Source organism: Musca vetustissima, unplaced genomic scaffold (assembly GCF_032173495.1).
Source record: "Musca vetustissima isolate MV318-11 ecotype Yass unplaced genomic scaffold, APGP_CSIRO_Mvet_v1 utg29372, whole genome shotgun sequence".
NCBI classification, from domain to species: Eukaryota; Metazoa; Arthropoda; class Insecta; order Diptera; family Muscidae; genus Musca; species Musca vetustissima.
The window spans coordinates 22,098-94,186 of NW_026875278.1; the positions used below are offsets into that span (position 1 = coordinate 22,098).

The following is a 72,089-nucleotide window of genomic DNA, read 5'->3' on the forward strand; positions in this document are numbered from 1 at the left end:
CGATTTTAAGTAAATGGTGCCCTAAAGACTCATAGCTAGGCCAATTGACACAACCTACTGAAGTTAATATAAATTAATATCTCACAAGTTTCCTGGAAATCGGTACAGATTCAGATATATCATAATGATTGTACACCAAATAATCAATAGGTGTCTGATTGAGTTACATTTTAAAACACCGAATAGCGTGTGTCAAGTTCAAGAATTACATGTGTAGGAATTGATGTTATTCGGTTTACATATCTGTAGATAAATATCAAATATTTAAGTTCCTTCCATTTCATGTAAATGTTCCTTCGAAAAGGCGGTGTCTGTTAGGATACATATGTTGAATGTACCTAATGTGGTGAAGGGTATCGTATACTCGGCCCAGTCCGACTTTACTACTTTCCTTACTGGTTTTTCTCTGATAAAATGAGCCGAATTTGTTTGTGCATTACACTTCGAATACAGGGAAATTCCTCCATATAGTTACTTTGTTTAGAAATGTGTGCCGTGGACCATGAAAATACCCCAGAAGAAAATAGGCCTGCCTCATTTGCACCGCATATGAAGTATTTCGTTTTTTAATGGCCAAAAATTGTTCCGAAATATGTGAAAGTAAAAGCTTGTATATTCCAAAAAGCAAAAGTAATTACTTTCCCCATTACTTAAAGTTCACCAAAAGAACATTTTCATCATTTTGAAAGGCTCGTAAACATTGAACGTTTACATTGAAAAGTAATGCGAACACACACACATATGCATTTGACCAAATGAAAACTTATGGTTAAATGAATAATAAACGGATGTTGTAATGAAGCATGACACCACAACAAAAATAAGAAGAAACCAGTAAGGAAAGTAGTAAAGTCGGACGGGGCCGACTCTAGGATACCCTTCACCACTATGGGTACATTAAACAGGACTATTAACATGAAATTGGATGAAATAAAATATGTGATATTTATCTACCTAGATTTGTCCATAAAGTGTGTAAATCGACTTCAAACAAATATAAATAGGTCATCCGGTTGACTATGTCTGTACTTCTAGAAAACGCAACGTAAACGTAATTCTATGCTCAATTTTGTACGTTGTGCAAAATTTGATGTCAATCTGACTAACATGAGGAGTATGATGCCCAATTTGCTTGATATCGGGCGAAAAAATATATGTAAGCTATATCCACATATTAAGCGATTTCAAACAAACTTGTCACAGGTTAGGTTATACTAACTTTAGAACGTTTTGTTCCTATTGGTTCCTTGGTGCGTCAATTACATAAAATCAATCTATAATAAAATGGAGCTATATCTAAATCTGGACCGATTTTCACGAAACAAGGCAGACATCACTCTAGGCTCAATTCAGTACGTTATGCCAAATTTCGTGCAAATCGAAAGATATATAGCGACTTTGGTGAACCATTTACATGAAATCGGACGAAACTATATGTGGGAGCTATATAGAAATATGGACCGATTTTATCGAAACTTGGCAGACATCACTCTAGGCTCAATTCAGTACGTTGTGCAAAATTTCGGGCAAATCGAAAGATATATATGGATGTTGGTGCACAATTTACATGAAATCGGACGAAACTATATATGGGAGCTATATCTAAATCTGGACTGATTTTCACGAAACTTGGCAGACATAACTCTAGGCTCAATTCAGTACGTTATGCCAAATTTCGTGCAAATCGAAAGATATATATGGATTTTGGTCACAATTTACATGAAATCGGACGAAACTATATATGGTAGCTATATCTAAATCTTGACCGATTTTCACGGAGCTTGGCAGACATCATTCTAGACCTAAATGATTAGGCTGTACCAAATTTCGTGCTAATCGAAAGATATATAGGGACTTTGGGGCCCCATTTACATTAAATCGGACGAAACTATATATGTGAGCTATATCTAAATCGGGACCGATTTTCATGAAACTTGGCAGACATCATTCTAGGCCCAATTAAGTACGTTATGCCAAATTTCGTGCAAATCGAAGGATATATAGGGACTTTGGGGCACCATTTACATGAAATCGGACGAAACTGTATATGGGAGCTATATCTAAATCTGGACCGATTTTCTTGAAACTGGGCAGACACCATTCTAGACTCAATTCAGTACGTTATGCCAAATTTCGTGCAAATCGAAAGATATATAGAGACTTTGGGGCACCATTTACATGAAATCGGACGAAACTATATATGGGAGCTATATCTAAATCTGGACCGATTTTCACGAAACTTGGCAGACATCATTCTAGACCTAAATGATTAGGCTGTACTAAATTTCGTGCAAATCGAAAGTTATATAGGGACTGTTTACATTAAATCGGTTAAGTATATATATGGGAGCTATATCTAAATCTGAACCGATTTTTCCCAATTTCAATAGGGTTCGTCCTTGGGCCAAATAAGTGACCTATGCCAAATTTCATCCAATTCGGATCATAAATGCGACCTGTACTTTGTTTACAATTTAACATGGACAGACGGACGGACGGACGGACGGACGGACAGACGGACATGCGTAAATCGACTCAGAAAGTGATTCTATGCATATTCTCAAAAGGAACCATGGGTCTATCTCGATTATTTTTGCCTGTTACAAACATATGCACAAAGACATAATACCCTGTACCACAGTGTGGTGAAGGGTATAAAAACACGAAATAAAACAACTAGCAAGACCAATGATCTGAGTGACTCCCAGAAGAAGAAAAAATCAAGAAACCAAAGCAATAATAACAAAGTATTCGAAAATATATGATGGGACCACGTGTCATCATCCATCGTATGCTCCAATTCCCCAAAACACAACTTGGTGGTTGTCAAAAATTATTTTTTGTTTTTGTATTTTTTTTAAGTTTATTTTTTTGTGGTTCTGTTGTTTTTCCTTCTGTTTTGGAAATTATCACTCGAAAAAATATGACTTCAAGTGGCCAGTCACTTGGACAAAGTTTATGGCGAGACAAAGTAAAAAAATTAAACGGGCCAAAAAGTTAATGACTGTGGTGTGGTAGGCAAGGAGGGGATATGTTTTACTTGTGATTTTTTTAAAGTAATTTCATAGTGTGTAATTTTTGTTTATACAACCTTCGCCCTTCCTTTAAATAGTTTTGGCCTGAACTTTTTTCTTATGCGGGGAAATTTATTTTTACATATGTACACTAAATGTGTTTCATTAATATAAACAAAATGTATGACCCGCCAACATTGTTAGTGGTTTGTTTTTGTTGTTTGATAGTTGTTTTATTTTTTGGTAGTAGTGTTTATTTGAAATGTGCGGTTCTTGTGGTTAATTATCCGGCAAATAAACATGAGCATGTATGGAGAGGTAGAAAATGTATAAAAAAATATTTATATTTACGATTATTTGGCCGTATTCAAATATACCTGCATCAATGTTTTCCTCATCTTATGAGGGGGAAAACTAAAATTTGCCAAACTCAAACTTTTTATACAGGACCTTAAAATGTATTTTTTATAAACTACATGATCCTTTTTAAACCCTTCATCACAATGCGGTACGGATTTAATGTAAATGGTGCACGGTTTGCACGAATTTTGACATATTGTACTAAATTAAGTCTAGACTGATATTTGATTAGTTTCGTGAAAATCAATTCAGATTTAGATATAACTCCCATATATATTTTCGTCCGATTTAGTGTAAATGGTGCACCAAAGTCCCTATATATCTTTCGATTAGCACGAAATTTGGCATAGGGTAATGAATACCGTCAGGAATGATGTGTGCTAAGTTTTGTGAAAATCGGTTCAGGTTTAGATTTATATTTTCGTCCAATTTATTGTAAATGGTGTACCAAAGACCCTACATATCTAATTTGGCACAGCGTAATGAATTAAGCCTAGAATGATGTGTGTTAAGTTTCCTGAAAATCGGTTCAGATTTAGATATAGCTCCCATATATATCTTTGTCCGATTTTATCTTAATCGGACAAAGATATATATGGGAGCTATATATCCTTCGATTTAAACGAATTTTGGCATCAATTAAGTCCATATTGATGTGCGTCAATTTTCGTGGAAATCAGTTCAGGTATAGATATAGCTCCCATATACCTTTTCGTCCGATTTAATGTAAAATCGGTAAACTGTGCACTAAAGATCCAACGTATGGGCGATTGGCACACAATTTTGCACCATGTACTGGAGTTATTATAAAATAAGGTGTATACAGTTTTGTTGGAATCGATGCAGATTTAGATATAGCTCCCATATATAGTTTCGTCCGATTTTAAGTAAATGGTGCAGCAAACTCTTCATGTTTTTAAAAATGGCTCGAAATTTTGCACAGCGTACAAAATTGAGCATAGAATTAAGTAATTGGGTTTTGTAGAAATCAGACATAGTGCATATATGTGATTCGGACCAATTTCATGTTAATTGACCTCCAAAAACTCAACTGGTGTCCGATTGAGATTTGCTTTATTATTTTGTCCCATTACAAATAAACGACTCTATACCTGTCCAAATGAAAAAAATTGTATAGGTTGCAGAATGAAATGTTTATGGATTGGTATAAGTTGGTTCACCTTTGGATAAATATGGTATTTTTTTAATTCATCCAATTTCATATTAATGGTTCTTCAAAAATGCAACGCATGCTAGGATGCATATGTTGAATATATCCAAAGTGGTGAAGCGTATCATATAGTCGGCCCAATCCGACTTTAATACTTTCCTTACTGGTTTTTTAATGAACTATGTATCCAGCGAAGTAACAACCTGCAGGTATAAAACCTCCATATTTTCCTCCTCTTATGAATAGGATTCACGAAAATTACCCAAAAACAAACTTTTTATACAGGATCTTTTATTTTTAATTCTACTGAAATTTGGTATTAAAAATACAAATTAGTTTTTTTTACAAAAGTCTTGAAATCTTAATTTAATTCTAATTTATTATAATCATTTTCTAATTATGTACATCTGCTTATCTTCAAATCCTCCTCGAGTGTCCTATCACATAAAAATTCCAAACTAACATTGTATCTGTTTTATTGTAAATAAATTTCCAATCTCCGACAAAACTACTTGAATTTCTATTAACCATATTTTGCGTAATAAATTGGCACACACACTCTATTTTTTCTCATTTTCTTAATAATCTAATTCAATGTACAAATAATGTTTGTTCAATGAAAAAAGTGTTTTTTTATTTTGAAATTCAAATTTACATATGACCTTCAATTTTGTTGGTGTTGTTATTTATGTAAGGCGTACGCCGCCAATGAAGGCACACAGAAAAAAAATTAGAATGGAAAAGATTAAAAACAGAACATGAACATTTGTTGCAATATTTCAAATATTTACTAAATGTTCATTGAAAAAAAAACGATACTTGAAATTAGAATTACATGAAAATTCATAATTTTGATAAATAGCATTTGGAATAAATTAGAAAATTCATTAATGAAACACGAAAATCGAATACAATGTATTGATGGGAATTAATGAAATATTTTGAATTTGTATATGGTCAATAAAAGATATATTTTCATATTATGGCATGGTATTCAAACCCCACACAACTATGTTGTGGGGGTATTATAGATTTATATGGCCCAAGATTTCTTAAGAAATATTGGTCCAGAACCACCCTTTAGTATACCAATCATCTGATCTCACGAGCGGAGTCTAGATCTAGACTTATCCATCTGTCTGTCCATTATAATTTCTAAAACGGTACAAGCCACAGTTATCGATGTCGAGCGGATCGGTTTGAAATTTTACATGAAGTTCCGGTTATGGTGAAGGACTATTTTCGGAGACGATCAGATGGTATTTAACGATTAAAAATAAAACCGAAAACTTTATTTTCGTCTGGTTTTTAGTCGTCTATAGGGCACCATTATAAGCAGAATATTAGAAGGACTGATAATAATGAACCAAGATTTTTGTTGGTGTAAAAAAAACAACAATTGAGTCTTATGGAGGTAAAGATAAAATTAATTTAGACTGTGTCGTGGGTCTGTAGATCGTACTGAATTCAAGTAGATGCTGGGTTATTGGAAAAAAATTTCTCACAGATGAGGGGCATATATCACCAAATGTCGTCTTTACCGGCAATAGAAGTAAAATCGGCCTGTACGATTAGGTGTCATTTGCAGGACCACTCTGCATATTTTCCATATTTCAGGAACTATGTGACGGCTTCTCACCAAGTTTCGAAAACATTGTAATAGATATTCCTCGGCTACATCTTACATAGTAAATGGTGGTACGTCGTCGGTTAGGAAGGCTCTTACTAAACATTTTCCAAGAATCGGGATAGACATACCTCTGAAGCTGTGAATATTGTCAATCAGCTTGCCTATGGTTCAAGAAGAAGAAAAAGATTATAGTAAGTTGGTCTGGTAGGGTTTGCCAAGTCATTTATCAGATCTGGTGCCATTATAACAATTTCTGCCTATCTGCAGTATGTGCCTCATATCCCCCCGGGCATCTCATTATTCATCATGCAAAATATTGAGCTATAAATTTGCTCTGCCAGCAATGTACCCCTATGACCATTATCTAGGATAAAATACCGCCTGTGACGCATTCTACAGCCATTTATAGGTGATTCCTCTGTAGTGGATAGAGTGGTGTAATAACACTGCAAGTTCCCCACCACCACTTCTGGTACGATTGTTCCAAACAATGTTATAACGCTGCACTATGTCGCGAGTTCATATAAACAGCGGCCAAAAATAGAAGGAGTTATCGAAAGTTAATGAAATTTGGTACATGTGCTTATTATTGGCCTAAAGAGCAAATGACAAAAAATTGGATAGGTCGGACCAATATTTGGTATACCTCCCATATAATGGGTCTTGAGAATGTCACCCTTTTTGGGCTATAAAATCTTTAATATTCAAACAAATTCAATGAAAATTGGCAATTTACATTTAATTAGGCCTATAAAGCAACTGACCAAAAACTGGGTAGATCGGACCAAGATTTGATATACCTCCCATACAAAGGGTCTTGAAAATTTTACTATTTTGGGCTAAAAATCTTTAATATTCAACCAAATTCAATGAAAATTGACAATTTACATTTACTTATGCCTATAAAGCAACGGACCAAAAACTGGGTAGATTGGACCAAGATTTGATATACCTCCCATACAAAGGATCTTGAAAAATCCGATTTTTGGACCTATATATAGTTTATATTCATCCAAATTCCAGGAAAATTTTCATGTCTTCGTCCAAATTACATCTAATTTAGGCGAAGACAGTAATAGGTGTTGTAATTTAGTTGTTACAGGTACCTACCATACCGAAAGTCCCTACGAATTTAACTTTCTGTACTATAAAATCGTTATATGCAGCTAAATTAAGTATAGTAGTTTTATTTTTGTTATTTTTATTATAATATAACAAATATTTGATATCCTTTAATAACTAATAAATTACTTTTTTATCATTCACAACATTTTGAAAACACACATCAGATATATATATATATATATATATATAAATTGTCTTCCCAAATGTACGATTTAGTATCATCCACATTATAATCTCGGGCCTTTACTTTATGGCTGTTTAAGGATATTACAAGGTCGGATTGTAATATAAAATACTAAATAAAATCCTTATTTAACTCGGCTTTAACAAAAGTTCGGGCTGCTACTAATTATTTGTTCGCATGACTTGTTAGCATCTTGTGAAAGTCGCTCAAAAGGTATTGTACTGCACTTTGCATATTCCATGCCATGAACAAATATTTTTCTGTATGAACTTTTCACAAAGGTAATTCATGTGCGACCTCTAAATTTAGATTATAAGATTATGTCTCAAATGATGTGATAAATAAGTATAATCTTCAAACTGACTGAAAATTTATTTAAAAGCTATATTTTAAAACCAATTATCCCATATCTCCGCTTCGAATAACGTTTTTACCACTCAATTGCATATTTTATGTAAAATATTGTATTATTACTATGTTCTGAATCCATCTTCTCCTTCCTATTTGACCCTCAACAACTCATTTAATTGTATACATAACATATTGGACTATTCGCTTCTAACCATTTCGTGAATATGCCATATTTTTTCATAAGGTGGTCACCAAAAAAGTTAAATAACTCATAGGACCGCAGGACTCCGCAGTTAATTTTTTTTATTCCTTAAATAACACAATTTCACCACTCAAATATAAAAACAATTAGAGCTAACCTTTTTTAAACTTTTTTTTTCTGCTCCACTAATTTCAAAATTTGTTTTACAAATTTGATGAACTAAGTACTACAAGTGTGGGCGACTGTATACACCATATGATATTTATATACATACAAACTAAAGCGAATCCTAGTCTTTACATCCACAGCAACCAAAATAAACACTTTTATAATAACCGTTAATTTGAATATTCAAATATCTGAGCATCAGAAAAACACACCCATTTTTCGAAAATATGGTAAAAAATCAGTTTATAAATAATTATCAGATTTGAACCTTTGTAGAGACAAAACTACTCGACATATCGATGTAAAATTTCATATTTATTCTAATTGGAGTATTTTCTATCAATCCTCATCAAAAAATTTGTTCTCCGTGGTACTTGGTTTTGACCATTTTTGGCCGCGGTCGTGACACTGTGCGCTGTAAGCTACAGTTCTTCATTTACTCATAAATGTCACAAATTTGCTGAGACCTTCGAAAGCCTTAGACAACATTTTTTGTAACAAATTAAAATGTTTCGCACTTTCGGGTTCTCGGAAGCTAAAAAACATACGAGAAAAAATTTTCGATACATATCCATGTTTTGCTATAGCCACCATGTTTGCTTTATTTTCGGTATTCTTAAGGTCTGAGGCGCGTTTTCCCACCAGAATGGTATTGCGGGTTATTAGAGGATTAAAAAAATATTTACAGAAAAATTCCAATAGGGGCCATGTATTGACATAACGTCCTTTTGGAGGTTCCCGGTAGGGTCCATGTTCTTACATAGCCCCCTTACAAAGGTCCCCGGTAGGGGCTATGTCTTGAAATAACCCCCATGTAAAGGTCCCAGATAGGCATTTCGAAGACTTAAACTAAATAACGGCAACCGATGTAGCTGTTATTTGGGATTTCAAATTCCTATTGAATTAAAAAGTTTGTTCATATGAAAATTGTCCCATAAAATTTGAAATATGAGTCGTTTATTTTGACAGTAGCTTAAGACCATTTGTCTTATATTTGGGTTTGATTTGTTTTTAAAATTATTCATTTTGTGTGTGGATAAGTACCCTTAAACATCCTAGAATATATAATGTACTATTTTCAAGGTCCTACCCCAATTTTCCAACCTGAAGGTCTTGAATTTAATATTTCGGTTTCACACAACACCAATTTACCGTGGAATAACTCTCATATAAAAGTTCTGATCGATTTTAGGTATGTCCAACTCATCATGGAGGGCATACAAATTCCGCCCCGCCTAACTAAATGACGTTTATATACGTTTTTTATTTTAATTTGATAGAGTGCAGAGTAATGGTCTGTTTCATAGCTGGTTCTTAGTTCTGATCCATATTATTACCATAAAGTTTATTATTATTTGCTTAAATATCATCCTTTTCCAATATCGTAAAGAACTCGTCATCACGGCCTAATTTTTGCTTCTTAAATAAAGTTTGCGAACCTCCAAGTCCCCTTGATAAATATCATTCCCCTTTCTGTTATCTAATTTGGATGCACTTCTAATTTGTCATAATTTGGCTTCTGTATAATTTACATAACCCAAGTACAACAACATAAAATACAAAAACTCCATAGGAACATTGTCATGGTATACGAATACATCTGGCATTTTTTAACATCTCCCTGTGAAAATTCAGAACTCCCTGCAGTTGGTATTCTTTACCAAATCAAAAAAGTGCTAATGTCCACCCGTGGTGTGTGTGTGTGTCCATACATTTCCAGGTAGTCGCATTTTGTATTCTTTTGTGTGTGGGATGAATGGTTGGCTGGCCGACTGTTTTGTGACTGACTATCTTATACGAGGTCTTTTGGTTATCTTCAAATCAAGATCTTCCATGTAAGTTATTGCCGCAACAACAGAAATTGGTCATACTACATTGTGGTTGGAATAATATTTGGTAAAGAGTTGAATGGAAGATTGCTACCATTTGTGTAGGTACCCAAAAAAGAAAACTCCAAGAGTGCAACATTCGTATTTTATATGTTGAAGAAGAATACAATGCAGACTACCAGAAAAAAGAAACTATGTCGTCAGGCACGTTACATTTGTATATATCTGCCTGTCCATTTCGTAGCTCACAATGCAAAATACCGTGCATACATAACGATGCGTACATTTTCATAGGTATATTTCACTTTGATGTTGTGCAGTTTTGCGACTGTGGCGTTTGTCTTCATTTTGTTAAGGTCTCAATATACAATTTTAAATAAGCAGTAGCGGGTGTTGAATAAATTAAATAAATACAAAATATATATTGCAAGTTTTTGGCAGCTACATGGCTAATTTCAAAAAACAATTGTGGCAAATTAAACATTTTCTAAATTATTTGCAAAGAAGAGAGTTTTTTCTTTTAGTTTCAGGCGCCATCGTAGAAAGATTTATTAAATAAATTATAAAACCAGTAGGGAAAGTAGTAAAGTCGGACGGGACCGACTATATGATACCCTTCATCACTTTGGATATATTCTACTCATGTCTCCTAACAGACGTCGCATTTTTAAAGGACCAGCAAAATGAAATTGGATCCATAAACATGTCATTCTGCAACCTATACTAATTTTTTCATTTGGTCAGATAAAGAAGCTATATCTAACTCTTAACCGATTACAAAAATTTCAGGAAATTTAACACACATCATTCTAGACCTAATTCATTACGTTGTGACAAATTTCGTGCAAACCGAAAAATATTAAGGGACTTTGGTACACCATTTACCTTAAGGGGACCCCCCCATTCTCGGGGTCAAAATTTTTGTTGACATAATTCGAATCTACACTGATTAAGGAATGTCTCTACAAAATTTCAAGTGAAAATCTCAAGAACTCTTGAAGATATATCCGATTTATTGTGTCCGCATCAAGTGACGGCTGAAGGGCTTCTCATACTTTAAACGCGTTTTTCTCTAAACATTTTTTTGCGAATGGCGGGCACGATAACTCAAAAACTAATAATCCAATCGGTTCCAAATTTTGCAACGTTTCTCTGGGAGTGTATAGCTCTCGTATGAACTAGGATAAAGCCAATCGGTGAAGATCTTCCTTATTTTTTAACTTGGTTTTTGGTCAAAAATCAGCGATTTTCCAAAAATATTTTTTCAAAGGTCCACCATTTTGTTAATTTTAGAGCGAAGTCAATAATCCTAGTTCATACGAGAGCCAGACATGTACTCTTTCTAACACCGTTGGAATTTTCGGATTCCGATGTTCCAGTGAGGAGTTGTCATGCCCGCCATCAAAAATAAGGACTTTTCTTTAATTACAAAAAACAACAACAAAACAATAACAAAATTTTGTTGTAAATTATTTTTCTTCTCTTTTAAATCTTCAATTGTATATGTGTAAAGTTACAAACCTTAACAAGCATTGGTATTGATTTACCAGCCCATTGAAAATCTTGAAAAAATAAAATCGAGAATGGGGGGGTTCCCTTAAATTGGACCAAAAAATATATATGGGAGCTATATCTGAACCGATTTTCACGAAACTTAACACACATTATTCTAGACCTAATGACATGTAGGGACATTTACATAAAATCGGACTGCACAGAATATGGGAGCTATATCTAAATATGAACCGATTTTCCTGAAACTCAGCACACATCTTTCTAGGCCTAATTCATTAGGCCTGAATGAAATCTAAATCTGAACCGATTTTCAGCAACATCATTCTGCACTTAATACAGAACGCTCTGCCAAATTTCATGCAAATCGAATGATATATAGGGACTTTGGTGCACCATTTACGTAAAATCGGACGAAACTATATATGGGAGCTATATCTAAATCTGAACCGATTTTCACGAAACTTAGCACACATTATTCTAGACCTAATTGAATACGATATGCTAAATTTCGTTGAAATCGAAAGATATATAGGGACTTTGGTGGACCATTTACATTAAATCGGACGAAAATATATATGGAAACTATATCTAAATTTGAACCGATTTTTCCCAATTTCAGAAAGTTTATTCTATGCATAAAAAGTTTATTCTATGCAGAGGTAGTTTAAAAAAATCGTACATATGTGTACAAAAGTACTAAATGGTATTTATTATGGTACAAGTTGGATTTAGGTGAATAGATACAGCTGGAGTCTTAAAATTGCGTACTCATGAGTACGAAAAGTACTAAATTTAGTACCATTTAGATTTGGGCGAACGGAGAGAGCTAGTAACCTAAAATATGAAATAATGGTTGTTGTTGGAGTATAGAATTCAGATATCGAAGTATAGTACTTGTGTGTACTATATTTTGTAAAACTTAATTATGTGTGAAAGGATAGAACTAACCAACGAAGTAGCTGCAGCTCGGTACGTTTGACTATGTCCATTTTCAAGAATATATGGTACAGCATATGGTCTTAGGTCTTTCGGAGAATTTTTCTCTCAAATACTCAAAGAGCTGCATCATCTGCTTGCGCAAGTACCCATGTTTCAGATCCATACAACAGCACGGGTAGTATCAGCGTCTTGTAGAGTGTGAGTGTGTTGGTCTGGCGAGAGGTGGTCTTTTTTTTAATTGCTTACTCAGATCGTAGTACCATATGTTGGACGTCTTGCGCGTTGATGTCATCAGACCTTCTCGCCATTTACTGTCAGTTCCTTTTTGGCAGACTCCTTCTCAATTCGTTCAAAGGTGGCTGTTGCTACTCGCAATGTTTGACCCATTATGTCGATGCCGTCGGCATAGGCGAGTAACATTTCTCTTTACATTTGCATCTCGTATGACCTTTTCCAGCAGGATATTAAACATGTCACATGACTGTCTTGTTCGGTATAGAAAGGCTCCGAGAGGCGCTTTCCGTCTTTAACTGCAGATCTTGTACCCGATAAAAATATCCTGCATAGTCGTATTAATTTTGCAGGAATGCCAAACGCAGACATGGCTTTATAAACCTCTGAGCGGATAGGGGTGTTGAATGCTGCTTTATGGTAGAGGATTAGTGGAATATGTCGATATGTTTTTCGTAAGCCTTTTCCGCAGTGTGAAAATCTGGTTTATGGTGAAATTACCAGGTCTGAAGCCGCATTGGTAAGATCCAATAATATCATTGGCCGTGGCTTCAGTCATTCACCCAGCCCACTGAATAGCACTTTTTATGCGATGGGAAGGAGACTAATTCCCCTACACAGGATGTTAACCCATTTAGTAACCCTTCGGAAAGTATGTTTAGAATCCCAAAAATGCCAAATAATGAGAATCAAAACCTGGATCGATATATCATATTTTCAGTACAAAGTATTTCTGGGAGTATTAACATTTATATCGAAATTTCAACACACAGACGAAGATGACAAAATCGAGGGTATAAAAATCAACGCTGGAAGAATACCACTGAAAAACATATTTAAAACAGATATACGCTCGGAGAAAGCTTATGAAAAATTATTAAAAAACAGGCTGTCGAAGGTCCTTACCCTTATGAAGGTCCTTAAAAATATTTTTTGCAAAATATCGACGCTTGCTTATATTCGAATGTTATTATGTTATGTTATTGTTCGAATAATGTTCTAATTATTCCTCAGAAGTATGATTTTTGTTTAATTTTCTCCACCCTATCCCTTGAGCTATAACAACACATTAGAACAACATTGTGGCTGCGCTGCCCTGAAAACTTTGATGTGGTTTACTTGGCCATTGATGTTATCGATGTGGAAATTTTATATCCTTTTTGTCACCTCATAAAAAGCGAAAAGTGAAAACAAATAAAGCCACCCAACTATGTTGATGTTTTTGGTTCGGTATATTCACACAACAAACAGATTTCCCTAGGATAAGTCGTAAAACAACGTATTTTTATGATTGTATATTTTCAATTATGGATAATGAAATGCACTGAACAAACAAGCAACATTATTGGGAATTTGATGGGAAGGATATGGAAGAATTAATGAAAATGAAAATTCACATTGATTTTGTATTGAGAGGGGATGGTGCAACAATTGAGGCGTTATATGGATTAAAAATTGTTTGCGAAAATCGTATAATTTCAAATAAATTAAGTACTTTATCATTACAAGCCATATGTCAATATTCCACAATTGTTTGTATGTAATTAACCTATATTTGTACATATTTTAAAATAAGTTGTGTCGATTTATGGTTTTATTTTCCACAGTCTTTTTTTAATTTTAATGCTAATACAATTATTTTTAATATTCTTTGCACCTTGTATTAATTCATTTAATTTATTCATTGTGTTTTGTATTTTTGTTCTTTTTATGTTTCATTTCATTTGTTCGCCGTTTTGGATTGCAGTCGATCGTGCCATGAGTCCAGCTCAGTCAGAAGATTCGGGATTAGCTCCCGAAAGAGGCACAACATATGCCACAATAACATTACCGCGTGATAACTCCACAAATATGGCAATAACATTGGCTGGTGAGTACGAAGTCCGTAAAATATAACCTTAAAAAAATCGACCCTTAAAAAAATATTCTTCAAACAATCCTAAAAAATATTCTTTAAAAAATCCACGCCTTGTAGTGGCCCTTGAAAAAATATTCTTTAAAAAATCCACGCCTTGTAGTGGCATTTAAAAAAAAATATTCTTTAAAAAATCCACGTCTTGCAGTGGCCTTGAAAAAATATTCTTTAAAAAATCCACGCCTTGTAGTGGCCCTTGAAAAAATATTCTTTAAAAAATCCACGCCTTGTAGTGGCCCTTGAAAAAATATTCTTTAAAAAATCCACGCCTTGTAGTGGCCCTTGAAAAAATATTCTTTAAAAAATCCACGCCTTGTAGTGGCCCTTGAAAAAATATTCTTTAAAAAATCCACGCCTTCTAATGGCCCCTGAAAAAATATTCTTTAAAAAATCCACGCCGTCTAATGGCCCCTGAAAAAATATTCTTTAAAAAATCCACGCCTTCTAATGGCCCCTGAAAAAATATTCTTTAAAAAATCCACATCTTCTAATGGCCCCTGAAAAAGTATTCTTTAAAAAATCCACGCCTTGTAGTGGTCTCTGAAAAAATATACTTTAAAAAATCCACGCCTTGTAGTGGTCTCTGAAAAAATATACTTTAAAAAATCCACGCATTATATTAGCCCCTGCAAAAATATTCTTTAAAAAATCCACGCCTTATATTAGCCCCTGAAAAAATATTCTTTAAAAAATCCACGCCTTCTAATGGCCCCTGAAAAAATATTCTTTAAAAAATCCACGCCTTCTAATGGCCCCTGAAAAAATATTCTTTAAAACATCCACGACTTGTAGTGGCCTCTGAGAAAATATTCTTTAAAAAATCCACGCTTTGTAGTGGCCCCTGAAAAAATATTCTTTAAAAAATCCACGCCTTGTAGTGTGACCCTTGAAAAATTATTCTTTAAAAAATCCACGCCTTCTAATGGCCCCTGAAAAAATATTCTTTAAAAAATCCACGCCTTCTAATGGCCCCTGAAAAAATATTCTTTAAAAAATCCACGCCTTCTAATGGCCCCTGAAAAAATATTCTTTAAAAAATCCACGCCTTCTAATGGCCCCTGAAAAAATATTCTTTAAAAATCCACACCTTCTAATGGCCCCTGAAAAAGTATTATTTAAAAAATCCACGCCTTGTAGTGGTCTCTGAAAAAATATACTTTAAAAAATCCACGCCTTGTAGTGGCCTTTGAAAAAATATTCTATAAAAAATCCACGCCTTGTAGTGGCCTTTGAAAAAATATTCTATAAAAATCCACGTCTTCTAATGGCCCCTGAAAAAATATTCTTTAAAAAATCCACGCTTTATAGTGGCCCTTGAAAAAATATTCTTTAAAAAATCCACGCCTTGTAATGGCCCTTGAAGAAATATTCTTTAAAAATCCACGCCTTATAGTGGCCCTTGAAAAAATATTCTTTAAAAATCCACGCATTATAGTGGCCCTTGAAAAAATATTCTTTAAAAATCCACGCCTTGTAGTAGCCTCTGAAAACACATTTTTAAAAAATCCTTGCTGAAAAAAATATTCTCCAAAAAAAGTTTCCTGAAAAACATGTTCTTAAAAAATCCATTTCATATTTTATGTTGTTTTAAATAACGAAAAATGTCTCCATTAACACTAATTACCAAATTTTGAAAGTACCACATGTTCTTCAAAATATCCACTTCCATATTGCCCTACTTTAAAATAAAACTCAAGGTCACGAACAAAGGCCAAAATGATAAACCTAGATTTCCTATTTCCTTCGAAGAGATATTAGAATTTTTCAAATATTTCGGAAGTACTTCTAGCTAAAAGCAAGTGCATAGAATCTGTTTCCAAAATAATATTTTCAATTCAATCATTCACGAAAACACACACACTCACACAATAAATATTTGTACATAATATTTGAAGTGGTTGGAAAAAAACATACACACAAACAAAAGATACGCATAATTGCGTCATGAAATCATACAACACGAAAACTCAAAAACAAATTTATAGTTTTTCCACTTATGCTGAAAAACAAAAAATATTGAATGAAAAAAAAATACAACACCATTTGACATAAACCGTTGACGGAAATGTCGGAAAATCCAAGGCGCATCGGGTAAAAAAAAGTTCATCACAGATGAAAGGTTTCACTGAACATTAATACATTCGCGCCCAATTTGTGTGTGCTTGTGTTTGGTTTTCCCCTCTTTAAAAGTTTTTTTCAAGTATTTTGTAGTCGAAGGGAAATCTAATAGTTGTGTATTTTGGTTAAGAAAAAAAAAAAAACATTTGGCAACAACCTCAAAGGAAATATCGAAAATAGAAGATTTGAATTTGTTTTTGAAAACTGATACTTTACTGAAAATAAAGGCGGAAACGGTTTTCTGGAGGTTCCCTTGCAGTCAATACCATTTCATTCATGGCTTGTTAGAGAGGTGATGATTTGGCATTTTAAAAGGAAAGTCGAGGGGAGGAAATTAGGTTACCATCGATCGATAAATATTATATGTCAGAGTGAACTAAATCGTCCTAATTCTGTCATAAATAAATTTGTTGATTTGTAATTTTTACGATCTCCAAAATATAATAAATATTTTTAATTCAAATGACCTGCAGTTGGTCGCCACTTAGAACAAAAAATATTCTATAAAAGATCTACGCATTGTAGTGGTCCATAAAAAATATTCTATAAAAGATCTACGCATTGTAGTGGTCCATAAATAATATTCTATAAAATATCCACGCCTTGTAGTGTAAGACCACTACAGGCCATGGATTTTTTTAGAATATTTTTTTTGGCCTCCAAGACGTGGATTGTTTAAAGAATGTTTGAAACGGCGCCCAACTACATGTCATTTGAATTAAAATTATATTGATTTTATACGAAGTTATTTTATTTTAGGGATCGTAAACCTTACAATTCAACATATTTGTTTATGTAGAACAGGAAATAGCGAGGATTTTTAAAAACAATTTTTTTTCAAGACCATTACATTACATGGGTTTTTTATAGAATACTCTTTAAAAAATTCACGTATTCATGTAGTGGGCTTGAAAAAATGTTCTTAAAAAAGCCACGTCTTGTCCTGTTCTACTATAAATAATTTGTATACCCTACACAACTATGTTGTCAGGGTATTATAGCTTTGTGCAGCCCCAAGAGTTTGTAACGCCGCGAAATATTGGTCCTAAACCCACCTTTAAGTATACCGATCGTCATGTCTCGACTAGCTGAGTCGATCTAGACATGTGTGTCCGTCCGTCTGTCCAAAGGCCACCGTTATGGATCAATCTTCACGAAATTTTGTATGTAGGATGGGTTCTGGCCAATGAAGACCCCTATTGTTTTTGGTAAAGATCGGTTAGTATTTAGGGAATGAAATGGACCAAAAACTGAATTTTTGTCGGGTTTTCTGGTCGCTCCAAAGGCCGCAATTATGGCCCAAACATCGCGAATTTTTACGTGGAGAAGGAGATCGGGCCAAAAAAAAAAATCATGTCTGTTTTGATAAAGATCGGTCAATATTTAGCGGGTCAAATGGACCCTGACAAAATTTGTATTCTATAGCGTATGTATTTACTCCTGAAGGACATAGACCCGAGAAGCTGGTAGTATATCCAAGAAGAGTGGTTGTCCTTTAAATTGATACCAATTGTATTGTCCTATGTACTCGGATGTGTGAGTTACACTTAAATATTTATAGATGCTTACGTATTCAAATATTAGTTAGTAACCCATTACCAAACTGGAGGGCGGAAATATAGCGCTGATTGCTTTGATCTGTTCCATGAGGTTCCAGTTACGGTCAAGGACAATTCCCATAAATTTCGGTGATGATCAGATAATAATATTGGGATGAAGTGGACCGAAAAATTAATTTTTTTGAGCTTTGTTTTTTGAGTCGATCTGCCACAATTATAAGCCGAACATCAGAAAACAACCCACAGTGAATGGAATATGGACAAGTAGTTAGAAGGACTGTACTGAATATTCCGAAAATATGTCAATGTATGAAAGAGGTGCTGTTGACCTCTAATCGGGCAAGAGGATGGAACTATGAAGAAATAGAGTTTCGTGGTAGTTGTGTAGGGTATCGTATGGTCGACCCCGTCCGACTATACTGCTCCGCTCACTGGTTTTGAATTGGAAGTTTACGATATTTTTAATTCAAATAATCTGTAGTTGGGCGCCGTTTCAGACATAAGCTTGTATTGAGATCAGTAATGATCTATTGTCTCTGATTCGGTCCATTGGCAGTCATTGTAAGCGAAAAAATCTACCCATTTCTTATACTAATATATGTTCTAATATAGTAAGAGGCCCATGCCAACAAATGTTCTAATATCCATTTCCGCCAAAAAGAAGTCCAGTAAAATTCGTATTCCAAAGCATTAATGCTAATGAGGGAATATACATATTGACACAAAATGTGTCTAATCGAAATATCCTTATCAAACCCCAGATCCATTTCTGCCTTGATGAGTCCTGCGGTCGAAAGAATAACCAATTTGCTCAAAATATTGTATATCGAAGATAAAGACTATCGTTTATGGTCAAGATTTTGAAGACAAAAATAAAAAAAAAACTATTATCCAAGATGACCAACATCGATTAAGAAATTTCTAATATTTTTAAAAAGGACAAACATAAAAAATCGTCATAGGCTGATGACATTTACCTATCGATGGGTTTTTAAACTTCTAACCATATTGATCTCTTGTCTTCACTATAAGTACTGAGAAATTTGCAGTCATGGAAAGACTCCATTTGACTATTAGCAGGTCTTGCTTGTTTACTTTTATACATGCATTTAGGGGAAATGAATATCCTTCAACACACCTCTAGGAGAGTATGTGAAGAGTTTATAACTAAAAACTGTTGAAGGTCTTCAATTTGACCTGTAAAACAGTATCTTCCTATGTAGAATCTTTAAAAAGTATTTTGGAAGTCAAATATTTGTTTTCGATATATAGAATGTATATTTATTTAGGTAAGCCAGCGTAATCAATTTCTTCTTGTTTTTAAAAAAACAAAAACTTTCGGGAAAGGCAGAGAAGACTATAGTTTCGGATTTCGCCACAAATCCTCATCAGTTCTCTTAGTTTTTTGTTTGGGATATCGTCCCAGGGAGTCATGTATCACTCAACTAAATAATAAACCCTTCTTTCCCAATTTTGTTACGTCCACAACGTCAAGCCTAAGTACTTCTAGGAAAATATCTGTTTGAGAATTTTTCAAAAGACTCAGAAAATGCTGTGGTCATGCATGTAATCATGTGTCATAACTTCACTGTTATGCGCCTCCACTTTACAGAGAATCACTATCACTAATCACTAGTGGCAGATTTTCTATTGAAAGCAGATTTTCTATTTTAATTTGTACAAGGTGTTATTACCATACCAATGGAATTTTTCTCCCAAAATGATCGCTCATGTCTCAGTTTCAAGCCTACGAATGAGGTAATTTTCGAACTATTTGTCCATATTTAATAAATCATTTTCAATAGAATCACTTCTGTTTATAATTATAATGAAATCAGTAATTCAATTTCATTTAATTTATATCCCATTATAATACTCAACAAAAAAAGAAAAAAAAACTACACAGTCTTAAAAAATAATAACAATAAATTAAAAACTATAATAAAATTGTAGATTTTATTAGAACATCATGTGTTTTTTTCTTTAAATGTGATTTATTGCCAAAATTAATTTCAGGCAATGCCTATGAGGCGGAAATCTGCAAAATAAGCTGAATATCATTAAAGATTTTAGATTTTTTGTGAAACAGAAACATGTGTAAATACATGTGTATAAATGTGCACATACTAGAAGAGTAATCTGGCGCTAATAAACATATATGTATAAACAATTAAATTTGAAAGAAAAGTTGGGCTTGATTTGGAAACATGCGTAGATTTGTAAGACCATGTACACAGAATATAATTGTAATTCGATTATAGGACAGATTAAAGGTCTACTTATTTTTAATGTTTTGTATAAGAGATTTAGAAGATCTGTGGAATATATCCGGTCTACATAGAAAAGAGGGAGGTATTCCATCCATAGGTGACATGTGAAGGATATTCTGTCTATTGAGGAACATTGCGTTTATCATTCCACGAAATATTCAGCGGATCAGATTTCACTTTATCATTATTTGTTTGATTCTTTGATCTTTTGAATGGTACTGAATATGAATATAGTTGAGGTTGAGATCGGAATCCTATTTTATATTTCGATTAAGCCAAGTCCATCTCTCTGTTGAAATCACGGAGAGTTCGTAATATTTATGATAGTGCCCATACATTTCTATTATTTCTAGGATGTTTGGTATAGAAAATGGTCCACCTTTTAGACTAATCACAGCATATTAGGTTGTTACAGTTGTAGCAGTCCTATTGCTTTTACACAATGGGCTGAGGTGACAGCCGTTGGCCGGGTAAGGCTGGGGTCGTTTCGGATCGTAGACCCATCTGTCGTGGAAACGAGCATATACGGTAACTTTCATAGACGAGGTGAAGGGAGTCTTTCATTGACAAGCTGAAGGGAGTTTTTCATTGACGATCTGAAGGGAGTCTTTCGTTGACGAGCTGAATGGAGTCTTTCATTGACGAGCTGAAGCGAGTATTTTGGAGACAGAATGAATGTCGTTTAGAGACGAGCTGGAGGGAGTTTTACAGAAGAGCTAAATGTGGGCTTAAGGGGGTCTTTTATAGAAGAGCTGAAGGAAGTCTTTCATAGACGAACTGAAAGGAGTCCTTTATAGATGGCCTGAAGGTAGACTTTCATAAGGACGATCTGATGGAAGTTTTGTAGCCAAACTGCAGGGCATATTTCATAGGCGAGCTGGGAGTTTTTAGGCCTCTGTCTGGCCTTCGGTTGAAGTCATTAAGACATCACAATATTTAACATAGAGCTACTACCATAGCTCATATTGAAATGTTGGATATATTATCCCCATTATTCGGTATTTAGGAGATTTCGGATAGTGATTCAACAGGAATGCCGATAAATTTGCATTTGAGGTTCTTATTTTGTATAGCTCCCAATTTGCAATATTTTGAGTATTTATTGCGTGCCATTTTGGCTTGCAATGCTTAACACTAGTTCAGTTAAAACTATCAGACGTTTTTAGAGGACGTACCCGATCATCCGTCTATTTGACCCGAAAGTTCGGGTTCCCGGTTCTACGGAACATTTTTGGATTTTTTGACAAACCCTCTAAAAATTGAAAATGGTGAGATTTGTGGCTGTATTCGTTTTGGGAATGTAGAGGAATTCTTACAAAGAAATTATTCCGCGTAACCGGTGTTGGTACTTACCTATAGAGGAAATGTTTAAATTCCAGAGCCGGCTGCGTATTATGGGCCCTCATTGGATGACTATTTTTCATAGCAAAGTCTTACGATTAATGTTGCCCCCAATATAACGTAACCTTCCAAATTTCGATATTTTGGGAGCTTGAACAAGCTACCAAAACTACCAAAAATTCAAGTTGTCTAACCAAATTGGCTGTAATTTGATTCTAGTTGGGTATCAAATTTCCTCAATTTCCTTGGGTATCAAATTTCCTTATCCTATTAGCAATTTATCACGGCATATCCCTCCTTATAAAAGCCCCGAATATTAGGTATTTTTAATGTCCAGCTTATTTCCTAATTATTTTGCCTAGGATTTTGTTGCAACATTTATACGATGCCTTCTTCTTGTGCGAGAGCTACCCTAATCTTTTTTTTTTTTTTTTGGCATAGATGATGCTACATTATTCTATGATTTATTATTGCAACATTTCGTTATTATTTATTTCGTGAATTTGGGTTTTTTATTAGTGAATTCATTTTCGATTTCTTTACATTCATACGAGGATTTAGTGAAAAAACTGAAATATTTTATAGTTAGTGGGGGCGTTGCTTTGCTTCAGTTCAACTATGTGTGCTATTCCATGGGAAGAGCACGTACGACTTGCAAAACTTGTGTACATTTTCTACTACAACCATTAAATCATACATACTCCTGAATATAGCTTCTGCTTGTTGTTTTTCCTCCAATCTTTAATTTCCGTTCCAACTTGTAATCGTAAATGTTCTTGTTTTTTATTTCTTGTTGTTTTTGTTAAGTATTTTGAAGTAGTTCTTTCTGTTTCTAGTTTTATGACTTGGAAAACATGTCGTCTGTATTCTGACAACATGATTTTGGCATGAAAATGTGTTCCTTTTTTTCATAGATGTTTCTTCAGCTTTTTATTATTATTTCTAGTGTTGTTTTGTTTTAGGACAAAAAAGAGAAGTTTTCAAGTGAAATAAATATAATGAATAAAGAAAAATAGTTTTTAAGGAATAGGTGATCATCCCAAGGAAAAGTTCTTCTCATGAACATCAAAGATTGATAAATAACCTCTGAAAATGAGGTTTGATTTTTTATAGACAAATAATACGATGACATATTGTTCTACCTAATGTTGCCTGGTGCAATATGATGTTTCGATTGAAGGTGTTGCCGTTGTTAAGCATAAAGGTACTTAGAACGGTTTGACGTACGACCATGTGTTGTGTAGTTTGAAGTGACTTGAAAACTAAATATGTGTACATCACAATATTTGAATATTTTGCTCAAAGAAATTCGAAAAACAATGAAGAGAAACAAATAATTTTGAGCCATGACAATGCAAGCTCACATATATTGGCTCAAAACGGCGCCTTTTCGATCGGAATTGATAGATAATCAGTACAAGGCGAACTTGGCTCCCAATGACATATTTTTATGCTGTTGAAGCGTGTGAAGCCCTTGTTTTGGAAAAGTGGAATTAATAATTTCAGGATTTTTTTCTGTAGCAAATAATTTCACATCATTTATACCCTCCCTTATAAGATGAAGGATATATTGAGTTTGTCATTTCGAAGTATTCACCGGATGCTTCATAAATTGATTTTATATTAGATTGGAGAAAAATAAATCTATTATTTTTATATGAAATATAGGACTTTATTTAACATGCTTTGGAATGTCCGATTTGGGACAAATATGCACTGTTTTGTTGTATGATTTGTTGCCATTTTAAAGATAACTTCATAATGCCTCTCTCATAGAAATCCTGACTTCTATTTGCAAAAACTCTAGTAGTCGATTTTCACAATACTCCCTAGATACCAATTTTTCATCATTACAGAAATTTTGCAATCCAAGAAAAATATGATAATCTCTTCGTACCGGATTGTATGGCGTATGCATTACAACTTGTCTACCAAGCTCTCGAAGTTTCAGGCAAATCATTGTAGATGTGTGTGGCCTAGCCTTGTCCTGGTGGAACACGACACCTCTCCTTTTGGCCAATTCTGGTCGTTTCTGGTCAATTTATATCTTCAAACGGTCCAGTTGTTGACAGTAGAGATCAGAATTTAGCGTTTAGCTATATAGAAGCAACTCATAATAAATAATCCCATTCTAGTACCACCTAATGCATAGCAGAACCTTCCTGGCCGTTAGTCCTGGTTTGGTTATCGTATGTGATCCATCCCTCATCTCCAGTCACCATCCGTTTAAGAAATGGGTATATCTCATTCCATTTGACAAAGGCTTCGCAGATGGAAATTCGATTCGGGCCTATGGATAGTAAAAGACGTTTCTTCAGAAAAATTTCAATACTGGTCTTAGTTATGGTATAGTCCCAATACAATGGTACCTCAAAAATACTTGTAAATTGGGAATTTCATACAATTTTTCAACCGTTTTTTTGGGTCATCATTGTGTTCTAAATTTTTCTTTCAGAAATTGTCAATATTTGTTTTTATATAAACCATACATAACAACTTTCAGGATTTCAGATAAGTATTTAAACCAAACTTGCCCTATTTTAATATTTTAGGTTGTTATTGGGTGCCAAATCGTCCCACCTGAAATAAAACATATCGATCGATCTTTGGAAAATCTACTTAATAGATTTTTTGGTGGCTGTGATTCGACATTCATGTTATCCTAGAGTTTTGACTAAAAATGGTACCTTCACATTTTCGGTATCATTAGGGCTTGAGCATAATTTTCTCTATCAAAGGGCCTGATGTGTGACATGACGGTTATTTTTTGATATTGATATATGTCCCATAACCTTCATTTGATGATCCCGCCCCACATTTTGGGTATTTTGAAAGCCTTCGTCGCATTTTTTCAACCAAAATTTCAGATACTTTGGTTGGAAAATGCCTCCATTTAAAAGTCGCGCTTTCATTTTCGGTATATTTAGGCTTTAGCAGAGTTTGACGCCATATAATATGAAGCGGGATCTAATATGGGCATTTTGAAGGAAAATTCGGTTATTTTACAACCGAAGTAAATGTAATTTGGAATTTCGATTTTTTTAAATGTAGAAACATTATTAAAGAAAATCATCAACATCGATCATTAAGATCGACTAGAAAGAGTATTAAAATTCATTCAACATGATTTTCCAATAAATAAATATAAATTTAAAAATAAAATGTTTTACATATTCTATATATAAAGGTCACGCTTCACTTTCGTTATGAGAAAGATCTTAGCCCAATTTTCCGACCTGAGTGTCCAACATTATTTTCTGTATTGTTATCTCGGAATAAAAAATCTCCTGGCAGGAGACTTTTATATGATGACATAGGTATATTGAATGTAAACCTCATGGTGGGGGGAAAATCGAGAGATTTTTAACGATGTGTCTTCAAACTAATGCAAACTAAAATTCCGAAGGATTTTTACATAAAAAATAAATCCCACATTCAGAAGTTTTTACCTGTAGATAAAAGAGAGGAACCATTGTTTCAAAGAGTTCTTCTATGAAAAATCAATTCTTCTATGAAAAATCAATCTGATGTGACTTTTTTAGAAAACTTATAAAAGAGTTTTCTAAAAAAAGTCACATCTATTTCTGGTTGCATGTTTGTTTGTATGTATGTTTACAAATTATATACAGTAGTCTAATTAGTTTTATTTATATTAAACTATACAAAAAGAATCCTAATTATGTCATTTGTCTGCAAGATTCGCCTGACATCTTTTTTTCCATTTGAAAAAATTCATTTCACACCTCAACATTTATTTTTAAGAATAATTACAGGCGTCTGATATTTTCCGTTAGTTTGACACAATTATGATATTATAATTTGACAATAAATTAGTCAAAACTGAAAAGAAATAAATAAAATACAAAAAAAAAAAAAAAAAAAAACCTAGACAAATGTGACGAAAGACATGACAGATTATCAGGGGCGTAGCTAAACTATAAAAAGGCCAACTACACCTCTGATAAATTCATTATTTAAAGAAAATTGTCTTTGCCAGCGACGTGAATCTTAAAGGAAAATAAATAAATACTCGTACATATATTAGGAACCAGAACATCCATCTATCTATACATTGTATTATGGTAATGAATTGGCCTAGATGTCTAGACATATAGAATATGTTCCGTATGCTAATATGTTTTGAAAACAAAAATAATATGTATATAATGAGTACTATTTGTGTATGAGTCTTTCCATGGCATTAAAACTAACAAAAAACAAGTCAAACGCTGTTAAGATCGTCCAAGACAAACTTTGTATACCCCCAAATATGAGGAGGACATTCGAAAGCCCTAAACTCGATCTCGACTTTCATATATCGTGGCCATGGCATGGAAAATAGCTGACAGGAGAAAACGAAACATCAAACTACAAATACTCAGTTTGGGAAAATCGGACTAGGGTCTTCAATATACCGAAAATGGCATGTGACCTTTGTATGGGCGCTATGTAGAATCATAGACTTATATTGAAAATGTTCTCTGAAGAAGTTGTATACACACCGATATGCAATGCCATATTATAGCCATTTCGCAATGTCAAAATATAGCCACTTTTGTAGAAAATATTGCAAATGATCATCAAAATACCTACAAAAAATACCTACGATTATATGTGGGCTATACCCAAAAATCAACCAATTTTTATAGTTCTTGGAAGACTTGTCAGCTAATGAGAACTCAAAATTTCAAATAAATGTCAAAACGGTAGAATAGCATATTTGAAATTCTCACTACAAGGGGTTATTTAAGGACCTTTTTTAGTTCCTCCTAATATTGTACATTTTCTCCCTATTGTCCCCATTTAAGGACCTCTCTAAAATCACTATCACATAGGATCTATTTCTGCTTTAATCTCTAATACTAGCATCCTTTTATTCACCAAAAGTCCTCGTTACACCCCAATATATCCTTTCATTGTAATCACTGTCTAGCCACTAAGATTTCATTTTGGCGACATCTTATCCATGCGTAAAAACTGAAATAACAAAAAAAAAAAAAAAACAACTACAACAAACGTAGCGTAATCTAAAGTATGAATAATCATCGCCAGCAGCAGTACATCAATGCAATTGAATGAATCCCAACAAGTAGAAAATTGAGAAAACAAAAATAATAGCAACAAAGACAACAAACACAAATTGGCAATTGCAGTAAAAATCATTCGTCACAAGAAAAAAATGCCAGAACTAACCATCACCCTCGCCAAAATTCACAAAAAGAAAAATAGAAGAAAATACAATTCGGTTTTCTTATTTTATTACCAAAAAATTACCGGCAATATTTAATTTCTTGGCTCTTGTCTCGTGATTTTCGATGCGAATGAGTAATAGATATATTGGATATTGGGATGTATCAGGGTGTAAATATACAATTCCTATAGGTTTTGAGTGATCCTCATTTGAAATTTAAAAAAAATACATGGTACCCGTGAGCGGTGCAGTATAGACCTAAATTCTGAGCCTGAACAACGTTTCACGATATTTGCTCCCTCTTAACCGGTTATAGGTCAACAACTCCACTTTCTAACCCAGGCATGTTTTCTAAATCTTGTTTTCCCGAGGGGAATATTAACGCCATAAAATACAAATTTGGTCAGTTTAGATTTTGGTTGATATGACCCTCGGAATATTGACCGATCATCATCATTGAAATAGCAGTTCTAAGTTTTTGGTCACATCACTTTCACTGCGTGAAATATGTGATGTCCTGCATATAGTAATGGCCTCTAGAGCGACAAGAAAATCTGAAAAAATAAAGTTTTCGGTTCATTGTACCCCCTAAATGTAATTCCAAAAGCACCGAAAATTATAAGCGTCGTCTTTGACCATAACCGGAACAAAATTTCAAAGCGATCAGGGCGACATTTCCACCCTCTAGACCTCTAGAGCAACCAGACCTCTAGAGCAACCAGAAAAACAGACAAAAAAGTTTTTGGTCCATTTCATCCCTTAAATATTAATCAAAAACAATTAGGTTCTTCATTGGCCAGAACCCATCCTACATGCACAAAGCTATAACATTCTCACAACATAATTGTAGGGTGTAAACAGTTTAAAATAATCGAAAAAGAAAAAATATGTATTCGATTCGGTATGCAACTACATTTGATCTAAAAATATATGCAGAAATTTCATTTTGATCCCAGAACAATATTCAACCGGTCCAAAATATTACACCATCCACCACGAAGTAAATTACATTATTAATATCAGTTCCATTCTAAATTCTAAGTTCCAAATTTAAGGTCACTAAAAAAAAAAGCTAAAATAAGTCGATATGGGGACAAATTGCATTCAATAAAATTTTGACCGATGTCTATAAAAAATTGGTTAAGTCCTTAAAATACCGGACTTCGGACAGTAGATTAGAGATCCGACTTGTATTATTAATGTGGACAGAATCGAAACGGCGTAAGTTGTTACAATTATAATGTAAATTATAAGTAGCAGTAGTTATGTTCGGATGGGCCTAACCTTTTGTATCCTCTACCATAAAGTGGACATTAAAAATACCAAAAATCTAACGGGACTTTTTTATGGGGGATAGCCATGGTCGACAAAATGAACCTATGAAGGAAAGTTTCTAGGTCATGTTGTGAGAATGGATACCCCAGCTCAAAAGGCATATAAAAGCGAGACACGAATTCGATGGAAGTGGAAGACAACATCTCGAAGCATGATCTTCCAATTGAAAGAGCTGCGCACAATACCGTCGCGCCTGGATTTTTTGTTAAACTCGGCTTATGGAACAAATGTTCTGACACAAAACCAGCTAAGTAAATATCATATGAGGACTATTCCAAAACCATGAAACCTTCAATATATCGATATAGATATCAAATAAAAGCCAATTCGGTTAAAAAGCCAGCTCAGAATCCGCAAAATACTGAATAATGAGGACACTTTGGCTAATATTGATCCCATTTCTAATACCATATTGTGAGCACTATTGTGATTTCAACAATATATGCACTTAATGGGGTCTCCAGCGAATATTTTTAACATTTCTTTTTAAACACTTCATCATTTGTAGGGCATTAAAAATTCTCTAAATCAAATAAAAGCCAATTCGGTTAAAAAGCGTGCTCAGAATCCACAAAATACTGAATAGTGGAGGCACCGTTATATGATGAATATTTCGACACTTTGGCTAATATTGATCCCATTTCCAATACCATATTGTGAGCTCTATTGTGACATGCATAAATCGACATATTTTTATTCTGATAAACAATATATACACTTAATGGGGTCTCCAGCGAATATTTGAAGGTGTTTTTTTATCGCAATGACCTATTTAATATGCACTCCATTTTCTATATAAAAAATGTCGTTTCGTTCGGCCGGCCGATCTTTTTAAACACTTCATCATTTGTAGGGCATTAAAAATGCTCTAAATCAGTCGAAACCTTTATATGGGGAATGAGACATTCTCATCTAATAGGTTGTTTGAGTTTTGGGAGTACATTCAGGTTGCACATACAGAAAATTTTTAAGGGCAATGTAAAAATATGGACCTATATACAGATTTTTTTTAGAATAATTTTCTTATCTATCAGGAATTCGGAATACCAACTAACAAATACAACGATTGGAAAATTTGACAAAAACCTTCACAATATCTAAAATTATAAAGTACATCATTTTCGCTGGGAACTGCTGCTAACAACCTTAAAAATACCTAAAATTGTGTAGGATCGTTCTCCATCTCGATTTTCAGAGACAGGCAAATACTGAAACTGAAAATAATAAAACCTGTACTGTAATGATAATTGTTGATACGGATATATGATTTCAATACACATACAGTCAGACAAGGCTAAATCTACATAGAATCGGCCGAATTTAACGCCTCTTTCACTTGTTATCCAAGTAAACACTTTCCTTTTACCGATGTCCGATTTTGGCCAAAAAAACTGAATTTCGTTACAAGACACTTGAGGTCTAAATCAAATATTTTGATGAGGCACATTTTATGGTATCGAAGTGTTTTCATCCTCAGATAATGTTCGGATATATATCTCTTTCACCATCTGGTAAAATATAAAATAAAAAGTTTCGAGGCTGTCACTGTTCACGTATTTATCTAATAAATTTCAAAATATTTAAAAAAATATATACCATACTTCCCTATTATCCACACTACGTATGTATGTCTTTGGCAAATTGAATATCGACTAAATTTGCCAGACATATATGAACATAACGGAAGTGACCACATTTTCAAACGGCATAAAGGGTAAAACGAAAGAAAACAGAAACAAAAACAATAACAACCAAAAAAATATTAAAAAAAAAATTTGGCACAATACGTCAAATTTTCAAAAAGAACAAGACAAGCAAAAAACAATAACAAAACACCAAAGACAAACAGACAGGACAGGGAAATTTATTTATTTAAATTGAAATTTAAGACAAGAAAAACCGGCAGACGATGTACGGTAACTTATAGCGAGAGGAGGCCACAGTACACCGCCATCATTTTGTCATGTATCATCTAATAGATGAAATCTTACAGATATATCATGGCCAGCGACGATATGTGGCCCTGCAAAGGAAAGACAGCATCCGAAAAGTTCGGAGAACAAATAGTGTGTAACCAACCCTCTCTCCGGCATATGTATATTTCCTTTTGTTTACATAATCGTGTTTTTATTGTTGTTATTTTCTCTTTCATTTGTTAATTTGTTTATTTAATTTTGTTGTTGTTTTTTTATTTTTGCAGAACGCAACGACCTGTCGTATCCACCTGTTATTGCTGCCCTGAGTCCACTGGGTCATGCTGCCGATTTCCTAGCACCTGGAGATCGTCTACATCAAATCGATGGCATTTCAACAATTGGGTTAACAAATCAACACATAATGAGCATGCTGTGCGGTGGTGGCACAGCAGATGGTCCTGCCGTCGTCGAAATTGAATATTCCCTGCCCGAATACAGTGAGTAAATAGACATACCAAAATGTCAGTGGGAGGCCTTGGCAAATAAAACTGTTACAAATATTTACGAACTAATTGGGAGGCTATTTAAGTTTTATTAAAACTTTTATTAGTAACATGGGCGTAGAGCAGGAGGGAGGCTACAAAATGTTTGAAAACTCTTTTTACCCTCACCTAGCTACGCCAATGGTTTTGAAATATTTGCCATCAATCAAATTTTATAAATCTTAACAATATGTGTTTTTCTTTATTTATTTTCTTCCCTTCCATTGCATTTCCGATTTTTCTACACTCTCTGACACTAATGCAACAAACATCCTAATGTTTATGATGGTCAAATGTGTGTGCACCCTCAACCTAACACCACCATCACGAATGTAACACTTGGATTCATAATTCTTTGCAACAAACGCGTGCCCACTCTGCTGTCGATGCTGACGACAAACGTTTTATGTTGGTCTCATCTTTCAACACTTCGGTGATGCACTCCATCACCCCGCAACTCTACACACAAACACATGGACCAATTTTGTCATTACGCCATTGCCATCGCCACAAACAACAACGATGGGTCGCATCACCGGCGCATCATCAATAGTTTCCCAAAATAGCCTTTGTGTAACATCGAAGTTGGCTCAAATAACAGTGGAACGTGAAAGCGGTTGTCTGGGTCTAACATTGCGCGGTGGTGCTGATTATCCTCTAATTGTAACACATGTGCGGCCACATGGTCCGGTCTATAAGACGGGAAGGATAAAGCCAGGAGATCGTTTGCTGCGGGTGGATAATGTGAGTAGAACTAAATTTCTATCATTCGCTTCGCTAGATAGAAGATAGAGTTCTTCTATAGACAGCAGAGAGAGAGGGAGAGAACAATTCTATAGACAGAAGAGAGATAGCTTTTCTATATAGATGAGAGAACTCTTCTATGTATGGAAAATAGAGTTCATCTATGGAAGAGCTAGCCTCTCCTATGAATAGAAGAGTTATGAATTAAGAGCTACTCTTATATGGATAGAAGAGCTACTCTTTTATGCATAGAAGATATATACAGAAGAGTTTCACTTCTATCCATAGAAGAGTAGCTCTTCTATCCATAGAAGAGTAGCTTCTTCTAGCTCTTCTTCTATCGATAGAAGAGCTACTCTTCTATGGATAGAAGAGCTACTCTTCAATGGATAGAAGAGCTACTCTTCTATGGATATGGATTCTATCGATAGAAGAGCTACTCTTCTATGGATAGAAGAGCTACTCTTCAATGGATAGAAGAGCTACTCTTCTATGGATAGAAGAGCTACTCTTCTATGTATAAAAGAGCTACTCTTCTATGGATAGAAGAGCTACTCTTCTATGGATAGAAGAGCTACTCTTCTATGGATAGAAGAGCTACTCTTCTATGGATAGAAGAGCTACTCTTCTATGAATAGAAAAGATCTATTCTTCTATGAATAGAAAAGATCTATTCTTCTGTGGATAGGAGAGCTACTCTTCTATGAATAGGAGAGCTACTCTTCTATGTATAGAACTGCTATTCTATGGATAGAAAATATCTGCTCTTCTGTGGATAGAAAGGAGCTGCTCTTCTATGGATAGAAAATAGCTGCTCTTCTGTGGATAGAAAGGAGCTGCTCTTCTGTGGATAGAAAGGAGCTGCTCTTCTATGGTTAGAAAGGAGCTACTCTTCTATGGATAGAAGAGCTACTCTTCTATGGATAGAAGAGCTACTCTTCTATGGATAGAAGAGCTACTCTTCTATGGATAGAAGAGCTACTCTTCTATGGATAGAAGAGCTTCTCTTCTATGGATAGAAGAGCTACTCTTCTATGGATAGAAGAGCTCCTCTTCTATGGATAGAAGAACTACTCTTCTATGGATAGAAGAGCTACTCTTCTATGAATAGAAGAGCTACTCTTCTATGGATAGAAGAGCTTCTCTTCTACGGATAGAAGAAGAGCTACTCTTCTATGGATAGAAGAGCTACTCTTCTATGGATAGAAGAGCTACTCTTCTATGAATAGAAAAGATCTATTCTTCTGTGGATAGGAGAGCTACTCTTCTATGAATAGGAGAGCTACTCTTCTATGTATAGAAGAACTGCTCTTCTGTGGATAGAAAGGAGCTGCTCTTCTGTGGATAGAAAGGAGCTGCTCTTCTATGGTTAGAAAGGAGCTACTCTTCTATGGATAGAAGAGCTACTCTTCTATGGATAGAAGAGCTACTCTTCTATGGATAGAAGAGCTAATCTTCCATGGATAGAAGAGCTACTCTTCTATGGATAGAAGAGCTCCTCTTCTATGGATAGGAGAGCTACTCTTCTATGGATAGAAGAGCTACTCTTCTATGGATAGAAGAGCTACTCTTCTATGGATAGAAGAGCTCCTCTTCTATGAATAGAAGAGCTACTCTTCTATGGATAGAAGAGCTACTCTTCTATGGATAGAAGAGCTTCTCTTCTACGGATAGAAGAGCTTCTCTTCTATGGATAGAAGGGCTTCTCTTCTATAGATAGAAGAGCTTCTCTTCTATTATATTATTAAGATCTACCCTGTTCTACGTATAGAAGAGCTACCCTTTTCTATGTTACTCTCTTCTATGAATAAAAAAGCTACTCTATTCTATGTATAGAAGAGCTAATCTTTTCTATGTTATAGAAGAGATGCTCCTCTATCGTATATAAGAAAGAGTTCTTCTTTCTATAGAAGAGTGAAGTTTTTTCACCGATAGAATACTCTTCTATCAATAGTAGAGAAGAGAGATTTTTCCGTCTATGGAGAAGGGATGCTCTTTTATCTATAGAAGACATGCTTCGCCTACATCTGTCCCGTCTATCTCTCGGATTGGTCTCTCTTATATTTCAAATTCTATATTAAATAATTGCATCTCTTCTTCAGGTTTCCCTGATTGGCAAGACTTTGGCCGAGGCCCAACAGATTATCAAATGTGGTGGTCACATATCGGGCTATACAAATCTGACCATTGAATATGATGTTTCGGTGGTACAAAGTGTTGAATTCTCAATGGGTCCATTGTTGATTGAAATCGAACGTCCTATGAATGATAAATTAGGTTTGGTATTGTGTAACTACAATTCGGCAGCTGCCGGCCTTACGGATCATACAAAAATCGATGAAGTTAGTTCGGCGGGTGTATATATTGCCAGTATTTTGCCAGCGAGCATAGCTGATCGGTAAGTTGATGAACAGAATTTAGAAAAAGCCTAAAGAAAATAATTAACCACTAAAACCTGGAATCCAATTAAAAGATATCTGTGGATAAATCCGTCGGATTTTTAAATTTAAAATAAAAATTTATTTTTATTCTCCTCCCCAGATGCGGTGCTCTTTCTGTTGGCGATCAAGTACTTTCCATTGACGATATTAGTATCGAAAATTCTTCGTATACACCGGATGAGGTAATGACAATTTTGGATACCAGTTCGGGACGTGGTTATACACAAATGCAAATAATGCCTGCCCATGCATTGGCACGAAGAGGTAAGTGGGAGTATTTATATAGTTATGAACTCCATAACTTCTGGAATAGGGACATTTAAAAAAATATTTTTGTCATTAATTTTCATCAAGAGAAATTCAAACATCCCTATCAATTCGGAAATGTATGCAAGTATTAGACGACGATTTGAACACAAGTGGATATTATTTTTCTGCGATCTTCCAGTATTTTCCGCATGTATATTTATTTTGTTAATGACTTTTGCATATTGTTCCGCATATATTTTCAATGTATCTACGCCATGAAAAACAATCACACCTCCAACAACTACAGCCAAGACCTCATTATTTTCCATCGCGACGCACACGCACACCCTATGAAATATCATTGCCATCTTCTCATCATTATCTGTTTGCATTCACAATCAATATATGATCCAAAAATGCTCGTAAATTACTTATACGATAATGACGATACCCATTCATCCCATTGTGCAGTGAATCGAATAGTCGATTGTCGAAGCACATCTATAGAAAATCGCTTGTGCTACGTTTCCAAGCAATGCCAGAGCGCTGCTCGTCGTCTTGCTGTCATTCTATGACATTTGTCGATCATAAAAAATACACTTAACCAACAACACACAATAAGAAACACAACAACAAAACACCATCATCAGCAACAACAAACAAATATGGAATAGAGAGTTCTCCACAGGAAAAATAGACAGAAGTCGTTCGTTTTTCTTTTTTTTTTTTTTTTTTGTAAAAACAAACTAAATATTTGCGGATGTCTAGGGGGGTTGTTTGGGAAAATGGAGGTCTGTGTTCTTTTTGGGATTTTTTAACACGGATGACATTAGCAGAAGCATAGCACAACTTTTGTTCGTTGTTTTTGTTGAAAAAAGCGAGGCGTCACTCAGGCATGGAGAAAACAAGTTGTGCGTCTACGAAATCGTAATGTTGTCGTATACTTTTTTGCCATAATATCTCCCCTCCTGTTTTTCGATTTGGAACAACTGTTGTTTCACGAATTTATGATTTTGTCAAAAATTCGAACATTTTTTCGTGAAGAAATATTTTTTTAATTCAAATGTTTCTGTTGATTATAATTATAATTAACTCCAATTTTTAGGAAATGCGTATCCGATTTTGGAAATTGTTACATTTTTATAAATAATATACATATTTAATATGTATTATACATAACATAGACGCATTTACCAATAGAGAACATGTTATAAGACTATCCCGAAGGTGTAGGTCCACCTTGTAGATAAGTTTCAAAATAATTTTTAAAGGTTCTATCCCCATTTCTCAAATTAATTGGCTACGATTTGTGTTATGTGAGGAAAACAGACCTATTGGTTCAATGTTTATGAATATAGTTCCATATTGTGATATCATCCGAATATAAAGGTTACACATGATCTTAGGTATATGTTTTTTTTTTCAATAAAAGGTTCGTTACATTTTTAACATAGGAAATACTAATAATTCAAGATAAGAAAAACTATTTTTAAAGGGCGTCCTTGTAGAATTATACCGCCCCATTTAAAGTATTAGCTGGACATTTAAAATATCGATAATCGTTCTGTACATTTAAATATATCGCCGGATTTACCTTGGTACATTTTTGGTAGGAAGATTTGACATCCAATGAAAACGAAATTGCAGCCAATTCGGGTAAAAGAAACCCCAAAATACCGAATACCGTTATCGTTATGCCTACATATAACGATCGTAAAAAGTAGACCAAAATTGGTAATTTGGAGTGTAACGATTTGCTACTAAATTGTAATACAAAATAAAAAAGTACAACCCTGTTGGTCGAAAAACTAGCTTATTATCCTTAAAATACGGAGGTACAGTTATATGCGCGCTATCGTAAAATTTTGGACCAGTATTGATAATTATTGGTAGGACATAGAAATTTATTCTGATCCAAAATATATAGGTTAGAGAAAAAATAAATGCATTATTTATTCGTCGAAAATTTCGATAAAATCGGAAAAATTATCGAAGATGACCGGCATGTTAGCAGTCGTAACATCACCCAGGAGCTAAAAATCGACCATAAAGTAGTTTTAAACCATTTACACAAAGCTGGATTCAAAAAGAAGTTCGGTGTTTAGGTGCCACACCAATTAACAGAAAAAATAGGATAGATCGAATTTCCATCTGCGAAGCCTTGGCCAAACGGAATGAGATAGACCCATTTATTAAACGAATGGTGACTGGATATGAGAAAAGGGTCACATACGTTAACCCTGTGCGAAAACGATTGTGGTCAAAGACCGGTGAAGCACCTCAAACGGTGGCCAAACCAGAACTAACGGATAGGAAGGTTCTGCTATGCACTTGGTGCTACTGGAAGGGGATTATTTATTATGAGTTGTTTCCATATGTCCAAACACTATATTCTGATCTCCACTCTCAACAACTGGAACGTTTGAAAATAGCAATTGGCCAGAAACCGCCAGAATTAGCCAAGAGGAGAGGTGTCGTGTTCTACCAGGACAACGCTAGGCCACACACATCTCCTGCGACTATGAAGAAAAACAAATGCAAAATCGACGAAAAAATTATTTTAAATTATTCTCTATATTCTATTATACAAGAATCAAAAATAATTCTGACGGCAGAGTTCGTATATTTCAAATAATAAGCGATTTAAATAATTTGGACTGTATACACAACTCAGTACTGTAGACATTTTTGCCCTCTTCTCCATATTAAAAAGCTCATAACTTTACCAAAAATTTGTTTTTTTTTAGATTTTTCTTGTGATATGTGTCGTCCATAAACAGGCCTTGACGTATGCAATCCAAAGAATATATATCTACTAGCAGTATATTAAATATTAGCTCTAAAACATTTTGTTGCCTGTGGGCAACATTGGGACACAAAGGGTTAATGATAAAAAATTGGTATCCAGGGAGGATTGTGAAAATAGACTACTAGAGTTTTTTTTTTTTGCAAATAGAGAGCAGGACTTCTATGAGAGAGGCATTATGAAGTTACCTTTAAAATGGCAACAAATCACAACAAAACGGTGCATATGTGGACATTCCGAAGCATGTTAAATAAAGTCCTATAGTTCATATAAAAATAATGGATTTCTCTTTCTTTAACCTAATATATATTTTATGGGGTCTCCGGTGAATATTTGGAGATATTGCAAACTGAATGACAAATTTAATACACAGTCTACCTTAGAGTCTAAACGCAACCATAGAGTCTAGAGTCAGCGACAGTCGTTTGTCGTGTGTTTCTTATTGGCAACGGGAAGTCGCGACGGCTGACGTTCGCGTCTAGCGGCATGACGCTAGATTTTATTCATTTTTGCTCAGCGTCATACTCAAAATTTCTCTCTTGCTCTCAATTGAGTTGCCATATTTTAGGTAAAAATCAACAGTGCTACCAAATTTCAATGAGAATTTATATCAAAACATATGGCAGTGCTGTTAAAAACAAATATTTTCAAAGATTGTGGATGTTTTTTAACGAATTAATAATAAAATGGAAGAAAAATATTTTTTTCAATAATTTTATCCAAGTTCCTTGACATTATTGTTTAATAAATAATAAATTGATTTTGGTTTGCACAACGTAAAATTTTCTGTCAGAAAATGAAAACAAATAATTGACATTTTGTGCCGCTAACGCTAACTCTTTCGTTTGGTTTTCACGCCGGCGAAAAAGTATGACGCTGACTCGTGACTCTCTGGTTGCGTTTAGACTCTTATGGTGGTTAGTCGTTCTCGTTCTTGGACCTTTTCAGTTTTGGCAAACCAAATGGTCACAGTTGAAAAGAACTCTTGATGTTCGAAGCCACTATGATATCTCTGAGCAAATAAACGGCGCTTCCAAATTTATTACAAAATCGTACTCCTTATGAGATTATGTTCCCTTTTGCGATTTATGGGAAAGTGTAGAAAATGAGTTGGGTCTCCTTTAGGATTTTCCGTAACTAATAATTTAGCAGTTGCTTTCAATCGGTTTAAATTTCACGTTCGAAACATACTTGTCATAGTTTTCCTCAAACCAGGCGCCGATTTCGATGTCAAGATAATATCTCTTCTGTATATCACAAATTCTTTAAAGTAAAAAACTTTTGCAGGCGTCAAAATCTGCCCCGTCATCGATACTCTAAACGTTACAATTCCAAGGTAACACTGTGCTACAAATTAACACTTGTTGGTCATTATCGGGAAAAATTAATGATATATCGAAGACGGAATTTTAAATGTTTACGTCGGGATGTAACCTAAAAGGTGTCGCATAATTTCCTTTTTCGTACATAGTACAAATTTCTCAAAAGAAATTATGAAGAAACTTTTTCCAAATGAATTGGAATCTACCCCGCATCTATTCTCTGAGTAAGATTGTTGACAAACAATTAATTTTTGTACACTGTACCCTTTTATATACCTAATGATAGAAAAATTGCGTAGGGTGTGAATAGTTAAAAAACTGTCGTTACAATAATAATGGCTGTAATTTGACATTCCGCCGTTTGGAAGGTGCTTTCAAAGAGATCCCATATAATGGTCCTGCCTCATTTTCGTTATTCTGGCATAAAAAGTTATGTCCAGATGAACTTAATGAAGTTTTTACGTTCTACTCAGATCTCCCTCTCAAAGACTCACTGTGATGAATAATCATCCTCTAAAACCCACTTTTTGATGAATATTGACATCATCCATCCATCTCATCGGCGATGACATACTAATTAAATTCAAAATGACATTTTAGCACTTCGTTTATAATGAAGTGACATCACCCCCAACAACAAAAACAACAACAGGGAACTAAAAATTAACAAAAGCGGATGTTCCGAAAAACAATTTTGACAATTTCAGCCATAAAAGGAAATAAAGAACAATCACCTTGTGCCGTCTGTTCCACCGTATCATTTGTGGTAATACCCCAAAAACACAATCACTGCTGACAAATACAAATGTCAAAATCGCATTTAATAAAAACAAAACAAAAATCGATGAACAAAACTTTGTGACAACACTACAATTGATTTGGGGATAAACCAAAATGAAATGGAGTGACAAAAATTAAAAATACTTCAAATTATTCTTTCACGATTTTGGGAGCACACGAAATGGGACACACTCCCCCTTTTACGTGGTGTGTGTGTATTTGGTGGGAGGGGAAGGCATATTTAATTTTCTTCCCTCTGACACTTCCCCGTCCATCCACTCCCCAATAATTCATAGTAATCAAGATCCATGCTGTTGTTGTTGTTATTGTCGATATTGGTTTTTTTCTGGCTCCATATTGAAAGCATTGATATTTTTGGAACTCTGTGTCAGTATTTATTGGCTGACATTTATTTCAATATTGAGATTTATTTTAAAAGATGATCGAACAGCGGAATTAACCGAAACGACCGGCAAATGTGAACAGCTTTCAGATTTTTTTTTGTATTTATTTGGAGGGGAACTTATGTCATTTTTGGAATTGGCACAGTGGGGCAAACAGAAAAAAATGCACAGTCTGAAAAAATAGAAAAAATACTTACATTCCCCAGGGGTCCTTTTGACTTTTTTTCTGTATAATAAAGACCAACAGTCCCCAGGGGTCCTCTTGAATTTTTTCTATAGAAGAAAGACCAATAGTGCCTAGGTGTCCTGTTGAAGTTTTTCTATAGAAGAAAGACCAATAGTGCCTAGGTGTCCCGTTGAAGTTTTTTCTATAGAAAAAAGATCAACAGCTCCCCAGGGTCCTGTTGAATTTTTTCTATAGAAAAAAGACCAACAGTCCCCTAGGGACCTGTTGAGTTTTTTTCTATAGAAAAAAAGACCAACAGTCCCCTAGGGACCTGTTGAGTTTTTTTCTATAGAAAAAAAGACCAACAGTCCCCTAGGGACCTGTTGAGTTTTTTTCTATAGAAAAAAAGACCAACAGTCCCCTAGGGACCTGTTGAGTTTTTTTCTATAGAAAAAAAGACCAACAGTCCCCTAGGGACCTGATGAGTTTTTTCTATAGAAAAAAGACCAACAGTCCCCTAGGGACCTGATGAGTTTTTTCTATAGAAAAAAGACCAACAGTCCCCTAGGGACCTGATGAGTTTTTTCTATAGAAAAAAGACCAACAGTCCTCAAGGGTCCTGTTGAGTTTTTTTTCTATAGAAAAATGACAAACAGTCCCCCAATGGACTGTTTTCTATAGAAAAAAGACCAACAGTCCCCTAGAGTCCTGTTGAATATTTTTCTATAGATAAAATACCAACAGTCCCATAGGGTCCTGCTGAATTTGTTTCTATAGAGAAACAACAGTTTCCGGACGTCCTGTTGATTTATTTCTTTAGAGAAAATACCAACAGTATCCGGACGTCCTGTTGATTTTTTGTATAGAAAAAAGACAACAATCCCCAGAGGTCCTAGTGATTTTTTCTACATAAAAAAGGACAACTGTCCCTGAAGTTGCCGTTTGTTTTTTCCCCGGGGTCCTGTTTCATTTTTTTCTATAGAAAAAAGACCAACAGTCCCCTAGGGTCCTGATGATTTTTTCTATAGAAAAATGCCAACAGTCTACTTTGGTCCTGTTGATTTTTTTTTTTTTTTTTTTTTTTAAAAAAAATGCAATCAGTCCCAGAAGTCCTGTTGTTTTTTTTTTCTATGGAAAAAATAAAAATGCCAACAGCTCACAGGGACTCTGCGACTGTTGATTTTTTTCTATTTTTTGGTTTACATAAAAAAATTTCCCTGCATCCCACTGTGCATCATTCCCTCACACTTATCTTTCGAAAAAGCCCTTTTTGGAAAAACATAAATTTCAACGTCAACAGCATCGGATCACATTCGGAAGAGATTCGGAAGCTTTAGACATGATAAACGAGGAGACTATGGAAAGGGGGGATTCCGCACAAAAATACACACTCAAGCGAACATAAATGTTTGTTTGGATGGACAGATTTACACACCAAATGACAGACGAAACAACCGACAGAGAGACAGACATACATAGAAAAAGGAAAAACGAAACTAAAAATACTTTCAAATTCTAATTGATGTCGTGGAAATCTGATGGTGGAGGAAATCTATGTAGGCAGCAGTTGGAAAATGTCTTTTTGTGTGTGTTTCCCTTTGCTGCTCATTAATTTTTTTCTACGAATAATTTTCTGATTTTCCATCTTCCTCTTCTTCTGCTTTCACATTTTGGTTTGCAGGTCATGCCGCCTTGAATAGTCCAAAATACGGTTTCAACACTTTAGAATCACGAAAATCTCGTCAGCGTCAACGTTTCACGCGTAAAAGTTCTTTGCCTTTGGAAACGACAACGGGAGTGGGTGGAGGAGGAGGCGGCGGCGGAACGAATACGAACTGTGCAGCAAGTGCGGCCAGCAGCAGTGGTGCTGGTAGTATCAGCGTGCCCAGCAGCGGCAGTGTTAGTGGCAGCAGTCTAGGTGCCAGTGCCACCACGAGCAACAGCAGCACAACTTCCGGTCTCCATCATTCGTCCAGCATGGGCATCTGTCGGGCCGAAACATTTCCGGTTCTTTTGGACTGCAGCATGGGTTCCGGTTTGGTTTTGGGTGCCCAAACACCCTGTGGCCGTGCGGTAACAATATCGAAAATTGTACCCGATTCTGTGGCCGATCGTTGTGGTTGCATCCAAAAGGGCGATCGCATTGTGGCCATAAATAAAATGTACAACCTTGATGTGCAGACAATGCGTCAGCTTTTGGGTGATTTGGGTTCCCGTCCACCACACAGTCCTGCCAATTGGCTGGAACTCGAAATAGAATTTGATATGCCGGATACAGTGGTGCCCTCTAGCGGGGTATTCAATGTAAAAGTATTACGCCTAGGCAAGGCGGGCTTGGGTCTAAGCATCAATGGTTCTAGTCATGGTGGATTTGTTATTTCCGATGTTAAACCTGGCAGTCCTGCTCATCGTACTGGGTCCCTAAGATCCGGTGATATACTTCTGGCCGTCGACAATCACCCCGTTCAACATTTCAATGTTGATTCTCTACTCAAAGATGGTTCCCAAGGTGATTTTTCCACCTTGACCGTAAAGCGAGTTATGCTACCCGACTTCCTATTCGATGCCCAACAAAAAATGCCCAATCACATTTACAGTAATTGCCCAAGTAGTCCCACCACCGAACATGATCTGTATAGCAGTGCCTATGTGGCGAATAAATATGCCGAAATGAAATATCAAAGCGATTGTCTATCGATGAAATCGAGTACACCACAACCGGAATATTTTCGTGGTCCCACATTGGAGGATAACACCATGACATCGGTACAGATACGCCACCATTTGGCGGCGCCCAATTGGGGTACCATGGGCCGTTCGTTTAATCAAAACACACAAAGTCTGACCACAGAGTTGCCAGATGATGAAAATTCGTATAATGAATTTGGAGGTGGTTATGATTTGGATCGTTATGTTAGGTAAGTGGGAAGTGGAATTTTATTAATATGGAACACTTATCTATTTGTTGTTGTTCTTTTCCAGTGCTGACTGTACTAATCTACCTCCACCAATGGAGAATAAAGTCTATGGTTCAGCGGCTAGTTCCAGCAGTAAAAGCAGCGGCACCAGTTTACATCAAATTATTTTCACCGTCCGCTTGGAACCCAAGGGTGGTCTGCTGGGTATAACCTTGGCTGGCAGTGAGGATATTTCAAAGCCCATAACCATTAGTGGTATTGTTGAAGGTAAGATTTGCAAAGTCACTTTTCTATAGAAAAAATCAAAGGATTTCTGGGACTGTTACTTTTTTCTATAAAAAAATCAACAGACCTCAGGAAGAATATTTTTTCTATAGGAAAATGTCGGCACCCTCAGTACATTGATTTTTTCTATAGAAAAAATTCCACAGACCTCAGGTCTGACATTTTTTCCATAGAAAATATTCCACAGAACCCACGTTGGTAATTTGGATGATTTTTTTTCTATAGAAAAAATTCAACACGACCCTCGGGGACTGTTGGCTTTTTTTCTATAAAAAAAATCAACAGGACCCTCGGGGACTGTTGGCTTTTTTTCTATAAAAAAATCAACAGGACCCTCGGGGACTGTTGGCCTTTTTTCAATAGAAACAATTCAGCAGGACCCTCGGAGACTGTTGGCTTTTTTTCTATAGAAAAAATTCATCAGGACCCTCGGGGACTGTTGGCTTTTTTCTATAGAAAAAATTCAACAGGACCCTCGGGGACTGTTGGCTTTTTTCTATAGAAAAAAATCAACATGACCCTCGGGGACTGTTGGCTTTTTTCTATAGAAAAAATTCAACAGGACCCTCGGGGACTGTTGGCTTTTTCTGTAGAGAAAAATCAACATGACCCTCGGGGACTGTTGGCTTTTTTCTATAGAAAAAATTCAACAGGACCCTCGGGGACTGTTGGCTTTTTTCTATAGAAAAAATCAACATGACCCTCGGGGACTGTTGGCTTTTTTCTATAGAAAAAATCAACATGACCCTCGGGGACTGTTGGCTTTTTCTATAGAGAAAAATCAACATGACCCTCGGGGAATGTTGGCTTTTTCTATAGAAAAAAATTCAACAGGACCCTCGGGGACTGTTGACCTTTTTTCGGACCCTCGGAGACTGTTGGATTAATATCTAGGTGTAGACCTAGCCGTTCGACATATACGTTATATTACTTCTTATATTCTTTTTTTTAATTCCCAAATATGTTTTTCTTCTCTAGGTGGTATTGCCCACAAAAATGGACAAATCCTTGTTGGCGATCAATTATTGGCCATCAATGCTGAATCGGTGCAAGGTATGCCCCTGTCACATGCCACAAATCTGCTGCAAAATCTTGGTGATATTGTTGATTTGAAAATTTTGCGGATGCATGATGTTCAAAATAGTTATGGTTCGACGCTGGAAACAAATAATATGCCACAACCCCAAGCCATATATGCCAAAGTGCAACGACGGCCAAGAAGTCCTTCAACAAATACCGATAATGGTTCCAATAGTGGTTCCAGTAGCGGCAAGGCTGAAAAACAAAGAATATTCCATGTTACTCTTTTCAAAGATAAGGTGTATGATGATTATGGCTTTTCCGTATCGGATGGTCTTTATGAACGTGGGGTGTTTATAAATCGTATACGTTCGGGTGGACCGGCAGATAAATGTGGAATGCTAAAGCCATTCGATAGAATTATGCAGGTATGTTGGAGGTGGGATTTATTTTTGGTGGAAAATAATTATTTTTTTTTTCTTTTTTAGGTTAATGAAATGAAAACCCAAGATTTCGATTGCTGCCTCACAGTTCCATTGATTGCTGCCGCTGGCGATAAAATCGAAATGATCATCCAAAGAACGGAATAGAGGAATATTTGATTTGCTGTAAACTGCCATAGCAGTAGTGCCTTGTTTTGCGAATAGTTTTTCCTTATAAGTGGTCGATTTTTTACACTTATTGCTATTACTACAACTACTTGTATACACTTTTTACATATACATACTTACACATAGTTTTTTTAGAATTTAATGCGAATTTAAAAATAATAATTTTATATAGTTTGTAAGTATAACATGGATATATCCTACGACTCTTTATTATAAGGAGATAAATATATTCTAAGCCAATGAATTGAAAATAATATGAAGGATTTTTACTACGTATTGAACACAATTTTTCAAAAAAATGAGGACTTTGTTCCAGCTGTCTGAAGAGCTTGCCCATGAAGGGATCACTTTGTTGAAAAAAAACTATTGAAAATAATACATCACTCCCATACATTTTTAAAATCTCAGCCCTATGGCTAAGGGGGGTAGATACACTTTGATACTGTATTGGCTCATCGAAATATTGGACCCTCAAATCCCTTTCATATTCGCACCTATGTCTGACCGGCTGGTGTGCACATTAACTCTCGAAGGGAGTAGCCGATTTCATACAAACGTTGAAGACCGTAATATTTCTTCCAAACTTAAGCCTAACTCGAAAATGGGGAATATCAATCCACTCTCTAGTACCTCCCCCAGAAAGGGTACAAATTGCAATAGTTTAAAATCCACAATCAGGCAAATTATTCAATTCCGATTTGATCCTAACTTTGCAGAACCTATTATCTTTATCAAGTCTAAATCATCTATGGCTAAGGAAGGTAGATACACTTTGATACTGCAAAAAATTGTCTCATCGAAATATTGGACCCCAAATCCCTTTCATACAATTTATGTCGATATTCGCACGTCTGTCTGACCGTCCGGTGTGCACGTTAACTCTCGAAAGGAGTAACCGATTTCAAATAAACGTTGAAGACCATAATATTTCTTCCAAACTTAAGCCAAGCTCGAAAACGGGAAATATCGGTCCACTCCTTCTAGTACCTCCCCTAGAAAGGTTACAAATTTTCAATAGTTTAAAATCCACAATCAGGAAAATTATTCAATTCTGATTTGATCCTAACTTTGCAGAACCTATTATCTTTAACAAGCCTAGATCAAGTCTGAAGATGGGACCAATTGTTCCACTCCTTCTTGTACCTCCCCCACAAAGGATTCAAAATGTTATATATTTTAAAGTTCAATATTAGGCGAAAAGAATGTCCGATTTGAACTAAACTTTGCACATGCTATTATTTTTATCACACATAGATCAAATCCGAAGATGGGACTCATTGGTGGCCCACTCCTTCTGGTACCTTCCCCACAATGGCTCACAATTCTCAATATTTCAAAATTCATTTAAGTCAAACGTTAAGCGAACGAAATTGTAAACAAAGTACAGGTCGCATTTTTGATTCGAATTGGATGAAATTTGGCACAGCTCATTTATTTGGCCCAAGGACGAACCCTATTGAAATTGGGAAAAATCGGTTCAGATTTAGATATAGCTCCTATATAAATTTTCGTCCGATTTTATGTAAATGGTGCACCAAAGTCCCTATATATCCTTCGATTTGCACGATATTTGGCACAGCGTACTGAATTAAGTCTAGAATAATGTGTGTTAAATTTCGTGAAAATCGGATCAGATTTAGATATAGCTCCCATATATATTTTCGTCCGATTTTATGTAAATGGCTCACCAATGTCCCTATATATCCTTCGATTTGCACGAAATTTGGATTTGTAAGTAAATGAAGAACTCAAAATGTGGCTGAATGCACAAAACATTCTGAAGTAAGTGTAACCTGACATGTGACAAGTTTCGATTAAACCGGCTTACATTTCGATGTTTTGCTTTAAATTTATTTACATAATTTGTCCCCATTAGTATAGGTTGCAGAATGCATTTTTAATTTTATGTTAATGGTCCTTCAAAAAGGCGACGTCTGGTGAAGGGTATCATATAGTCGGCCCGTCCGATTTTACTACTTTTCTTACTGGTTTTTAATTTGGCTTAGAATAAAATAAAATATATTTTTTAAATATTCATTGGAAATACAATATAATCAACTAAACCAAACTCCTCCACATACACTTAAATGCCAAAAATTTTACTTAAAAGTATACCTAGTATAATTAGTATTTAAAAAGAAATATAAAAAATAAATAATTTAAGAATATTTTGCTATACCAATCATTACATACACGCACAAACACACATTTTTACAAAAAAAATAAATAAATAAAAACCAATAGATTAACAAAAAAGCCCAAAGGGATTTATTTCCATTATAATAATTTTTACATAGTTCTAGTAAAAAGAAATAAATATTTACTATTTTTAAAAATAAATATATAAAACAATTAAAAAGTATTTTTTCGAACCATTAATAATCCATAACAAAAACTATAGAATATATAGATGACAATAACTTAAATATATTTGTATATGAGCTGAATTTGGCTGAAGTGCTTTGGACCAAAATTGTAATACATAATAATAATAATAAAAAAGAAGAAGAAAACAGTTATTAAGTTTGTAAAAAATCAAAAGTTTTAATGAATATGCTAAAAAAGAATAATTAATGGTGTTTTTGCTTTAATTTTACACTATACAAAAAATAATAAAATTTAGTTTAGTAAAAAAAATACGATGTGCCGTTTTAATGAAACAAGTTAAATAAGAAATAAAATTTTTTTAATATTCTTCAACTTTATAGAAATTCAAATTTAAATGACAAAAAATACAATGCAGTAAACTGTCAAATACAGCAAAAACAAGTAACAAATATCCAATTTCATTTTAATATACAAATAATTTTGAAATTATATTTATTTTAGAATAAAGTATACAATTGTATATTTCATCTGACACCACTTTCATTTTAATATCTGTTATACGAAAAAAGTTATACCGAAAATAAAAAGAGATGCGAATATTTTAAGATAGCGTCTTCAGCGCCATCTATTGACGGGCATGAATCAAATCATGCTTATCAGTTTTTAGACCCAGCTTACAAAGCGACCAGAATTTTAAAACTAAAATAGATGACAAAAACGTAAAATTTAAAATGGTCAAAAAAAGTATCCGCAAAATTGTTTTGTAGGAAAAAATATCCTATTATATGAGGCACAATTATGCGGGTATATTTCCTATAGAAAAATAATATATATTTTTCCAAATATTTTCGAAAATATATATGGGAGCTATATCTAAATCTGAACCGATTTTTCCCAATTTCAATAGCTAAATAAGTCCTTGAGCTAAATAAGTGACCTACGCCAAATTTCATCCAAATCGGATCATAAATGCGACCTGTACTTTGTTCACAAAAATACATGGACGGACAGACAGACAGACGGACATGCGTAAATCGACTCAGAATGTGATTCTATGCATATTCTCAAAAGGAACCATGTGTCTATCTCATTTCCTTTTGCCTGTTACAAACATATGCACAAAAACATAATACCCTGTACCACAGTGTGGTGAAGGGTATAAAAATTATCCATGTGAATTTTTCTATTTGAAGAAAATATCCAAGTAAATTTTTCTAGAAAGAAAATTATTCGCATAACATTTTCTATAAGAAGAAAATATCCTTTCGATGTTTTCTATAAAAAAATATCTAGATAATTTCTTCTTTAAGAAAAAATAATCCAGAAAAAAATTTATATATGAAGATAAGATCATTTTTTTTTCTTTCTAATATTTTTTTCTATACAAGAAAACTATAAATTATTATTCTATAGAAAAAATATTCGATTAATTTTTTGAAAAATTAAAAATTGCATATGAAATCAATACACCCCCTCTGGCACTTTCGAAGTGGTTAGTTGAAAATCCTAATTTGCATATATTCCACGTTATGTCCAAACATAGAACTATGTTGAAAAATTTCGGTAAGGAGGTATTTTAACCTCTGAGAACCGGAAAAGCTAAATTTTCAGCCACTGAGGTTCGAACTTAAAAAAAACCCTTAATAAGGAACACGTAGACCCATGTGTCAAGTCATCATCCTGCATTGTAAAATTTCTGCCAGTGGGTTTTTCATCTCTTGAAAATACTTAGGAATAAAATGAGGCAGATCCATTGTTATATAATTATATTTACTTTTATTAAATAAAAATATATATATTCTGACCGAAAGGTATTTTATACTCTGCTAAACCGAAATGTGAATTGCCAGATACCTCGGTTCGATAATGCGGCTATAACCATAAATATACCTAAAAGAGGGCAGCTATGTAAAAACATGGCCAAATATTGGAAATATTCTTTCAGGTTTTTGAATTCAGGACGAGGAGCATCAAGATGTGTTACAAAAGGGGAGAGGGTGGATATTCCTCCTTCCTTCTTAAAGGACTCGAAATGCCAAATGAAACATTTAGATATGATTCTCAAAATACCAAAAATGACACGGAAGCTAGATAAAAACATGGACCCCTCTAGTCCTATGAGAAGCTTATTTATACTTTGAAAAACCGAAACAGCCATTTACAACTACTTTGGTGAGGACCTTTAAAATATCGAAAATCATTTGGAACGTTTATTTATATAGAAACTACTCGTCAGAAAATATACTAATATCTAATATCTACCAAGAGGTGGTATTTTATCCTCTGAAATCTTAAATATCAAATTTCAACCAATTTGGTTGGAAAATGCGAATGCGAACAGCATTTTGCCGATTTAAATGATGTTCACTTGATAAAATCGCACCATAACATGTTTTCTTTATTTCCTACAAATTTCTTTTTTAATAGCCCTATTTTTTTAAAATGAATTAATTTCCCAATGACAACAAACATTCAACAACAATCTAATATCAAAATGTTCTCAAATACACCAATCACCAGCCATTCAAAGCTAATTTAACGTTTTTGCAAATGATCACGATTTCCCGAGTTCTCCATTGTGAAAATACTTGTTTATCGATACACATAACAACTACACAATCTCCCCTAACCAACGGTAAAAGTTTGATGTCAATACGTTAATTCATTACTGAGTTATAGCCATTTCAAGTTGATCTTGTGTGAAAATATAGCGGCTACACGATTCTATTGGCCTGGTACCTGAAATTGGAAAAATTAAGAAATCGTATATGGGCAAAAACATAAAATACTGCAATGTTACCAGATCGCTACCACAGTGTTTTAATGTTAGTTTATACATTCTGAGCATACTTTTAGGCGTTACATTAAAATCACGAGCCATATAACTTTCACATGGATATCATTTTCAATGATGCGCCTGAAAGTATGCTCAAAATTTGTAAACTAACCAATCAAATCGAAGAAAAATTGAACAATGTGGCAATGATGCTGTTGTTTTGTACTTTTTCGCTTTTCTGAAAATGCCAATTTTAAGCATTTTTCCAATTTGAGGTACCAGGCAAACAGAATCGTGCAGCCGCTATATTTTGACACAAGGTAAATATTAAATGGCTATAACTCAGTATCGAATGGACGCATTGACATCAAACTTGTACCATTGTTTAGGGGAGATTGTGTAGTTGTTATGTGTATCGATAAACAAGTATTTTCACCACGGAGAACTCGGGAAATCATGATAATTTGCAAAAACGTTAAATTAGCTTTGAATGGCTGGAAATTGGTGTATTTGAGAAAATTTTGATATTAGATTGTTGCTGAATGCTTGATGTCATTGGGAAATTAATTCATTTTGAGAAAAAATAGGGATATTAAGGAAATTTGTAGGAAATAAAGAAAACATGTTGTGGTGCAAATTGGGCAATTTGACATCATTTCAGTTGGTAAAATGCTATTCCCACTCACCGATTTTCCAATCAAAGGGGTTGAATTTAATATTACAGACGTCGAAGGATAAAATACCACCTCTTGGCAGATATTTATTAATATATGGGGTATATTTTTTGACGTGTAGTCGCTATATATGTGTCCCGAATGATTTTAGATATTTTGTAGGTCCTAGCCGTATATTCCAAACAAAGTGGCTGTGTTTTGGTATTTCACTTTCTCATAGGAATAATTATACCCTTCACCACACTGTGGTACAGGGTATTATGTCTTTGTGCATAAGTTTGTAACAGGCAAGAGGAAGCGTGATAGACACAAGGTTCCTTTTGAGAATATGCATAGAATCACTTTCTGAGTCGATTTACGCATGTCCGTCCGTCCAAGTACATGTCGCATTTATGATGCGATTTGGATGAAATTTGGCATAGGTAACTTTTTTGGCCCAAGGACGAACCCTATTGAAATTGGGTGAAATCGGTTCAGATTTAGATATAGCTTCTGTATATATTTTCGTCCGATTTAATGTAAATGGTGCACCAAAGTCCCTATATATCTTTCGATTTGCACGAAATTTGGCACAGCGTAATTAGGTCTAAAATGATGTGTGTTAAGTTTTCTGAAAATCGGTCCAGATTTAGATATAGCTCCCATATATATTTTCGTCCGATTTAAGGTAAATGGTGCACCAAAGACCCTATATATCTTTCGATTTGCACAGCGTAATGAATTAGGTTCAGAATGATGTGTGTTAAGATTCATGAAAATCGGTTCAGTTCCTGCAGACAAGCCTAAAGCTTCGCAGGACACATTAATTGTAATTTTTTTTTAAATCAATAAAGAAAAAAATTAGATATAGATATAGATAATATATATTTTTTCCGATTTAATGTAAATGGTGCACCAAAGTCCCTATATATCTTTCGATTTGCACAAAATTTGGCACAGCGTAATGAAATAGGTCTAGAATGATGTGTGTTAAGTTTCGTGAAATCGGTTCAGATTTAGATATAGCTTCTATATCTGACCAAATGAAAAATTTAGTATCGGTTGCAGAATGACATGTTTATGGATCCAATTTCACTTTACTGGTCCTTTAAAAATTCGACGTCTGTTATGATTCATCTGTTGAAAGTGGTGAAGGGTATCATATAGTCGGCCCCGTTCGACTTTACTACTTTCCTTACTGGTTTTATATAGTCGTATCTACATTTTCCACCCCATTTTATGTATCTTGGCAGAATATTACCCATCTTTGGCCATGGTTTTACGCATAGTTCAGTAGAAACTCTGAAAAAATCTAGTTATTTTAAAACACATATAGTTATACCGTATTTGTGTATCCGTTAATAAAAAACACCATTTTTTAAATTTGTGTTTTTTTATTTTTATTAAATATTCTTTGTAAAAATATATACATACGTCTAAATAACAACAAATATATGATATTAAAACTAAAATACTTATTTATTAAATAATCATTTGTTACTAAGTTGTTTGGCCTCTATTGTACTGCAATCCTTCATTGTAGCATGATTAAGAGAGCAGGATAATTCCAGAAGATGTAATTATCGATATGGGCGGGCCTGCTATATTTTCAACTTATTTGTGGATCGTTTTCGATTATCATCATACGGAAATGCGAGTATATACAATTTCCAACCACCTGGAATGAAAAATAAAAGATAAATTAAAATATACAGTTTTTAAGATAAGGAAGATGATTTAATATTAAATAAACATTTTAATAATATCGGCAGAATAAATTTTGAAATGTGGCGTAATAGTTTCAGTTTTGCATTTTGTTGTCGAGATGACCTATAGGCGTGGTTATTTTACAAAGATATTCTGAAGACCACAGCGACATATCGGCGTGGCTATTTTACGAAGATGTTCTGAAGACCACAGCGATCTATGGGTGTGGTTATTTTACCAAGATGTTCTGAAGACAACAGCGGCCTATAGGCGATGTTATTTTAAAAAGATATTCTGAAGACCACAGCGACCTATAGGCGTGGTTATTTTAGGAAGATATTCTGAAGACCACAGCGACCTATAGGCGTGGTTATTTTAGGAAGATATTCTGAAGACCACAGCGATCTATAGGCGTAGTTATTATAAGAAGATATTCTGAAGACCACAGCGACCTGTAGGCGTTGTTATTATAAGAAGATATTCTGAAGATCACAGCGACCTATATGCGTGGTTATTTTACAGAGATATTCTGAAGACCACAGCGACTTATAGGCGTGGTTATTTTAAGAAGATATTCTTAAGACCCCAGCGACTTATAGAACCCCATTGAATTTCGGCCAAAAAGAACAGTTTCAAGAACTTCTAAAAACGACTTATAAAAGCCGAAATACAACTTGATTTTTCATTACATAAATTCAAAATTTTCAAAGCCATGGTAAAATCGGATAATTTTAATCAAGAATATATTTCCCTTGTGGAATCGTGTGAGTCTCCAATGGAAGTTTTACAAAGATGAAGTGAAGTCCTTATAAGACTGGACAAACATGGACGGAGTAGAACAATCTTTATGGAACTTTGTACATGCATTATATGGGACTAAGTGATGAAAAATACAAACTTTGGTACATATTGGTTCAGATTGCGGAAGATGATTTAATATTGAATAAACATTTTAATAATATCGGCAGAATAAATTTTGAAATGTGGCGTAATAGTTTCAGTTTTGCATTTTGTTGTCGAGATGACCTATATGCGTGGTTATTTTACAAAGATATTCTGAAGACCACAGCGACCTATCGGCGTGGCTATTTTACGAAGATGTTCTGAAGACCACAGCGACCTATGGGTGTGGTTATTTTACGAAGATATTCTGAAGACAACAGCGGCCTATAGGCGATGTTATTTTAAAAAGATATTCTGAAGACCACAGCGACCTATAGATAAAAAAGATATTCTGAAGACCACAGTGACCTATAGGCGTGGTTATTTTAGGAAGATATTCTGAAGACCACAGCGATCTATAGGCGTAGTTATTATAAGAAGATATTCTGAAGACCACAGCGGCCTGTAGGCGTTGTTACTATAAGAAGATATTCTGAAGATCACAGCGACCTGTAGGCGTTGTTATTATAAGAAGATATTCTGAAGATCACAGCGACCTGTAGGCGTGGTTATTTTACGAAGATATTCTGAAGACCACAGCGACCTATATGCATGGTTATTTTACAAAGATATTCTGAAGACCACAGCGACTTATAGGCGTGGTTATTTTAAGAAGATATTCTTAAGACCCCAGCGACTTATAGGCGTGGTTATTTTAGGAAGATATTCTTAAGACCCCAGCGACTTATAGGCGTGTTTTTTTACGAAGATATTCTGAAGACCACAGCGGTTATTTTAAGAAGACCTTCTGAAGACCACAGCGACCTATAGGCGTGGTTATTTACGAAGATATTTTACGAATATATTCTGAAGACCACAGCGACCTATAGGCGTGATTATTTTAAAAATATATTCTGAAGACCACAGCGACTATATGCGTGACTACAGGTCGCATTTATGATCCGATTTTGCTGAAATTTGGCGGATGTCACTTATTTGGACCAAGGACGAACCCTATTGAGAAAATCGGTTGAGTTTTAGATATGGCTCCCATATATAGATTCGTCCGATTTTATGAAAATGGAATACCATACTGCCAATATCGGTCCGATTGAAAGTACTGAATTAGGTCTAGATTGATATCTGCGAAGTGTTATTGGAATCGGTTCAGATTTAGATATAGCTCCCATATATAGTTTCGTCCGATTTTATGTAAATGGTGCACCAAACTCTCAATATTGACGCGATTAAGACAAAATTTTGCACAGAGTACTGAATTATTCCAGATTTGTTGGAATCGAATTAGATTTAGATATAGCTCCCATATTTACATTAGTCCGATTTTATGTAAATGGAGCAACAAATAGTAAAATTTAGGCCGATTGGCACAAAATTAATTTAGGGCTGACCTATATATAAAACCAGTAAGGAAAGTAGTAAATTCGAACGGGGCCGTCTATATGATACCCTCCACCACTGTAGCTTCCATATATAGTAGATTCGTCCGATTTTATGTAAATAATCTGAACCGATTTTTAGGAAACTTAACACACTTTATTCTAGACCTAATTCATTACGCTGTACCAAATTTCGTGCAAATCGAAAGATATATAGGGACTTTGGTGCACCATTTACATTTATTAGGACGAAAATATATAGGGGAGCTATATCTAAATCTGAACCGATTTTCAGGAAACTTAACACACATCATTCTAGACCTAATTCAATACGCTGTGCCAAATTTCGTGCACATCGAGAGTATATAGGGACCTTGGTGGACCATTTAAATTAAATCGTACAAAAATATATATGGGAGCTATATATAAATTTGAACCGATTTTTCCTAATTTCAATAGGGCTCGTCCTTGGGCCAAATAAGTGACCTGTGCCAAATTTCATCCAAATCGGATCATAAATGCGACCTGTACTTTGTTCACAAAAATACATGGACGGACAGGCGGACATACGTAAATCGACTCAGAAAGTGATTTTATGCATATTCTCCAAAGGAACCATGTGTCTATCTCGTTTCCTTTTGCCTGTTACAAACATATGCACAAATACATAATACTCTGTACCACAGTGTGGTGAAGGGTATAAAAATTATTAATATAGGTTTTGACATAACGTCCATCTAAGGGTAACCCTGTTTGTCAGATTTTATCTGCATTTTTATTCCACTGGCACGTATTTTACATGCCTTGGCGATATTGGAGGGATATGGATACAGTCCAAATATTTGATATAGCTCATTGATTAGGAAATCTCCCTATCAATATTTACCAAAGATTCAGGATAGAATCCATATAATAGTATAACCCATTAATCGGTATTTTAAGAATTTTGGGCACGGTTTCAAACAATTTTGTATTAAAAAAATATGTGATTTTTTATTTATATATTCACGAAAATAGAAATTCTCGTACTTATTATCTACGACAAATCAAATATGTTATTAAAAATGTCAACAAAAATATAATCTCACCTCAAACCCCCAACGAAATAAAATTATAAAAAAATATAGAACGCATTAAATAGTTTTCAAAATACGTTCCCAAATTACTCATAAAATATTTATTATTTTAATAAATTGAAACAATCAATTTAAACTTATCACCCAAATTGTCATTCGGAATTTCGTCGATGCAAATGCGAAATTACGCGAAAGATCAATTTGCACGACTTCTTCCAAAAATGAAGATAATTCTTCGGTGGCGTAATGCAACGCAACGGATTATTGTTTATTCGAAAACTGATTAAGTTGGCAAAACGTAAACAAGTTGTTGTTATTATTTTATTTTTTTCTTGAAATTTTACAAACAATAATTTAATTTTTGATAAAGTAAAATGAAATACGTCACAGCCTTTTTTTATGTTATGAAAATAAATAATAACAATTTGTTTAAAGATGCTTTAAAGATGACATTTCACATTCGCGTCTGCTCGTACTTTGGACTTTGGTCTTTATTCAAGAAATATGTTTTATAGAAAAAATATTTGTTTCTAATTTAAGAATGTTTAGCTTCTGTATTATCTCTACATATACATTTTAACATAATGACACTTACATTAGATTTACAAAACAAGATTAAACATGGGTATTTGAGATTGTTGCCAAGTCCATTAATGATTAATTGCCATTTCCTCGCACAAGCGTGAATTATTGAGATTATAGCTTGAATTAACGACGGGAGCGTAAAAACATGTTTCAATGTAACTAAAGGCACACACAACCAAACCTATTTGTTGAAAATAATTAAAATATAGTATGGAAGCCAAGCGGTTCAAATTGTGAATGGTGTTTATGGTTCCGATACTGTAACAGCCAATCATGTGCAATTTTGGTTTCGTAGATTCCGTTCAGGAATTTTTGATGTTAAAGATGCACCTCGCACAGGTAAGACGGTCATCGAAAGTGTCGATAAAATCGGAGAAATGACCGGTATGTTAGCAGTCGTAACAACGCCCAGGAGCTAAAAATCTACCATAAAACTGTTTGTAACCATTTACAATTGACCAGAATTGGCCAACAGGATAGGTGTCGTGTCCCACCAGGACAACGCTAGGCCTAACACATCTTCAGTGACTCGCCAGAAACTTAAGGAGCTTGGTTGGGAAGTTTTAATGCATCCGCCATACAGTCCAAGTGATTATCATATTTTTCTTGCATTGCAAAGTTCCTTTAATAATAAAAAATTGGTATCTAGGGAGTATTGTGAAAATCAACTACTAAAGTTTTTTGCAAATAGAGAGCAGGACTTGAGAGAGGCATTATGAAGTTACCTTTAAAATGCAAACAAATTATACAACAAAACGGTGCATATTTGGCCTCATATCGGACATTCCAAAGCATGTTAAATAAAGTCCTATAGTTCGTTTAATAATAATGGATTTCTTTTTCCCCAACCTAACATATGAAATCTTTTATACGGATTTTTGTGATAGTATGACAGAACCCCATCGTATCTCGGCCGAAAGGAACAGTTTCTAGAAGTTAGAAAAAAAAGACTTTTAAAGTAACAATATAATGATTTTGAAGGAGTAGGTTCCTCCATATTTAATTTGTATACCTTGTGAGGTTCGACATATTCTGATCAAGAATATATTTTCCATGTCGGAAATGGAATGAGGATGCTTTTAAAGGAATAAGATGGTCGCATGTGTCGAATTATGGATCTATGCACATGGAACCAAAACAAGACACTAATCGACCGTGGGATTCTCCAATGAAAATGTTAGTAGGAAGAAGTGCTTCTAAAACTGGTCATGTGGCTATTGTTCATCTTGAGCATCGCGGACGGTAAATTCTGAGTAGTGCACCTTTATTTTTTAGTCTGAAGTTTTCGGAAGAATTTAAAAAAAAACGAAGAAGAGAATATGGATCGTTGTGCACCATCACAATGCGAGCTCTAGCACATCGGTTTTTACCATGGACCACGGGCCAAAACGTGAAATTCATAAGCCATTCGCTGTCTATCCCTGGCTTGGCACGCAATGAGGTCCTTCTATTCCGCATATCAGAAAAAAAACATGTCTTCTCCAGAAGATGCTATTGAAGCGTTCGACAATCGGAGTGGTAAAGGTTCTTCGACAATTAGTTTGAGCTCACGAAGAAGTGTATAAATCATGCTGGGGAATACGTGAAAAACAATAAACTATTTTTTGATGAAAATAGTCGAATTTTCATGTAAATGACCTGGTCAAACCCTCAAAATACTATAACATTTCTGATCAGGATTCGACAATAAGAAGGGTAGTCCATTTTATAATCAAATCGGGCGCCACCTGTTATTACATAATTAGGCTTAATTATAACTAAGTAAAAAAAGGCGAGAAGTGACCTTGTTCTTGAATTGCTTACTCAGACCATAGTAGCATCTGTTGGCCAACACTATTCTTTTCTTATGGATTCTCGAAGCTGTAGTTTTCAAGTTCCACAGTTGGTTCGAGTCTACTGGACATCTTGCGCGTTGATACCATCAGCTTGGTCTTTTCGGCATTTACTGTCATTTCCACTTTGGCAGACTCCTTAATTTGTTCAAAGGTGGCTGTTACCGCTTGCAATGTTCGACCCATTATGTCGATGTCGTCGGCGTAGGCGAGTAACAAATGATGTTTGGTGTACAGAGTAAAATTCACATTTGTATCTCGTATGACCTATTCCAGCAGGATGTAAAACAGGTCACACGACAAACTGCCACCTTGTCTGAATCCTCGTCGGGTATTAAAGGGCTCCTAGAAGACATTTCCGACTTTAACTGTTGATCTTGTGTCAGTTAAAGTTATCCTTCATAGCCGTTTTAATTTAGCTGAGCGGATTGGGTTGTCGAATGCTGCTTTGTAGGTGGAATGTGTCGATGTATTTTTTTTCCTTTTCCAGAATATGGCGCAGTGTGAAAATCTGGTCTATGGTGGATTTGCCAGGGATGAGGCAACAATAAAGTCATTGATCAGTGACTTCAATCGTTCGCACAGTACGCTGGATAGCGATGGGAAGCAGGCTAATTCATCTATAGTTGGCACATAATGTTTTATCTCATTTTTTGTGCACGGGACACAGGATGCTGAGGTTCCAATTATAGGGTATGAATTCCTCTAGCCAAATTGTACTAATCTCTTGGTGCATGCTCCTGATCAGCATCTGACCATCGGTAATGAATAGTTCGGCTGATAATTCATCGGCACCTACTGCTTTGTTATTCTTTAACCGATTAATTGCTATTCTGACCTCATATTGGCTAGGTGGTATACAATCTATACCGTCATCACTTATTGGTTCTGAAGTATCTTCTTTACCGTTACTATTTGATACCAGAAACTTTTGCAAAATGCTCCTTCCAGATCCTCAAAACTATGTCTGTATTAACATACATTTTATAAAATATTGGCAATATGTATAAAGTTCCCGACAGACTTTATGTATATTAGAAGACCTAAAATTAGGCATTTTTTGGGTCATGGAAAGTAAAATACGATCTTGCTGAAAATTTGCGATTTGGCTCTATCAAAACTTATTTGTGTAGAGTCCTAAAATTGAGAATTCTGCAAACATCTTGATATAATTGACTCAAAAGATATTGTCAAATTTTTGGTTTTGAGAACTTGATATTCTAAGAACTGCTTTTAGAAAGTATCGGTATATAATATGTTAATGTGTGCATTAGCTCCAAAATCCGCATTCACACACACCCTAAATGCATAGTGTAAAGAAAAAAAAAAAAAACAAATTATATGCCATTTTATTTGAACGATAAGACACAACAAGTCCAAAAGCCAATAAATAAATTTATTCAATTTTAAACTTTGATCTGTTATGACTTGATTTGTTTTCTAAACTAATTTATTAGCGCTGCTTATATAAATAGCTCATGTATTAGTTTCATTCAGATTACAAGCCTATTTTCATGTAATCTCCTCAATGGAAAAAAGGGTGCGTGCACATGTTTCAGTGCAACGTGCTCTCATTACAATTGCGTTTTTTGTTGTGTATTTGGGGTTTTTTTTTATTGTTTTTCATTTTTTTGCTGTGGCCCCCAAAGATTGACAACAAGCGGTTCATTTGTGTGTGATAAGAGTGTTCGAGTTGACTCCTTGACCACCTATGGCCAAACGATTGACGTCAATAGACAATACAAAGCTCAATAATCCTGGATTGCTGCTGCCACACAGCTACAAAATACGAACTCGAATATGTGAAAAATTTTGGTTTTCACGAAACGTAGAAAAAAATATCTCGAAGTGTCACAGTGTATGAAATTTTAAAACCAGGTCATGGTATACATTTGTATATTAAACATTAAAATATTGTAGAAATGAAATAGGAACAACAAATTCTACAGGAGTTATACTTATATGATCCAGCATAAAACATGTTCCGAAGGTATGCGCAGTGTTTTTTTTTTTCAAGTTGAATATATCATAAATTATGCTATACTATGCCTGAGGAGATAAAAAGTGAAAATAAGTAGGGATGAATGGTTCACAAAAATTGTCAATTTGTTCGAAAATTCTTCGAAAGATCTGCAAAAAAAAAAATGAAGTGGTTTACAAACCATAAACCCGGACTGCCAAATTAAAACCACTTCGGCTGAAAAAGTCCTCCCAGGACCATCAGAATATTTTGTGCCAAATTACAGCCTTTTTGGTTAGAAATTATGTTCAGGTCAATTAACGCACCTAAAATAAGAGGGTGGGGAGGAAGAGGAAGGACATTATATCGGGATTATGTCAAATATGAACAAATATTGAACCACGAACCAATACTATTTTTTCTTTTTGACATTTAATTCCATACCATCCGCGTACTTGGAATTCCATGCACTTCCTTTGGAAATTACGCCTAAAACCATAAAAACCCCTGAATTTGAAAGGGACCTTATGTTTGGGCTATGTAAAACCATGGACATACAATGAACATTTTTTGAATACGTTTTTAACCATCAAGAACCTGAATCGACAAATTGCAACCATCTCGTCTGGAAAATGCTCCTAGGACAATCATGGGGAAAAAGAAATCTATTATGAAAATGTCGATAAAATCGGAGAAATGATCGAAGTTGGCCGGCATGTTAGCAGTCGTAACATCGCCCACGACCATAAAACTGTTTTAAACCATTTACACAAATCTGGATTCAAAAAGAAGCTCAATGTTTAGGTGCCACACCAATTTACAGAAAAAAAATAGGATGGATCTAATTTCTATCTGCGAAGCCTTGGCCAAACGGAATGAAATATACCCATCTCTTAAACGGATAGTTACTGGGGATGAGAAATGGATCACATACAATATCTCTGTGCGTAAACGTCATAGTCAAAGAGCCAGGACTAAAGGTCAGGAAGGTTCTGCTGTGAATTTGGTGGGAGTTGCTTCCATATGGCCAAACGCTAAATTCTGACCTGTACTGTCAACAACTGGGACGTTTGAAGATAGCAATTGACCAGAAACGGCCAGAATTGGCCAACAACAGAGGTGTCGTGTTCCACCAACGCTAGGCCACACACATCTACAGTGACTCGTCAGAAACTTCGGAAGCATGGTTGGCAAGTTTTAATGCATCCGGCATACAGTCCGGACTTGGCACCAAGCGATTATCATGCCCAGCAAGAACACGGAATGCCAAATTATAGCCAGACAGGCTGGAAAATTCTTTTAGGAACATGGGGACACTTTAAATAGGATGGGTCAAAACAGAAACCTTAGAACAAATTGAGAAGAAGTCTACCAAATTGCGTCTGACAGTAAATGGCGAGAAGACCTATCTGATGGTATCAACGCTAAAGACGTCCAGTAGATTCGGAACAACTGTGGAACTTGACAACTACAGATTCGAGGTAGTCAAAGATTTTACATATCTTGGTACCGCCTAAAGCTAATTACATAAGTTTTGAAATTCGGAAAAAGTCTAAGTAAGCATTTTAAGAACAAGGCCGCCTTCCGCCAGACCGAACTCACACTCTACAAGGCAGATGAGACAGGTCTGGAGTGTTTGAGAGAAAAATTCTCCTAAAGATTTATGGACCGATCTGCGTCGAAGGTGAATATCGCGGTCGACCTCGACATAGTCAGAAGTATCGAGCTGTATCCACTACGTTGGCTAGGTCATGTTGTGAGAATGGATGAGTATACAAGAGGCATATAAAAGCGAACCAGCTGATGGTTCACGCAGAAGGGAAAGGCCATGAATTCGATGGAAGGACCTAGTGGAAGACAACATCTCGGAACATGGTCTTTCAAATTGGAAGAGCTGCGTAAAAGACCGATGCACTTGGAAATCTGTTTTAAAGCTCGGTTTATAGAAGAAATTATAAAAATTCCAAAAGTCAAGGACCGTCGACATGGAGCGTGACTTTTCAGTTGGCTATGTCTAAATATGGACTTATAACATTTTATGGAGTCCTTTATTCGCCAAGACCACGATATTCGAAATTGCGACCTCTTCGGTTGGCATTACGTCAAGGCCCATATACACGCATAAGTTCGGGCTGATGTTTCCTATTTATTGAATTTTTGGCAAAGAAGTCGTCGGCAATCGAGAACCCGTTTTATACCCACCAAGACCACAAACCCCCATTTTATACCCACTTTGGCTTGAAAATGCTACTAGGAACATCATAATACTTATACTGGCCCGGGGCCTATATAATGAAGATATGTCAAAAGTGGAGTCTATAGTTCGGAACCTTTATATGGTGGCTGTGCCAAAACATGGACCATTGATACATTGATTTTTTTTTTCATATATGTTCTTTGCCCACCAAAAACGCGGAATGAAAAATGGCAGGTACTTTAAAACACCTATGCTGAACATGTTCTGCTGAAAGCCAAATTCCAGTTACTTCGGATGAAAAAATGCGCCCAGGATCATCAAGCCACCTAGAAACGGGCGGGGTTTTGACAAAACAAGGACCTATATTGAATATTTTCTGTATATATGTCTGACAGGAATCTGTAAATGCTTCTACAAACTTAATAAATATCAAAAAATGGCCTGGTGCTTTGGAATGGCCGGGGCTTCAATGTCAAAGGTGCTAGAGGTAATAGCTATGTACGTGCAAAATTTCAACGTCCAATATTAGATATTGCAAACATATATCGTCATTTCAACATAATGCACACAGATATAGCGACATAGGACATATAATTGTATTTCGATCAAGATTATAGGGAATAACCATAACAATTGCTTTTCCCCCAAAACACTGTGCGACTATCTGCATTTAAGCTTCATATTTAATTCGATTTTTCTTTCATTCCCTCTTTCACACACAGTCGTTCCCTCTTCATTCATTTTTTACTAGACACATCAATCTTCGAGGTCAGACACTGTGATACTTTCTTTATTTACGGTCTTCATTTGCCGGCCTCACAGTGAGACGTAGAGAATTTTTTTGTTGGACTTTGCTGTTGGACAAATTTCCGAATCAACGACAATCGATGGCTTGCTGCAATATTACAAAAACAACAATACGTTGACGATCGCCGTTGATCCGCAAGCCGAGACAAAAGGCGCGCGCTTCCAAAAATTTACGAACGAACAATGATAAATCTCAATATCAATAACAACAATAATAATTTTTGTGGTCGGTCATTTTTTTCCCTTGTTGTTGTTCTTCTTCAATTTTAATTGGTCCAAAAGTCGACAACAACAACAACAACAAATCTGTTTGATAATAATCTTTTTGAGCGGCGAGACATAATATATTTGGGTTTTAATAAAATTATTAAAAGACATAGTTTCTTGTGGTATTTAATTATGGGAATTATGAGAAGAGGAAGCTGGGACTAACTACTGACATAGTTATTTAATTTTGATAAGATTAAGTAGATTTGAGAAGAAAATTTAAAAATATTTAAAAATTTTAATCTTTTGGCCCTAAATTAATTGGTCACACGTGGCCCTTGTGGTAGCAACATTCAAATTTAATGGGATTTTTGGGGACCCCCTACGGTGTATGGGAAATTATGTTTCATTTTAAATATTGTTTCGAAGAAAAATTATTAATGTTAAAAATGTTGTCATGCTTCCAAGTGGTAATATAAATAATTATTGTAGTTTCCCAATTTGAAATTGTCAAAGTTTCTCTCTTATACTAAGTATAGTACTCGTACAGAGGCCGATTTTAACCAAGCGTGCCGATCGGACATGATAGTGAGCCTCCAAATATACAAACCGACTTAAAACAATCTATACATATATCATTCTGCAACCTATGTAACATGTCCTGTAAATCGGGAATTTGCAGACATAGAGAATTTGTTATCCCGTTTATATTCTAGGCAAAATAGTGTACACTGCGAAAAATGACGTCTCATTTGGACACATTGAGTCATTGGTTTACTATTGTGAAATCGGGCGAAGAAATATATTTGGAAATTATAAAAAAAAAATCTGAACAAATTTTTGTCGCTGTCAATTGGATTTTGGCGAAATTTCATCTCATTCGGATCTGCGGACATGCAGAACATGTAGAACAAAATATTAAATTAATGCCAAACCCTGAAATTAACAAAATTTGATCATTAATATTTTTTAGGGAAATTTGTTACCCAATTAAAACTCATACTATAAAATAACAGGTAATTCGGTTGGAAAAATGTGTCTAAAAATCCTTAAAATACCAATAAAGTGGGCAGTTGGGGTGGGCCCTTTTGTAATTATTTCACTGAAATTTTATAAAATGTACTTATGAATTTGTTTTTTTTTTACGAAAATAAATATTAATCAAAATTTATAAAATTATAGATGACAACGATGGCAGATTATAGAAATAGATGGCAGATAGAGGACATACATTTTATAGATGACAGCCTGTTAAAATGGATGATTGTCCTCTAAAAAAGAGGACGTAAGAAATTAATTATTATGTCAATTCTTTTGGATATTACTGTTCCGAATTATAGCTGACTTTTAACATCCTCTGCGGTTTTTATACCTTCCACCAAAAGGTATAGTACATATTAATTTTGTCAATCAGTTTGATGAAAATGATATATATATATATATATATATATATATCCGTCCATGTTTTGGCATAACCGTCATATAACGCCGTGGAACTTGACAACTACTACCTCAAAAATTTCCAACATGTTTAGCCAATTTTTACTTTCTTTCTGAGTCGATTTATGCATGTCCGTCTGTAGATGTTAAATTGTAAACAAAGTACAGGTCGCATTTATGATCCGATTTGGATGAAATTTGGCACAAGTCACTTTGGCACATAGTACTGAATTAGGTGCAGAATGATGTGTGCCAAATCAGTTCAGATTTAGATATAGCTCCCATATATAGTTTTGTCCGATTCTATGTAAATGGTGCACAAAAATGCCTATATACCTTTCGATTTGCACGAAATTTGGCACAGCGTACTGAATTAAGTCTAGAATGATGTGTGCTAAGTTTCGCGAAAATCGGCCCAGCTTTAGATATAGCTCCCGTATATATTTTCGTCCGATTTAATGTAAATGGGTCTCCAAAATCCCTATATATCTTTCGATTTGCACGAAATTTGGCACAGAGTACTAAATTAGGTCAAGAATGACGTGTGCCAAGTTTCGAGAAAATTGGGTCAGATTTATATATAGCTACCATATATATTTTCGTCCTATTTAAAGTAAATGGGTCTCCAAAGTCCCTATGTATCTTTCGATTTGCACGAAATTTGGCATAGGGCACTGAAATGGGTCCAGAATGATGTGTGCTAAGATTCGTGAAAAACGGTTCAGATTTATATATAGCTCCAATATATATTTTCGTCCGATTTAATGTAAATTGTGCACTAAAGAACCAAAGATTGGCCGACCCGCACACAATTTTGTACAATGTACTGAAGTTACTATAACCTTGTGTGTGTCAAGTTTTTATACCCTTCACCACACTGTGGTTGTAACAGGCAAAAGGAAACGAGATAGACACATTGTTCCTTTTGAGAATATGCATAGAATCACTTTTTAAGTCGATTTATGCATGTCCGTCTGTCCGTCCGTCCATGTTTTTTTTTTTTTGTTAACAAAGTACCGGTCGCATTTGTGATCCGATTTGGATGAAATTTGGCATACTTAAATTATTTGGCCCAAAGACGAACCCTATTGAAATTGGGAAAAATCGGTTCAGATATTGATATAGCTCCCATATATATTTTCGTCCGATTTGAGGTAAATAGTGCACCAAAGTCCCTATATACCCTTCGATTTTCAATAAATTTGGCATAGCGTACTGAATTAAGCCTAGAACGATGTTGTTAAATTTCGTGAAAATCGGTTCAGATTTAGATATAGCTCCCATATATATTTTCGTCCGATTTTAGGTAAATAGTGCACCAAAGTTGGATATACCCAAAGTGGGGAAGGGTATCATATAGTCGGCCCCGTCCGACTTTACTGCTTTCCTTACACTCCGGGCACTCCAGGTTCTTACATATGAGGGCTTCTGCTCCCCATATAAAGATCCTAGATTTTTTTTTTCTCCAAATGAAAAACACCTTTGCAGATTTTCGATATAGGTCCCGGTATATTTTGAAAGTTTTAGACGAATTTCTCCACGGAAATGTCTGTATTTGGAATTCCGGACTGTTGGAAGGTAAACAACATCTTTATCTTTAACAAATATTTTTCCCAATTATAATTCGTATTATAAATATGATACATCTATACACTTTTGGTAGTTGGTAACCCCCCATACAACGGATTTTGAAGTTATGTATGTTTTGAAGTTTCTTATTAGGTAGAAATTTAGTTCCCACTAAAAAAATAAAAAAATATTGGTCCACATTTTAGAGCGACCTCCATATAATGCCACATCCCCAAATTTCCCTCAAAAAATGTTCAATATCGACCCAAGTATACAGGTAGTACCCATATTATGATACCCCCTATTATTCGATATTTTGGGCAAGTTTTTAATCGGATTTTTTCTAATTTGATTTTTACATTTTAGGTTTAGATTTTAGTATAGCTCCAATATTATAAAGGCTTTAATCGCACTGATGTGGCTGTAATTTGATATTAAAGATTCTTGAAGGCTGACATACTTATTACAGATAGTACCCATATAAGGAGAGCGCCCGTTGTCAGTATTTTAAAGATTTTAGCCGAATTTTCTCATTGTAAATTGGATTTCCACGATATTGCAAGGTAATACTCATTATCCCTCAGTCTTATCGCTAATGAGGGTATATACACTTTGGACATCATAACATTTCTCCCAAAATTAATTCAAGTTCGAAGAGGAGGATTATCGGTCCACTCCTTTTGGTACCTCCCCCACAAATGGTCACAATTGCGATTTGAACCAAAATTTGTACTACCCATTATCATCACCAAGCCTAGATCAAGTCCTAAGATGTGACCTACTGATCCACACCTTCTGATACCTCCCACATGGTCAACACTATGGTTATTTACAAATCAAAAAAAAAAAAGTAGGAGAACGGAATGTGCAACTTGAACCAAACTTTGCACAACCTAGTATCTTTACCAAGCTTAGATCAAGTCCGGAAATGGAACCAATTGGTCACAAATTTCAATATTTATGAACTGAATATTATGCGAATGGAATGTCCGATTGGAACTAAACTTAACACATCCTAAACATAAACATAACACATCAAGTCTGAAGATTGTTCCCATAGGCCTACTCCTTCTGGCCCATTGTACCCAAATTTTCAATATTTATAAATCCAATATCAGGCGTATGGAATGTCCGATTTGAACTAAACCTCGCACAAACTATTATTTTTACCACGTCCAGTGGACCCATTGGTCCACTACTTAATTTTAAGCTAATTAAATAACCGACAACTACATTAACGAAACCTATTTAATAAAGACATATACCTTATACAAATAAATGAATATTTAAATCTGTGTGTAATTCCGAAGACGATCGCAAACCATAGGCCGAGTGTATATAACTGTCGGCAACACCTACTCTTATTTGTTTACCTGTTTTTGTATATAATTAGGTCCAAGTTTTTATATAGCCCCCACATAAAGATTCCGTCACATTTTAAGTATTATTAAGATTTTAATCGAATTTTCTCATCGAAATGGCATATCTTTCGAGAAGTTATTAATATCAATGTCCCGCTTAATTTTTGGTATACTGATGTTACTTCACATATAAAATGTTCGACCAAGCCGTACACATAACGGTGTTTTTACAGGTTTTCTCTCTATTTTACTTGTTAAATATCGATAAACATGGAGCTTAGAGTTTTAATACAATCATTCATTGTTCGGTCATACAGATGAACGATTATTCCAAAAGTAACTAGGTGAACAAGAGCGAAAATGAACGACTGAATCGAAAGTAACTAAATTAACGAAACAAACGGACCTACTACCGATCGTTTCCTTGCTCAACCACAGCTCTGAAATTTGAACTCAGCGTCCCTGGTGGAGCATTGAATAGATGTACCACAGGATTTCTGGCACATGGAACTAAACAAGTACGAGAAATTCATAGTTCTATTAAAATTATTAAATTTGGTGTTGAGTGAATGAATAGAGCTGCAATTTCTAAGATTAATATTGGATTTGCTGTATAGAATTTGGATTTTTATTTCAATTATATATGCACACAAATATTACTTTGGTTGATCTGATATATGATTTTGGAAGCGTACGAAATATTCAAAACTTTACGATATTTAATACAAGTGATATTTTTCAACGAAATGTGTATATGCTGGAAATTAAAATGCTTTAAATGGACTGGATCAACATTTCTGAGGCCAAATAAAAATTCTAATAACCTCAAAACATTGTTGTGTGGGTGAATAAAAAGGATCTAATAATATAATCCAATATTTTTCTCAGTGCTTTACAGATGCTATTTTCAAATTAATGTCTAACCCTAACATAATAAACCTTTCATAGCAGATCAAATTCTTTACAAGATCAACGGACGAACGTCGGTGGTCACAGTAGCAAAAAGCATTGGTAATTTGCTTTGAACCGACTAAAGCCAGTGGAATAAAAAAAAAAAAAATACACACAGCTGATAATACTGAGTAATGACGATGATGATACAGATGAAGAAGAATAAGATTCCAATGGAGATGAGAGTTCAGAGAGGCAACAAGTGGAGGTAATTGTACTTTAAACTCTCTCTTGAAAGAAAACAAAACGAAAAATACTAACAAAATAAAAAATGAGCAAAAAAATATAAACCGTTTGGGGGGCTTGAGCATTGGAAAAAAATCATAACAAATACATGTGGTCAAGATGAGATTAAAAAAACAGAGACCATAAGTGGTGGACAGAGCATGCGAGAGATCTTGGAGGAGAGCTCAATTCATTGGCGAATCGGTATAAAATTCCTTGGGAACGTTTTATAAATCTCAGTATAGCGGTGCATTTCAAACAAGAAGGTTTATGGAAAGAAAAACAGAAACCAATACGGAAAAAGAAGATTTTTTAAATCTTAAAAAATATAAAAATATTTTACAAAAACAAAGACTTTATAATCATTATTGTGAATTGTTGTTTGATTGATAAGTGAAAATTGAAAGAAAAAATAATTAAAGGCAAAAAAGAAATAATCAAAGAAATACAAACTAAAGACAGTTCTGTAGTACTACGGAATTGATAAGACATTATAGTAAAAATATTGTGTTTAATTTTTTCAACAAAAAAATTTGGAGAAGAAGAAGAGAAGAACTCAAAAGAAGCTGCATTGTGTTAATTCACCGCCGCAATGTATGTTGCAAATTCCACCGGTGGTCTGATGCTTCAGACCATGCTGTATTTGGCGAATCAAACAAATAGAGCAGCAATTGATACGCTGATCGATATGCCGGCTGCAGCAAAAGCTGGTAAGTGTAATTAAATTACCGCAAATGGTTGGGTAGTGAACATAACACAAAAGTATTGCATCTGGAAAAATCGCCTTTGACTATGCAGAGCGCCAAAGTGGCAAAAAGACAATGCGCTAAAATTGTGCAACAAAACTCTAGAAGTTTTCCGTTGTCTTGCTGCAAACTGTTTTTTGGGGCAATACATCGTGACTAATTTGCAGTAAGCGTGTCATTTTTTAATAGCCGGCATTATTTTTTAATTGTTTTTGGTTAGGTTTATGTGTTGCTAGAAGTTTGTTGATGTTTTTGGGGGGAATTTGCTGCAATAGCTTTAATATGTATTTTTATTATTGACATGGAAAGCTAATGTTGAGCCATCAATGACATATTAATATTTTTGAGACATAACCGAGGTCTTAATATATTCTGATTCAAATAATCAGATTATTAGAAAAAATAATAATGTCGAATAATAAATAACGACGGACTTTAATTAATATAGGTTTCACCAAGCATTGTGGTTGCAACTACCGGCAAGATCGAAAATAATATCTTTCATTACTTCAAGAAAAATACTCAGAATTTTCTCCATTATTTTCGGTCCTTAAGAAGTATCTTCTGACTGAATTTGACTAACAAAAATTATAAAAAAATTAGACATAGGAGGTTTCACGCAAGGGTTTTTCTAACTCCAATAAATGCCATACTTAGGAGTATTGCCCGAAAAGATTCTCAAAAGACCGAACGTTGGGGACATCATCATATGGGGTTTATACCTCAAATTATACAAATATTAATAATAATTGATGGAATATTTGCTACGCAATGAAAATTCAAAATATCGCATTATAGCCAATTTAGTGGGAAAATGTGTCCAATGTTTGTTGGGATACCAATATATGGGGGATTTACCTAAATTCAAAAGGACAAGTCTGCGCAACATTTTCAATTATTTATAATAAAAAATACGATTAGCATTTATTTGAATTATATATTTTTTTTTGAGAAAATCCGGCCTTAAAATATGTGTCGAATATGTGTTTTTATGCCCTTCACCACACTGTGGTTCAGGGTATTATGTCTTTTTACATATGGTTCCTTTTGAGAATATGCATAGAATTACTTTCTGAGTTGATTTATGCATGTCCGTCAGTCCGTCCGTCTGTAGATGTTAAATTGTACACAAAGTACAGGTCGCATTTATGATCTGATTTGAATGGTATTTGGCATAGCTCATTAGTTTGGCCCAAGGAAAACCCCTATTGAAATTAAAGAAAATCGGTTCAGATTTAGATATAGCTCCCGTATATAGTTTCGTCCGATCTTATGTAAATGGGTCGCCAAAGTCCCTATATATCTTTCGATTTGGATGAAATTTGGCATAGAGTTCTGAAATGGGTACAGAATGATAGCTTCCATATATAGTTTTGTCCGATTTTATGTAAATAGTGAACCAAAACCCCTATATATCCTTCGATTTGTACAAAATTTGCATAGTATACTGAATTATATCTAGAATGATGTGTGTCAAGTTTCGAGAAAATCGATTTAGATTTTATGATTTAGATATAGCTCCCATATATAGTTTTGTCTGATTTATGATAAATGGCACTATATATCTTTCGATTTGCACGAAATTTGGCATAGCGTACCGAATGATGTGTGTTAAGTTTCGAGAAAATCGGCTGAGATTTAGATATAGGTCCCATATATATTTTCGTCCGACTTAATGCAAATGGGGTACCAAAGTCCCTATATATCTTTCGATTTGCGTGAAATTTTGAATAGTGTACTGAATTGAGGCTAGAATGATGTTTGTCAAGTTTCCAGAAAATCGGGTCAGATTTAGATATAGGTACCATGTTTATTTTCGTCCGATTTAAGGTAAATGGTGCACCAAAGTCCCTATATATCTTTTGATTTGCGCGAAATTTTGCATAGTGTACTGAATTGAGGCTGTGTGTCACGTTTCCAGAAAATCCGGTCAGATTTAGATATAGGTCCCATGACGTGTGCCAAATTTCGAGAAAATCGGGTCAGATTTATATATAGCACCCATATATATTTTAGTCCGATTTAAGGTAAATGTGTCACCAAAGTCCCCATATACCTTTCGAATTGCACAAAATTTGGCAAAGGGTACAGAATTAGGTCCAGAATGATACGTGCTAAGTTTTGTGAAAATCTGTTCAGATTTAGATTTAGCCCCCATATATTTTCGTCCAATTTAATGTAAATTGTGCACTAAAGATCCAAAGATTGGCCAACCGGCAATCTTTCTGCATGTTCATGGGGCCTTTGAGATAGAAATCTATCCCTACCATAGCTCGAGTGTTAAGTTTCGAGAAAATCGGGTTAGATTTAGATTTAAGTTCGTTCAATTTCATCTCAATGTTCCTTCGAAAAGGCGACGTCTGTAGAATATACCCAAAGTGGTGAAGGGTATCATATAGTCGGCGCAGTCCGACTTTACTATTTTCCTTATTGGTTTACCCTACACTACTATGTTGTCAGGGTATTATAGTTTTGTGCAGCTCCAAGAGTTTGTAACGCCGCAAAATATTGGTCCTAGACCCACCTTTAAGTATACCGATCGTTAATAGCTGAGTCGATCTAGACATGTCTGTCCGTCCGCCTGTCCATTATAATTTTTAAACACGATACAGGCCACAGTTATGGACCAATCGTCACGAAATTTTGCATGTAGTATGGGTTCTGGCCGTTATTATTTAGGGGATGAAATGGACCAAAAGAAAGATTCATAAAAATACACACTTATAGCTCCAATGAGC

The 72,089-nt window shown here is 34.8% G+C and overlaps 2 protein-coding genes across 2 annotated transcripts in view; both read left to right on the top strand.

Moving 5' to 3' along the window:
* Positions 1–14,466: 14,466 nt before the first annotated feature.
* Positions 14,467–44,631, top strand: LOC133337757 (glutamate receptor-interacting protein 1; the record flags this gene model as incomplete). Its single annotated transcript, XM_061545962.1, has 9 exons — positions 14,467–14,589; positions 30,649–30,861; positions 31,460–31,650; positions 33,753–34,048; positions 34,192–34,355; positions 41,500–42,736; positions 42,801–43,003; positions 44,000–44,469; positions 44,530–44,631. Coding segments are annotated over 9 exons (2,999 nt in total), but the record flags the coding sequence as incomplete, so codon positions are not given.
* A 24,564-nt stretch (positions 44,632–69,195) lies between these two features.
* LOC133337758 (pancreatic triacylglycerol lipase-like) overlaps positions 69,196–72,089 on the top strand; it is a 6,970-nt gene continuing 4,076 nt past the window's right edge. Inside the window, exon 1 of the mRNA XM_061545964.1 lies at positions 69,196–69,315. Coding sequence (XP_061401948.1) covers positions 69,198–69,315 — 118 coding nt within the window. The 5' untranslated portion in view covers positions 69,196–69,197. The remainder of the gene's footprint in view (positions 69,316–72,089) is intronic.